The sequence below is a fragment of the Pinus tabuliformis genome, chromosome 2_2, assembly GCF_031772625.1.
Source record: "Pinus tabuliformis cultivar Carrire ecotype Pingquan chromosome 2_2, CPIR1, whole genome shotgun sequence".
Taxonomy (NCBI): domain Eukaryota; kingdom Viridiplantae; phylum Streptophyta; class Pinopsida; order Pinales; family Pinaceae; genus Pinus; species Pinus tabuliformis.
The window spans coordinates 661,661,355-661,733,443 of record NC_142300.1 but is presented as its reverse complement, the minus strand read 5'-3'; the positions used below and the strand labels follow the sequence as shown (position 1 = coordinate 661,733,443).

Here is a 72,089-nt window from a genome sequence, read left to right as displayed (position 1 = left end):
AGGTGTTCTCTATCACAGATTTTTCCTTACCTGATGCTTTCTGAGGATATTAGGTTCTTTTTGTCCTTGCTGTCCTCACTATGATTTTGTCTCTCGCCTTTTTTGGAATTTCCATACAGCGATGTTTCCTCCATGGAGGATCTCAGCAATCCAATGTTTGTATGTTTTTCAAAATATTATCTCTGCGACTTTCTATTACAGAGACATGGCTGTCAATTTAGATGATCACCAGATTTATGTTTATTTGGGGATTATAACTTCTTTCCTCTTTCTCTTTTTCAGTCTGTAACGGATTGCCCACCAGTCTGGTTTTAGCTCATATGCAGTTTTCCATCTGGCAAATGTATTTCTGATCATTATATTCCTTATATAATATAATTTTGCTTTTTCGTTCCTGAAAAAACATAAGCACATTCAATAAACTTGATTCCCACGTATTTTGCAATGATTTGGTGAGATCCCATGATTAGATTGTGGCACATAGCCTAATTTTTTGAATGGAAATCTAAACTTGTAATTTGAGGATGATAAAAATTGTAATTCGAGGATGATACATTTAACAATATGGTTGTCGTGTTAACATTGTTTTGGTTGACATTAATTTTTTTTTATTTATTTTTTTAATGTTTATAGAATTCTATAGAATATTTGATTGTATCAGGGACATATATTTAAAATATTACATTTTTCTGTCTCAATCATAAATCTTGATCCTAAAAGTGTGGAGAGAATTGAATTTGTGGAGAGAATAGCAAAAGTGTTTTATGGCAATGAATCTTAACCCCAAAAGTGTGAAGAGAATTGAACTTGTGGAGGGAATAGCAAAAGTGCTTTAATGGTAATGATTCAATTAATTGAACAAACCCTCAGAGGTCAATCTCTCTCAAGTATTACTATGTAACTTTTATGAATTTGTGCACTTAACATAGTGATAAATGTGACATGAAACATGAAACATGAAACTTTAAATTGATAAATTATTGCACTTTAAGGGATTACTTAGTGGTGTGAAATGCATGATGGGAAAAATGCTTGCAATCTCATAGTGTCTTGCCATATAAAATGTTCAAATCCACATAATCATGTAAAATGTTTAATCCACATTATATATAAATTTACATATACAAGTCAGAACTAAAGTTAGGACTATGTAGGAAATCTATATAGCCCATACAAATTTTCTGGTATGTTTGGCAGCACTATCCAATCTTTAGCTTTTTTCCATAACATAAAAATAGTGATCACTCCTCCAAATCCAATTCCCATTCCTATCCCTAAAGCTATTAATGACATCTTTTCTTCCACGTGGCTTAGCCAACTCACTTTTACATCATTGCTCTGGATAATGCTATCATTTTTTTTTGATGGGCCTTTATTTTCATTGCATGAATCTAGAGGACAACCCCATAAGCACTTATTATTTTGAAATGAAGTTACATTGAAAGTGGAAAATTGTGTCCCTGTTGGGATTTGGCCGCATAACTTGTTTGATGAAACATCAAGAATGCTCAAGCCATGTAGCATAGAGAGCTCTTCGACCCACTCAAATTATTATTTGCCAAGTCTAATTGCTCCAAAGTAGATATTCTACCAAGAGTGGCAGGTATTTTCCCTTCCAATTGATTTCGAGATAAATTCAACAACCACAAGTGACTCATACTTCCTATGCTTGGAGGAATTTCTCCTATAAGATTATTGCAAGACAAATCAAATATAGTGTATCCAGGCCATAGATATGGTAGATTGTACACATATTTTTTCATGACAATTTTCATTTCACCCGATACAACATAATTATTTGAGGCATCTACAAATCCAGAGAGTCTTTCAAGATGTGCAGGTATTTTTCCACTAAATTTATTGTTGGATAAATCCAACAAAAACAAGTTGGTGAGATTAGTGATGTTTTGTGGGATACTACTATGGATATTATTATAACCAAGGGCTAATAATCTCAAGCCATAAAAAAGTGTGAAATATGGAGGAAGCTCACCGGTTAATCTATTTTTACTCAAATCTATTAGTTGAAGTTGTGTACAATTTGCTAAAAATACAGGCAATTCTCCATAAAAATCATTAGAATGAGCAGAAAAACTTATCATAGAAGTACAGTTCCCAATTCCATTGGGAATAAGACCTTCTAAATTGTTTTCTGATATATCTAATACTAAAAGTGAAACCATACTACTAATACTTTCAGGGATATTTCCAGAAAAAGTATTGTTATATAAATTCACTGCATTGAGAGCCTTTGGTTTACCTATGCTATAGGGAATATGTCCACTTAATTTGTTTGAATCTAAATATAAGTTATATAAGGAAGAAAGGTTTCCTATGCTTTTAGGAATTGGGCCTATAAAATTGTTCCTAGATAGAATAAGGTTTTCAAGTTTTTTTAAATTAGTAATAGCTTCAGGGATGGTACCGTTTAACCTATTGTCACTGAGATCTAAAGTAACTAATTCGCTCAAATTAAAAATGGTTGCGGGGATGGGACAAGTGAACATGTTTGAATAAAGATATAGTCTGTTCAACTCAGTCAAATTGGCGATGGCTTGAGGTATACTGCCAGTGAGCATGTTTCTAGAGAGATCTAAGTAGTTTAGCTTCGCCAAATTGCCAATGGATTTAGTTATGCCCCTTGTGCGGTCAAGTATACTGCCTGAGAAGTTGTTGAAGCCGAGGTTCAGGTACTCTAGCTTCTGCAGAAGGCCCAATTCTACCGGAATAGCACCGCCAAGCTTATTCCCGCTGAGGTTCAAGATTCGCAGCGCTTTAAGCTGGCCAAGCTTGAGGGGAATTCTTCCAGTCAAACCATTAGAAGAAAGATCCAAGATCTGCAGATTATGCAACATACCCAATTCCACCGGAATAGAACCATTGATAAAATTCACCCGCAGTTCAAGTTCTTGCAACACTTTAAGCTCACCAAATTCAGGAGGAATTCTTCCAGTCAAACTATTAACAGAGAGATTGAGAGTGCGTAATAAAGACAGATTGGCAAGAGACCGAGAAAGGTTACCTTCCAAGTTGAAGCAATAGAGGTCTATGGCGACTACCCTTCTGGTGTATTGTCTGCAGCGAATGCCAGACCAGGAGCATATATTCTCAGAGTTCTCGGCCGTCCAGTTGGATAACTTCTCCATTGGATCCGATGTAATGGCTTTTCGGAACGACAAGAGAGCATCAAGGTCCCTTTTCTCCTGGGTGTCAGCTTCTTCAACCATGCGTTCAGAATCGGAATGGCGTTGAACTGAAGTTAATCCACCAGGAATGGGGTCATACATATATTGATGGGCATGGGTATGGGAATATGGCTTGGAGGTTGAGTAATTAATAGACAGCGCAGCAGGCACAGAGACGAGCAAACAGAGAGACAATAATATGAGAAGAAGAAGAGGAGCACTGTGATCCATTTCTCCCGACTCGACTTCTGAGTTCTGTGCGTTCTGTACCCTTCGCTCTGTCTATATATAGTAAACAGGGGTTCTCCTATGAAGTCGACGCCAAGCGATATTTTTGCCGATTGATGAAAGGAAGGCGCGCAGAAAATTATTGAATCGGGTAGCCCAACAATTTCATCCTCTGTCCACCCCACTACAGTGACCTCTATGCCCCCTGTCCACGACCTGCCGATTAATTTGAACACTATTTCAAATCCCATGAAAATCTTTCTGTTATCTTATCCCATCACTTCTCGAAACCTAAGAAAAAATAAAATCACCCACCAATTTGTGTGCTCTCAGTTTAGTCAAATTTACGTGAAGATGACGATTCCTCTGTGTTCAAGTTAGTCGGCTGCCCACTTGTATGATCCCAGTTTAGTCATCTCAGACACGTGAATATGGCGATTTTTCTTCTCTCCGTTTTGTTTTCTCTGCGATTGTAGAGAACTTTTCAAACTGTCAGCGTCTTTCATTTTTCTTCATAACTCAGCTTCGGAAGACGGTGGAAAGAGGGTTTGAATTTCAATTTTTCTAAACCTAATAGCAATATGAATTTTTCAAGGAATGGATAAATAAACAGTTTGTTTAAAGAAGTGTGTTTGTGAATGAACATGGGATCCTAAGAGCTATACCATTTGAGAGATAACAACTACTCGATCATTAGGAGTCTTGAAGTAATTAGAGGATTGAGAAATGACGAACTAATGATCTTTGGATACATAGCTCTATGAACCATTTATTGACATAGCTCTATAAACCATTTATTTATTAATCAATGATATTTGAAGATATAACTATGAAAAAAAAACATAAACATATATCAAAGAAAAATAAAAATGAAAAACTAAAGATAATATCAAGAAATGCATAAAATAATAAATAAATAGCATCTTTAGAGTATGGACAATTTTTGGTTATCTTAAAAAACTATTGTGATATTATGAATACTATATAAAATTACTAATTACTAATCACCAATTATTATTTACTAAATCCAACATGGCATTAGTTAAATGAATTTTGATCAACAAAATTTTTTATTACAAATTGGAGGATATAACTTAAGTAGTGTTAGACCTTTGAATAATTTTCTCACACAAAAGAATAATAGTCTAGAAAACGAGGGGATATCTATAAACATCCCATCTTCCCTAAGTGAAGCATTCACTTACTAATCTAACTCCTCACGTACAGTTAGAGAAGTGGGACAATTATTTCATTTTTAATTTGCTTCAACGAGACTTTCTCAGTGATATAAAATTTCATCCAATTTGGACTCCTGGATTTGAAGTTACACCTTCTCAAGGTTTTATTTATTTAACATTATTAATTTCCCTTTTTTGCCATGTGGCGCCCACATACACTACACATGGCACCTACGTGGCGCATCACTTTGATAGAATTATGTCCATTTGTCTAGTCAACGCGGCCCATGCCTTGCGGCTCTATCCACATACTGTAATTATATATGAACTCATATATATACATATGTCTCAGCACTTGCACTGTACATACTATATATTATAATGAAATACATAACATAGCTCATGTAGTTCAGGGCACACCTATCGACAATATGCATTATAAATATATAATATACGCCAATTCACGGTGTTCACATAAATATGGGGACCTACTCATATTGATCCAATGGCTAAGAATTTGAATCATCCGATGGTTCATGTCCAATAGCGCTACCTCCCCATGACGTCAACTAGGGGGGGGTGAGGGGGGGGAAGGGGGTGTGCGCTTTTGATCAATAGTCATTAACCGTGTTGGTTGATTGGGGTCGTCGGATGGTGAAGGGACACAATAGTATATATTAAGTATATTATTATATGCAGGCACCACCATATTGGATATTTGCATATGTGTGTGTGGGGGAACGATACGACCACTTGTGTTGCTGGGAGTAATGTAATTTGCATGGTATCAAGGCATACACTAGAAAATTCTCGTCGAGACAAATATGATGGTGACATCCAAATTGAGTTTTGGAAACTTAGAAGAAGTAAAAAAAAATACCCCATTTCCTTGACTGTACCAAGGAAGTTGGGTTAACATAGTAAATACACTCCTACAGGTAAGAGGGTGTGTTTACAATATCCAAATGTCTTGATAAAATTATCATAACAAACAATATCATATTGGAAGTTTATAGGTTTAGATTTTAGCTTGCAGCACATCTTTCTCATAACACTTTTCAAAATTCCTTTAGTTGGAGAAAAACCATCAAACCCCATTTAACTCATTTTGGTTACAAGAGGAAGAGTTCAAAAATCTATTCAAGAAGAAACATATTGATTTCAATTCTAATATTGATGGAATAGTAATGTCTCAATTCAGTGAAAACTTATAAAGAGTAAAGAAAGTGATTTTTGTTGGAGCTAAACAAAATAATAGGAATTCTAGCTAGAATCTTGTTCTCATTAAATATCATATTTCCCATATACATGAGCCAATTGGAAGTGGTATTCTCTCTTAAGATGATCCACTTGTCCTAAATAATTTGGAACAAGTTATGAAGGTCCCATTATCTTAGGAAGAAACAAAATGGACATTAAAGAGCAGGGCAACTTAGATAGCAAAAGGGGATGTGTTAGGGTCCCACCTCAACTCTCCTACTTAGTAGAATATATTGCTACTTAATGTAATGGGGTCATCTCTAGTAAATAATACCCCACAAGTTAGTAGAGTGTGAAACCAATAAATGTAATTGGCCATATTAAAGACAAAGCATTATGTTAGTGGTTGAGGCCTCATCAATGAGGTCCACTAGGTGGTTAGTGTTTTGGTTAATTAGAAACCATATATCGTAGTAGTAGGAATGTAGTTGGTTGTTAAGTGAATATTATAGTATTTGGAGATCTTATCATGTCATATTTCTCCACTTGAAGAGGTAAGCAAATGTTGCACCTGTTTCTGAATATCAATAAAAGTTTGCTCTCATGTTAATTCCAAATATTGGTTCTAACTATTTACTTTCGTAGTGTTGACAAGGCTGAATTTTTATGATTTAACAATAAGGGCTAATCCCAATGGAGATGCATGATTAGACTCTCCTCTATTTAATATGGAATAACCCTCTAGATTAATGGCCCGGTAACCTTTCGATCAGCCTTAATACATGTTTTTTAATATTATCTTTTTAAAGTTTTTGTATATTAATAAATTAGAAAGAAATAATATTGTTTATTAAAAATAAATGAAATGTTGTTTAGAAATGTAGCTTAAGTGACAAAAAAGAAATATAATTGTTAATCATCTATTTCAAAGAAATATTTCTACATGAATCATTTGATTTGACAACCAATTTTGCCAAGAAAGAAGATATAACTTAATGCATTAAATTTTTTGAAGATTTGTTGAGACACTAGTAGAAAATGAGAAATTAGTGACTAGGTGAGTAAAAAAGTTAGTCATTGCAACTTTTACAAGTGAAATATTACCAAAAATAAGCAATCTTAAGTGACCCAACTAAAAACGACTAACATAAATGATTTATTTAGTCCCATGTTAAAATATATGACTTGCTAATAAGTAATACAACTAAAAATGACTAATGTGAATGAATAATTTAAAATAAACTATGAGTAGCTTCTAATAAGGTATTTTGAGCTCTAAGTGAAGTTCTTCGAAAATAATGCACTACCTACAATTAGTTGAGGTTATTGATGACATTATTCACATATTTGAGGATATTTTCGACTTCCTTAAGGTTTAGTGGATATTCCCCTTATGTGTAAACCTCATCTCTCCTTTCCCTCCTTATATGACTATGCTTGTATTAGGGAGGTTTTCTATAGATTTTATTGATGCCCACAGGCCAAAATTATCACTCTTTGGGCCTTCAATATCATTAGATATAACATCTATGTCAAGTGACCTCATTTTTCTCAAATGAAAAGAAAAGTTAACTTCAATAGTGGCTACATCAACTACCATGGCAATTGAAAAATTGTTAAAATATAATTTTCGGCTACTCTAAAATCTAAATTGACCTATTAAAATTTAATTCCCCACTAAGGAAAAGGGTTTAAGTCATTTCTCACGATAATTAATCATATAAAACATAGGAAGAATGTCGCTAATCAATAAACTTCCTTCTCCTTGTAGTGAACTCAAAACAATATCCCACTCTGTGCCTTTATTTCCATCAAAGCAAAAGTGACTACTAAAATAAGAGTTCACAGGTTGGTCGGTAAGATGGATTTGTTGGTTAAAATAAATGAGCATAGTCACATTTAAAGAAAATTCAAGTTAGGCGGAGTAAAGGTTCATGGTTCTGTTCTTCTTAGGAAAGCCCATCTTTCCCCTCTTTCCATCTTCGATGCGTCTGGTAGTTGTTCGTTTCTCTCTCAATGATGACAATGGAAGAGTGTGAGTACCTATCCATCTATAAAACATATCATCTTTTTCAAGTAGGAAAATAAAGGGTAAATAACAATGAATGGCCAAGTACCTTTGCTCGTAATCTCATAGAGATTCTTCTCTAGAATGGAGGAGGAAGGTGTGGATCCTTGAGTTGGGTTCTAGATTGGGTTGTAGAATCAATTGCTCACAATGGACAAGGGTTAAAAACCTCAAGAGGAAAAGGAAGTCGAGAAGGGTTATGCTAATAGTAGTGGGAAGTCTTACGAAGTCCAAAGAAAAGTGAGTTTTTTCAGAACAAATCAAATCAATATGAAAAATATAGATAGATGTCTGAGCAAGCTATGGATGAAATCATAAGCCAAGAATCCAAGGGAGGAGTGGGAAATTGACCTAAAAAAATTGGATATCGTGATTATGGTTTCCCAGGACACATTTGGGATTGTTTATAGAGGATTTTACGATGGAAAATATGTTGCAGATATGTTTATTTCCTTTTCTTCTATGCCATGAGCTCATTTGTTTGATCAAATTTAGTCCATTGGAAGTTAAGTTGGCCTAAACATAATTTAAGAGAATGTATATACATTGGCATATTTCAAAAGGAGGTTTTACTTATCATATAAAGGCTTAAAATATTATGTCCATATGAAAAACAACCATATTCTTGTATTTTATGCAGTGGGTTTCGCACTTGAGCTTTTGGATTTTATCTCAAGAAGTGTGTGATTTTGTTGTAGCACAGAACAATATACCCAACAATGTGAGGGGCACTTTCCAGGAGTCACATCCCAAATACCTTGATTGCTAGAAAATTGTCTAACCTAGGTATCTACAACTTGTTGAATTATCCAACCAAATTTATTGTTGTGTATTATCATTGAGAAAATCTAAGGACAAGCCTATAGCATATGGATGAAAGTTTATTGGTTGTGATGTTTAGTATTACAAGCCTAGAAAAGGTTGATATTTTGCAGTCAAAATAGTTAATATGTTGAGCTTATGCCCATTCTCAATAGTAGATAGGAAGGCATAAGTGCAATCCACACCAAAAAAGAAATCAATAGCTAAATTTGAATCTAAGCACTACATATCAACATAGATAATTGCATATTTATTTGGACTTAGAGAAGGAAATGTTATCCTTTTTTGTTGTAGTCGTTGTCACCTACATACTCACCTAATGGTCAGCCTGTTCATTAAACTTTCTGAGGTGTAGAAGAAGGGACACAATGGAAGTAAATCACTCTACCTTTTGAAAGTATTATGTAGCATGATGTGGAGGCCCCTAGCAACAACATTGGAAGAACTAATGAGTTGATCTTAGTTCTCTCATATTTCAAGGATGGTCCACTCTCATATCAACATTCCTATGAATATAAAACAACACATAAGTACTTCCTCATGGTGTGGTTTATTCATGATAGGAAAATTTTCCTCTAGAGCTATTATGCTATATGATGGGCAGTCTTAGCTGGTGATATGATGCAAGGTTTTGAGGCCTATTTGGCATAAGACTGTTGCTATTCTAGAACAAAAAATGGAATCCATTTTCATTAGTTAGTATATCCCCTTCTCTAATGTGATACTCATCAAATTAAGAAAGAGTTAAGTGTAGATTTGAAAAGAAACATCCAGCAAGTAGCATATTATTCCTTGTGTTCACCTTCATCTAATTTGTTTGTACAAAGTGGGATCTGTTCTAGAGAATCATTTTATGACCTAAAATACATTGGGCCTCATTGTATAGGGTGAAACTCTTTGCCATGGTCAAGAGGTATGTTTTAAAGGGGATTCCACTTGGCACACAATCCTAGGTTGCTTCATTTCCTAACAAATGTAATTGTTTTATTTTTTATTTTGTGGTTGATGAATTTATGGGGGGAGGTAGTTATAGTAACCTAAGTTTATTTATTGCACCCTTAGCCATTGGTTCCTATTCCTGGATATATAGTTGGTTCATTGGATAAAGAGCCTTAGCTACTTTTGCTATTTTGACCTTGTAATTGGTTTGCATTTAGAATGAGTGATGAATCACCTAGACCGAAGGAGTGTTCCCCTAGTTGGCACCTTAACACATTATATAAGGTCACTCCATTTGCTATATCTTTTTATGACTTACAATGGCCAAGTTGACCATCCTGCACACATTTTTACGGTGTATTATTAAGGGATGAATTGGTTACTTCCTTGGAGAGTATGCACTAGTTCACCCTGATCTATTGGGGGTATGTTGGCTTAATAATAGTGATACGGGTGAGAGTATGGAGAGATAGTTGGGTCATTGGAGAAAGAGCCTTAGATGCCTTTTCTATTTTGAGCTTGTAATTGGTTTTCATTTATGATGAGTGATGAATCACCTAGATTGAAGGAGTGCTCCCCTAGTTGGCACCTTAGCACATTATTTAAGGTCACTCCATTTGCTAGAGCTTGTTGTAACTTACAATGGCCAAGTTGACCATCTTGCACACATTTTTAGGGTGTATTCTTAAGGGATGAATTGGCTACTTCCTTGGCTACTTCTGGTCTCAATGTCTTGTATGTCTCTATTACATTATGCATTTTATCCTTTGTTGTAGTAAGTAACCTGCAATAATATGTTATCTCTTTGATTGTAATTTATTTGTCTTTCCACTCTGATCTTATTCATTGCTATATTGATATTTGTATAGTAAATAATTTACTCTTAATGGTGCAATGAAGTTGGTTTCAAAGGGTTCATCACCATATAATGTAATAGCAATGGGAAGCCAGGAATGTAGCATCACTGTGTGGACCACAACCAGTCCACACCCTATTTTTATTTTTGATAAGTTTTAGAGCCATTAGCTAAACATGATAATTGGCTTTATGCCCTAATCCATCTCTAAAGTTAATGCTATGAGATTCATTGTATAAAACACTTCTCCCTACTCATAGAACTAAGGGTCGTCGTCAAAATATGCCCATGCACCATACTTAGCCACTTCTACATCAATATACCTTGGAGGATTAGGTACTATCGTCTGAGGAAAAAACTTTTAAAGAATTGAGACCACATCAAATAGGAAAACCACACTGAATAAGAATAATTTACCTATCTTTAAATAAGTTGACATTCCTAGCTTGGTAAATTCCCAAGCTAGGATATGGGGAAGTGCTTTGTAATCCTTCACTGAAGAGTTATTGCACAAACCTCTTAGAACATTTTCAACTGTGCCACCAATGCATACATTTTACAACCTAGACAAATGTTTAATCTCCACTTAAACTTTCATAGTGTAGTTGCATTCCATGACAAGATGTTTATTGGTATTTTAACATACCTTGCATAAAATACACCTATCGAGTATTGCTCTATTCCTTCTCAGAAGATTATACCAAGTCAATTTTTTTTGTTTAGTGCAAACCACATAAAATTCAAGCCTTTGAGGGATATTTAAATATCCAAACTCTCCTCCTCCACCACACATGATTCCTCTTCTCCCCATCTAAACTAATAGAAATATATCTAGCTTTTGGGGTATAAACCCCAGAGGTGTTCTTTGACCATATGAGCTTGTTTATCTTCTTAGTCAATCTAACATGGCTAGACTTGAGTCTTTCCATAAAAACACCATAGGAATGAGCATCATAACCTCTAAAATCTAATGAAAACCACCTTTTAACTCGAAATAGAAGTAAGATTATGAATTGCAATTTGAGAAAGATTAAAGTATCATGTCCCTCAATAAATAAATCATATGATCTAGAAGAAAAAATTCCATACCACTCCCAACCCATGGATCCTCCCCCAACCTAACACTAGCCTCATTCCCCACCTTTCGCACAAAACCATCCCCAATTAATTGGAAAGCCAAAACAATTGCTTTCCAAATAACACAAGCATTGTGTAAGCTTTTCTTAGGCTTTCTAATCTAGTCTTCAACATATAATGCATTTTTGATAAACAACTTGACACCATAGACATTTTCTTAAATAAGACTGCAAACAATTTTGGTTGCCACAATTTTGGAAAAGCAAAAAATATTTGAGTCACCAAGCACATATGGCTCTTGGAATAGCTAATTTCTGCCACTTTACCGAAAGGATACCCCTCTTTTTCCCACACCTTGACCAAAGAACTGAAATCTTATTCTCCTCAACTACTTCAAAGTCCTATTTGGAATCTACAAGAGTGAAATCCAATAAACTGGAATAGCCTCTAGAACTTCCTTAACCAATACAAGGCAACCACCCCTAGATAATCAGTTGTGCCACCAAATCGATATGGTATTCTCAAACTTAACAATCAATGAATTCCAATCTTGTTTAAGATAATTATTACGTTTTAAAGAAACTTAAATATTTTATCTCCCCATCCAAGTTGCCCTAATTACAAAGAAAAAGGGTAGCAATATGATCCAAGCTTGTAGCATCCATCCCTACAAAAGAGATGGTAGCCTTTCTAACCTTAAGCAACATCCTTGTAGCAACACAATACAACTCCAGAATCTCTTTGAGTTTCTCCACTTCCCTTCTTGACCCATCAAAAAAAATTAATCTATCATCAACAAACACTAGATGGAACAAGTAAAAGGATACCCTAATTTTCGCTTATTTAAATGATCTATTCCTTGTAGCATCAATTAAATCCCTATTTAGGCATTCAATAAAAATAAGGAAAAGAAGAGGAGATACATGACAACCCTGTCTTAAACTTCTACAAGGCTTGAAGGAAACAAAGGTTGCTACATTGATTAGTATTGAGAAAGAAATAGAAGATACACAACCCATCACCTAGGTGATTAAAGGAACATAGAAACTAGGATGTTTTAACATCAACCTCAAGTAGAACCTACAAACCCTATCATAGGTTTTAGAGAGATCAACCTTGACCACTAGTGTTTTAAGGATGCTATTTTTTATAGAATGTAATCCTTCTTGGGCTACCCAAAATGCCTCATGAATCTGCCTTCCATCCTAAAACTCAAATTGTTCATCAACATAGATTGAGTATCCTTTTAATCCTCTTAGTAGTAATATTTGCAACAATTTTGTAAATGCAATTACAAAGAGATATTGGCTTGAATTATTTAAAGGAAGAGGGGTTATCAGTCTTTGGGATTAGGGAAATGAAGATAGCATTAATGGTCACCAACACTCGCATTTTCTCTAGAATCCTCAATGACCCTTATAAGATCCTCTTCAACAGTATCATAAAAGCCTAAGAAAAATTCTATAGGCCAACAATTAGGCCTAGGAATTTTTTCCTTTTAAAAATTGTGAAGGGCTACCTAAACCTCTTCCCTAGAGGTTGCCTTGGTTAATTTGATTCTTAGCTTCTGTCACATAATTGGGGAATAAATATGTCATACTAACCACCTTTTCTATAGATATCCTCTCTTCTACTATATAGTTTCCATATATGCAGGTTGTTCCTTTAATATTTTACAAATTGGCATTGTTTATGAGGTAATACCACACTTCTATTGACTAGATTTGAATCCTTTTCTCTGATATATCTAAAGTGATGGGAGATCAAAGATAAAAAAATGAATTTGAATGGTACTGTGCAAACATCTCTTGAGATAGATAAGTGGTATAACATTGATTATTCTCGTTATACATTTATTTTTGTGTTTATAGCTTCACTCTTTTGAGATATTTATAAATAATGAAGCATATTCTCTCATTCGTGGCTTAGATTTAATGAAGACAACAATGTTGTCAAGGGTATAGTAACTTATACTTGAAGATACAACATGAAATAATGGATTACTGATACCCCTGAAATGTAGTGTATTACTTGCAATAAAATGTATCTGCTTGATTGCCATTTGATTTTAGAATTGGATTTTTATTTCTTGTACCAATATTTTGTCACTATCTAAACCTTCTGTATATTTCTCTAATTGGTATCGACATTACTTATCAATATCTTTTTCTACGTTATAAAATCGTACGAGGAAAACCCCTAAGTACTTCCCCTCGTTTTGAGGATGGTACACACGGTAAACCCTATAATTTTTAGGGCAGATGGCCTGTCCATAACAATGCTTGAAGCCATTAAAACAATAGACTCTTTATGAACTCAACATGCTACTTTGGGGATTGAACCTCGGTGGGGAGGATAACAAAATCATTCCTCCCAACCACTCAAGATAAACCCAATTGATTATCAATGTTTCTTATATGTAACTAAAATATGCCTTAGCACATGTAACTTTACTGCTAAGGGCACATGGTTGGTCAACAACAATTCTTGAAGCCATTAAAACAATATCATCTTTATGAGATCAACATGTTACTTTGGGGATTGAACCTAGGTTGGGAGGATAACAAAATAATTCCCCCCAACCACTTGAGATAAACCCAATTGACTATCGATGTTTCTTATATGTAACTAAGAGATCCCTTAACACATGTAACTTTACTGTTAAGGGCACATGGTCGGTCAACAACAATGCTTGAAGCCATTAAAACAATATAATCGTTATGAGCCCAACATGTTACTCTGGGGATTGAACCTAGGTGGGGAGGATAACAAAATCATTCCTCCCAACCACCCGAGATAAACCCAATTGACTATCAATGTTTTTGTCGGTGTGGCAATGAATATGGGTAAATAAGAGTATAAAAATTGAGGAGCATAAAAATACTGTGAGGGAAAAAGCAACACATTTTGCCAGGATTTTTGAGGAGCAGGGTTGTAACCTCTTGAGGCACACATGAGTGTCTTTTGTTTATATTATAATGATATTATATCTTATTTTTCAATTTCTTGTTATAATAATCATTATTCAACTTATAGCTTTGAATATAAAATTTTATTTGATATGGGTGCTTCGTTTACTCAGGATAATGTTGAGGATATAGAAAGTGACAATGAAGAAAGGATAGTGCATAGTGGAAGTAATAATTTATTTCTTAAACTCTTTTTCTATAGTCTTCTCTGCTCAGTTGTTGCAAATGTTTTTTTGTTGTATTTTTACTACTTCACTATATTTCTGAATCTTACATTTCTAGGATATGTTTGGCATGTGTTGAAATAAGAGAAAAGTGGATGGGTTCACTAGATGTTAAAACCTCCAAAATTAGTAGATGGTTGTGTAGTATACTTGATATGATATCAATCTATTATATATCCATGTTATGTGGTCAACACCTTGCTCTAAACAATGTGTAGTGTTGTTGATATGCAGAGGATCTCACAGGATTAAAGGTCCTTAATGATTTTGATAAAGTAATTGAAGGAGGGGTAGTTTTATTGATACTTAAGGATCCAAATGTTCTTGCTGGTGATGATGTTAATGATGGTATGTTGAGTTTTTCTTCCATGTCCTAAATTTTTAATTTACATAATATGGTCTTTGTATCCCTCTTCCTGTTATGTTTGTTGATTGAAGATTCACTAATTATGTTGTCATGCTACTACAACAAATGATATGCTTGAAAACATTGAAATTTGAGAGAAAAATGCGAGAAATGAGGCCTACAAAGGATCTAAAAAGAAAATTGGGATCTATGAAGACATATAAGGTAGATATTTATTGGATAATCAATTTTCTAAATTATGTTTTAATATTTACCTTACAAATTTCTCACTATTTTTGTTGTGACAAAATTCAAAATGATATGAATACTGTGCAATCAATTCTTCCTCAATATGACGACCCTTTTAAGGAGGAGGCAAGTTTTTCCCTTGATATTATTATGTAGTAATGTTGAGATATTTAATATGTGCACATTTTTTCTAAGATACTCAAGGCTTTAGCATTCATTTTGTACCAAGTTTATATAAAAATTTTGGAATTTTATTTTCATGGGGTAACTATAGATCAAATGTGAAGTATAAATGAAGAATCCTAGAACAAACTAGATGAGGTACGTTGGATTCAGATTTTTCATAATAATTTTATAGTAGGAAGGTGTGTGTGTGTGTTTTAAATGGAACTACTTCTATTAACTAAAGAATCTGGAAATAGAACTGGTACTTCTGTAGTTAGCTAACCAGTGGCTTCAATACTAAAAAACTACTCAGTGACTAGCTGACCATGATTATTGAGACTTCCTGCTTCCTACTTGTTAGGAAAGGCTTGTGTTCAGAATTTGCAATAAAATATAACAAAATTTCACAGCAACCTACAACTTTATGAAGAATTTTTTTTTACTTCTGAACAACAGTAAAGTTAAAGGATTGTTTCATTGTTGGCTGACTCAGAAGGTCCTCTATAGGATTCCATAGCCCTGGTTATTTTTCCTTCTTTCATTGTAAAATAGTTTTTCCAAGTTTTTCACTTGTAAAATCTTTAAAAATTTCTAGATAATTAAAGATAATATAAGATAATTTTATTAATTTCCAATAAATGATCACAAAAGTGGGTCAATGGGGATAAAATAAAATAAATTTTGTGTAGTTCAAAGAGGGAATGCAAAAGCAACTTCAATCTTTGAGCTTCCATCAACAAGAAAATATCTAATAGCTAAGAATTGAGTCATAAAGAAATAAATAAAAGGACATTCATGAAACTTTTAAATGAACTGAATACGTAAGTGAAATCTCCATGTCAATCACCCCAGAGTTGATACCATTCCAATGCTGCATTTTGTCATGCATAGATTTTTTTCCATGTAACATCTTATCTATAGTCTATTGAGATATATTCAAATGGCATTTGGGGGAGGCCCTAACTAGTTTCCTTTCCTTTTCCTACCATGAATTATTCTTGCCATGAGGGAGTACAGATCATGATCCTTGAATAATGGATTTGCAAGAGTGTCGATCAATTAGAGGAGAATCCAAGAAACAGTCTATTAGTACGAAGGAAACCTACCTTATCTGTCATAATGGACATGATCTGCCAACTCCAGGAAGTGCTCAAAGTAGAAAATTATCTTAGGGTTGAGGCCCCAAATAGGTGCAATAGAGTGATTTGGATGGATTTTCTATCAATGTCCTCTTTCATTACCCTGTCAAGGTCCTATTTAGACAGAAGGCCAAAGTGGCCCAAAGTGTCTAGAAAGAACTTGAAAGTGGGGAGGAAATCAAGAGAGTTGGCCATAGTGAAGCACCTTGGATGCATTATAAAATTAGCACTAAACCAACATAGCGGGGCTTGTAGAAACAGGAAATTCTAAATAATAGAGAGCAAGATAAGGGTACTATGGTTTCCTTGAAGTAGAATCCCCAAGGGTTCGAACACTAAAGGAAGAGACCGATCTGAAAAATGGTCTCTAGGTACAGAGTATGTGCTTTGAAATTTTCTTGGATGATGGACTAAGGATCTTTTGCATGCATTGAATGAAAGCATTTTAACATAAGTAATTGTACTCATTACATTCAAGACTAGTGAACTCGAATCATTTTGTTTCCCAAACCTTGGACCAATAGAGGATTGTGGCTCTAATGATCATATCCAAGAGTTGTATTTTAGATGTGATGTCCTAGATGTACTCCAGAAGTTCTACCTCTAGAGTATTCCATATTTTATTCATCCTCTTATTCCTTTTTTATTGTCAAGTTTCTTTAGGTTTTGCATGTTTCATTTGATTTCTTTTGTTTATGACCTATCTTTTCTACCCTTGTCCATCCTTCTAGAAGAGGATCCCAAATGAGGGTCATTGCTTCTTTTATCCATGAAAGCTTTCTTCCTTTTGGATGTATCTTGCTTCACAACTTGGCACAAACTCAGAGTCATGGGACCTTATCCAAGACTATCATCCGATATTCCTTATTTTCAAACAAAAAAACATTTTCCACAACAAAAGAAGGAAAAAGTCTTAAGATTCAAGTTACCCCACTCCTTTACAATCCATTGGAGGGTTCCTTTGGAAACAATCCTATGAAATCTTCAAACTGACACAAATTGTGAGAAATGCTCCAAACTTAAGCAACATCTAATTCAACTTGATTATGGAGTCTTTTCCTATTTTCAACTATCCTAATGATATGATTAAGAAAATTAGTTTTACTGTGCTAAAATTCCTTTTCAGATTATTTTTTTCCCAAGGAAAAATCGTAATCTTTCATTAGTTTGTGAAAAAATACATATAGTATATGCTTATCAACATATGCCTCATTTGCTTTTCATCTAATCTAGGCATCTATCTCAAAAAAGATTCTCAGGATATTTCCTAAATTGTCTGTTGAAAAACAAAATTTCAAGTACACCACGCAAGGTGACTTCCTGATTAAGTTCTGAAAAAAGAAAAACACCAGAGCTTTTTACAATATGTACACCATGCAGGGCGACATCTTTAAAAGTTCTGCATATATACTTCAAAACATATAAATAGAGTAATAGTCCTATGCTATTATGCAACAAAAATTAGGGTTGTCCCACCCTATGATAATCCTAGTCTATGTAAGGCCTGTGGTAAAATTGGTACTGATTTGTACCCCTTTGCTCCTGTATTATCCACTGACCTCTGGGGAGTACTGTGGCCTCCTTGGAAAGCCTGTCAGCGCTGTCATTATACTCCCTGTAAATATGGCGACATGTGATAGAGTTAAACTGAGATCTGAAAATGTTAACTTCATCCAATATGTTCCTGAGTGTGTGTGAGTGGCATGAGGTAACATTATTAAACCAATTTATGGTGATATTTGAGTCCCCAAAGATCTGTAAATTTATGCAATCATGACTTAATGCAAAGTGCAGTAAATGACGAAGGGAGATTAATTCAGCATAGTTGTTTGTCCCTTCCCCAAGTCCCATCTTTACTCTAAAATGGTGCTGATCAATGAGATGCAGTATAAATCCTCCCCCACATCCATGTTCCTAGGCCACACCATCAAAGAAGGCCCAAGGATTGGAGTGATTGATAGGTTTAGGTGCAATTGGTCTGTGCGGCTTGGGCTGAGTGAATTCGGGGAGCTCTTGATATGTAGAAATAATTTTAGCAGTGATGATTTTCCACCTAATTGTTCGGTCTTTAAAAATGATCCTATTCCTGACTAGCCAGATGGATCATCAGATAATCAAGGGGAGGCAAAGCATATTGGAACCCGAGTGAGATCTGTACCAAGATTTCCAGGCTTGTGCTATACTGTCTCCTTCCCAGCTGCCATTATAATGAATTACAGGTGTAATGGATCTCCATATATTTATCAAAAATTTGCATTTTATGAAGAGATGCTCAATAGTTTCAGATGCTTTTTGTAGAGGACACACCAGTGTGGTCCATGAATGGCTCTTCGAGTTAGTGCATCCCCCGTGGGGACTTTGTGGCTGAGAATGCACCAAAAGAACAGTTGGTTCTCGGTAGTGAATTTAATTTCCATATGCCTTGCCACTAGTCACTGATTTGCTCAGGCTTTCTGTTGTTTATTAGACCTAGGTATCCAACCTTTGGGGAATAAATTCCGCTATCTGCGAGGCACCACATTAATTCGCCAGGACCTTCCTTAGTTCTGATATGGGATTCTCTTAAAGCAGTGATGTAGTCGTGCCACAACTAATGCCACTGTAGCGGGATATTGAGATCATCTGCAGATTTCCAAGCCTGCCCAAATAGAGTTGTGTTATTGTGATCAACAATATGCACAATGACCCTGATGTCTCTTTGATTCAGGTGATGTATTAGCTCCCTCGAAAGCTGGAAACATCCCCTCCCCCTATCCAGGGATCTAATCCAATGCGCACTTTGGATCCATCATTTATGCACCAGGCTAGATGGGTTCGGACAATCAGAAGAGCATTTATCAGGGCTTTTCAAACAATTGAAGTACCTATAGATTGCCACCGAGGCATCCTGACCCAGTCCATCACTTGAAGAGGCCATATATATTTGTGATATGTTATTGAGGTCCAAAGGTTTTGAATGGAGAGGAGAGTCCAACCCATTTTGGTAGCCAGAGCTTGTGAAAAAAGTGGTAAGTCTTTTAATCCCCATCCCCACCACTTTTTGGGTAATGCAATCTTATTCCAGCTGACCCAGGTGAAAATTTTCTTGTCTTGGTGCCCATTCCATAGATATTTGCTACAGATTTGTTGTAGGCAAGCAAGGATACTTCTGGGAATCCAAGCTAGGGCCATCCAGAAGACCGGGGTAGCCTCCAGGACTGATTTAATTAGCACTAGCCTCCCTGCTCGGGATAAAAAATGATGGCTCCAGTTCGTTAATCTTTTCTCTAGTTTGATGACCAACCAGATCCAATCAACGATTTTCTGACTCAGGGGTTTGATCCAGAACCCGAGATATTTGAAGCCCTGATCAAGTGGAGTAATGTGGTAGGGAAAATGTAGCTGGGCAAACCTGGATTCATGGATGGAAGTGTGAGCCAGGGTAATGGTGGATTTTCCTTGATTTGCCAGCATGCCAGTTGCCTGGGAGAAAAGTAGAAGTATATTGTTGAAAGAAGTAGAGTCTCGAATACTACCATCCAAGAAAATAAGAACATCATCAACAAACAGGAGGTGTGTGAGGTAGCAGTGATCAACAATTTTAAGCCCATAAAACCGGCCATTCCGGATTTCCTGAGCAATTAATCGACTAAGCCCTTCCATGACAATGAGAAAAAGAAGAGGCGATAGGGGGCAGCCTTGTCTAAGACCCATTTCAGAATGGAAGGAGTGTGAGGTGGATCCATTTATGAGGACACTGAAGGTGGTAGTAGAAATGCATGACATGATCCAAGTGGTAAAAAGATGAGGAAAGCCCAGATGAATCAGGAGCATTTTGATGTAGAGCCAGCTAACTTGATCAAAAGCTTTCGCTAGATCAATCTTTAGAATGATGCCTTTTAACTTCTTGGATCTAATAGAGTGAATGGCTTCTTGTGTAGTGCCAATGGCCTCATGAATCTAACGATTTTCAAGAAAAGAAAATTGATTAGGGGAGATATGCTGAGAGAGAATAGGCCGGATCCTATTGGCTATGATCTTGGAGATGATTTTGTAGAGGCAGTTGCAGAGTAAGATAGGACAAAAGCCATTGAATGATGAAGGGGAGTCTGATTTGGGGATGAGGGCAATGAAAGTAGAGTTGATGGCATCATATAATTTTCCAGAGGACTTCCATTCCTCCACTACATTAAGCAGATCCTTTCCCAAGATCTCATAGAATGACAAGTAGAACTCAATAGACCATCCATCTAGGCCTAGGATTTTATCTTTTTTAAACCACTTCAGTGTCTCTTCTAGCTCAGCTAAGGTGATAGGTGATTTGAGCTTTGTTGCCTACTATTCATCTACAAACCAAGGAAAAAAGCCTGCCACTTTAATTATATCAGCTAGATTGGTCTCAGGGGGGGCTTTGTAGAGGTCTTGGAAATGAGAGGCACCAAGGAGAGATAGCTTTTTGAAGGTGTTAGCCACTCCTCCATTAGGTTTGGGAAAATTCCAAATGGTGTTTGCTACCTTTCTGCCCTTAGCATAGCTCTGGAAAAACTTTTTGTTCTCATTCCCTGCCTGTAGCTAGATAGCCCTGCTTTTAAGTCTCTAGGATTCCTCTATGTCCTTCAAAATCTTTTCCTTCTGTTTCTCCAGCATAATAAGATGATCTCTATCATTTGCAGATGAGAACCCCTTATTGTTGTCATCCATAAGCATACTTAGTTCCAATTCTATCTGCAAGAGAATTTACTCCTCCCTCTATTTTTTCTCTTTGGCCCAGGTAATGGATAATTGTTAGAGTTGAGAGAGATTACGACAGAACCCTTCAGCCAGTGATCTGTGTCTGGAGATAGGGTTTTCCCTCCAATAATCAAAGATGATCTTGCAGTAATCTCGATCTTTTAGCCAAATATGATTGAATTCGAAAGGGGCCTTTGGTTTTGATTCGGGCCCAAGGATCTCCAAATATATGGGCGAGTGATCAGAGATACCCCCATAGCCCACCCATTATCTGAAACGATGAAGGTGTTGTAGCATGGGAACCTTGATTAAGAAGATATAGAGCCTTCTTGCCAAAGTTGCCTCCCCTATCCTTCAATTCCTCCAGGTGGGCAAGGGTTTGATCATGGGGACATCATAGAGGTTATGCTGCTCCAGGGAATTCATGAAAAATCTAGATAAGGGGTCAACCTGAGCATGGGAACCCCACGATTCCCCAAATCCAATGGAGAAGTTGAGGTCTCCACCGATGATCAAGTTATCCTTCGAAGTGAGCTCCATGTTAAGGAAATGCTGCTAGAACCCCTCTCTCTGTTGACAAGGGCCATATACATTGACAACCCTGATGCTTAACCCTAGGTCAGCTGAGAAGGTGTCCATGCTGAGAAACCCTGCCCCTCCCCAAGATGCAGTAACTTTAATGGAGCGAGGGTTATATTCGATGGCTAAGCCTCCTGATCTACCTGTGGCATCAAGGGAGATAAAATGCCAACCAGGTTTAAGGGAAGATAAGGTATTGCTGATTGTGTCAGCATCTCCTAGGGTTTCTTGCAGCATTATGATGTCCACAGGTTCTGCATCAAATAACCTACGAAGTGCTAGTTTTTTGGAGGCACTAGCCATACCCCTACAGTTAAAAGAAAGCCATTTCATGGTGGAAATTTCCCAGGGGTGTTCACAGCTCTAAGAACCCCTTCAAGTCTGGATTGTCTTCCAGAGACAACTTCAGCCCCAACCCTTTGAATGGATTTTTTAAGATTTGATTTTCGGCCACAAGTAGATTGGAGCACATGTTCAGTGATAGAGGAGCCCAACCCTAAACTGTAAGGGTTATGGCTTTTCTGGTTAGGGTGAGATCGAAGGTTATACAGGTGAGGTGGATCCAAACGCTCCAGGGAGGACAAATGAGGTGAGGCTATGGGGGAAGGCACAGATGGAGCAGTGGTGGAAATAAGTTAGGGGGGAAAGGAGATAGCACATGTAATGGAGGGAGAAATATTATCAATGAATGCAGAGTCCTGTAATGCACTGTGATTGACAGAAACAGATGAAACAGGGAAGAAAGAGGAGGAAGTACCCGATTTCTTTGTAGCCTCGGCAATGGCTTGGGATCGAGTCATTAGAGGTGATGGATCCATGCACAAGTCCTCAACAGCTGCAGAAGTACCTTCCTAGGTTGAAGCTCAAGGGGCCAAATTTGGGGCACATCCAGGATTGGAAGCTGCCTTACCCTTTGATATTGCAGGAGCTGGTGGGGAATCCTCTATCTTTTTCTTAAGAGGGCAGTCCTCAAAGATGTGCCCCACTTTGTGGCACTGCTTGCAGTGGAAAGGGACTCTTTTGTAGTCCAAGATCTGAATCCTAGTATATTGCCTCCATTTTAGGGTGATTTTCTCCTCTAAACCCTCTCTCGTGTCCAGGTGAACCAGGATGCGAGCCATCATTCGATTCTTGAATTGAACATAGGATTGATCATAGTTAAGATATGTACCCAGAGTGTTCCCAATCCTGAAAAGGACATCTTCAGACCAAAAATGTAATGGGAGTCCTAGGAATCTTACCTAGATAGGTCCCACCCCTATCTGTTCTTGTTCAGGGTTGAAAAGAGGGCTTCGTCACTTCAGAAGGACCGACGCCATCTCAATGTGCCAGAATCTTGCAAGAGCCAGATTTGTGTACTCTCCCTTGAAGAAGTGCAGAGCAAACCAGCCGCTTTGGAGAACTTGGACCTCCGGCAGCTCTTTTAGGGTGTTGCCCCAGATTTCTTGGACCCAACAGATCAATCTATTAGCTATGTAAGCCCTATCCCTAACGTGCCCTACCAGGACCGAGCCTGCCTTATCCACAACTTCACCCATCGTGATATCTTCCTTGAATGAGATTGTGAGGTCTTTTGCCAAAGTTTTAATACACCTTGCCTTGCTTTTTCCGGTCCTCGGCGCAGATGGGTGGTTCTGTAGCAGATTCGTTAATTTGCGGCCCTCCTGATTTGATTGAACAGCCGGTCTAACCCTAATTACTAGGGTTCCAAAGAAACCAGAGGTTGGGGGGACCTAAGAAGATGGGATGGAGCTATGTAGAAACCCAGTAGGGGGGGTCGAGAAATGCCCAGGGTTTGACGAGTTCGACAGGGCTTCGGATGGATGAGGCTAGAAAGATGGGGAGGGTAGAGTGATAGCGGCCAGAAGATGCAACGTTCCAGGCAATAGCAGGGGGTAGTCCAGTCCTGAGGAATCCAGAGGAGGCGGTTCAGAGGTATGAGAAGATGCAGAGAAGGATGGAAGCGAGACCACTGGGTTAGTGCACGAGGGCTCTGATGCGCGCGGCGAGAAAAAACCAGAAGATGCGGGGCCAGGATTAGGGCCACAAAATATAGGTTGATTAGGATACGGGTCAAGGGAGTAATCCACCGCTTCGGTATCCATGCAGTCCTCCATTTTTGGGCTACTCACTCGAGACCACGACCACTGGGAGCCGATGAAAGCGACGTAGGAACAGGGAATGTCGGTCAGTCGGGCACCTTCACGGTTGGGAGAAACCTGCAGTGAAACCCTAGTTAACCTAATCCTTTGTGTGGGTTCATTAGATGTGCCATCCTCCAGGGATATCGATAGATTTCATATTGCTATATCACACATACTAGACAATTTTACTTCCTTTTCAGATTATATTAAATATGCTTGAGGATTTATGAAATTATTTGCAAGTTTAAACATGGGTTTTTGAGTGTTTTTATGTAATTTTTATGTGCAAATTAACATAAACAAATGAATGAACAATAGCATATAACATACATTAACATCACCATAAACAGTATCACAACAACACATGATAAAGGAGTTCACCCCTCCTGGGCTACGTCTCCTTGGTCCAGCTTCCAATGGCTTGGCCCTCTCTATTATGCTCAAAAGTGTGAATACATCAGTTTAAAATGCTCAAAAAGCTCTGAAACCTATTCCAATGGCTCCAGAATGCCCAAAAATGCCTGTGTAACCTCTTTCTTCTCATGATTTGGTAAAAAAATGAAGAAGTTATGGCCTTTCCAAATATTCTACTAATCATACCACAAATTCCCCAAAATCCGACACCTTCCTACAATTTTGCCCTAAAATGTGCTAATGAAGTGAAAATCTCGCCGAAAATCAGGCGAATTTTTCGGACGCATTAAATGTCCTCTAGCGCCTTTTTTCTGAAACATGTGGCCACGTGGGGGGCCACGTGCCTGGGGCTAAGGCCAACAACCCCCCACTCCCATCTAGTTGGTGGTCATGTGATGGTTTCACGACTAAGGGCCAGCCCCGTGGGTGGGCCCCTTCCCAGAATTGGCACGCTCTTTCTATTCAAATATACGCTGAACCCATGGTTTAATAAGAACCATTCGGGGGAAAAAAAATGACCATGTCGACAACTCGAATACTGTCCGCAGCTTATCCCTACATCGCTCTGAAACCCCAAGCTTTTTCCAGTACAGGAAAGCCTTTGCGGGTTTATGCGAAGCCTGGATGGCCCAGAAAGGATACAGTGGGCTTGAACCTCAGACGTTCGGAATTCAGCTTGGCAAAATGGACATGTTCAGTGTCTGCAATCGCATCGGCTTCAGATCTTGTGAAGGAAAGCATTGCTACAAAATCAGACCTGTCAGATCTGCTGAAAACGGTGCTGCATCAGGCGGAGAAGACCTTTGTCAATGGCATCGAGATCATGCTCAGTGAAATCGCTGTCTCTAGCAAACGTGGAGCCCTCAGGACAAAAAATAGCCAATCCTACCACAGGTATGAAGGAATAATCCTGTTCGTTGCAAATCAAGGTGCAGATCTGTATTATATTGCTAGTTTTCTTAACACCCATAGGCTCAAACATCCGCCATTGAGCCCCGATCGGGCAATATACCCACAGATCTGTGATAATGAGCATAGATCGAGCCTCAAGCTCGTAGATCCAGACCTGCAATTGGAAGAACGACCCTATATATGGTCAGATCCGGAAGCTCGCTCACAACCAGGCCACACGGAACTGATCCCTAAGGCAAATCGACAGCAGAAGGGATACATGCGCGATACCGGGTTAGGCAGATCAGGTTCACAGCCAGAATCCAGGCAACAGGTAACATCACCTTGTTTTCAGATTTTTATAAAACCCCCTGTGGGGAAAACCAGTCTAATATGGGTACATGCAGAAAGCTCCATTATGCAGTTGAAACAGCAAATATGGGCACTGATGGGATACCCTGTTCAGATCCAACATTTGGTCAGTGGTAGGTGGTCCCTTCAGGACAACAGAACCCTGAGAAGCTATGACATCACCCCAAAAACAACCATTGTTTTAAACCTTAGGCTGAGAGGAGGTGCTCTGCCCCAGGGTCCAAGCTTCTCAGGAGGAGACAAGGGGAAAAAGACGGCAGCTCAGCATCAGGCCAAGGGAGGCTCCTCCTACAAAAACATCTTACAGGGTAACAGAGATCCAGGGCCCCCTCCAGATCAAGGTGGATATACACCTAGGCCATACATAGTAGATCAGCTAGGGAAAACCCCAGCCCTAAACTTTGATTCTACAGGACTTGAAGATTTCACCAAGTCATATGAAACACAGGCCCTAATCTGCCGATTTAACAGTTTTTGGCCAAAGCCAATGGATCTATTTCACTGGATCTTCACTAATTGGACCATGGAATGTGATATACATCTATGCTCCAAGGGGTTTTTCATTGTAAAATTTGCGTCCACGGAAGTCAGAGATATAATCATCAATACAGGGCCTTGGTTTTGGGGAACTTTGGGTCCTTTTATGACCCCATGGTTTCCAGATTTTGATCCAAATAAAATGATTGTCTCCAAAATGCCAGTCTGGGTTCGCCTATATAACCTTCCTCTTCACTTTTGGAATGAACGAGTTTTGGAAGGAATTGGGAACAGTATAGGGAAATACATCAAAACAGATCTGGAAAGGACTGATGAGAGGATCTACACTTTTGCACGCATTTGTGTGGAAGTAGATCTAAGTAAAGGACTGTCGGAGAGCATAAGGTTGGTATACAAGCAACAAAACTGGCTGCAAGGACTAGACTACGAAAACACTGCTTTTAGATGCAGGAATTGTAGGCTGACAGGACACTTGCAAAGCACATGCCCAGAAGCCAAAAAAGCAAACAATAAAAAGAAGTAGAAAGGGAAGCAGAGGAAAGGGTGGCAATTCCTGTTATAGACATTTTTGTGCCTTACAACATTGAGCGTGAAATGTCCATAATTTAAGGGATCCAAAGTCCCTAAACATGTTGTTCCTACCCCTAGAGGAACAAGGCCAACAAACCACAGCAATTCACAGAAGTTCTCCACCAGAAACTGCTCAAAAACAAGTCAATTCAGGATCAATTCAGTGGCTCCACTAGCTGTCTGCGCTGAATGTCAAAGCCAACACTGGCTACCTGCGCTGAATGTCAAAGGCAACACTGGCTACCTGCGCTGAGCAAGAGTTGACATGTGGCAAGTTCATTCCACGGGTGTCAAAGCCCAGGAAGCTTCCAAAATCTTCCTCAATGACACTTGCCTCAGGGAATTCGACTATGATGAGTAAGAGGTTCCAAATCTCCAAGTGGAAGCAAGAACCCCCAAGTGGAATCAAGAACTGACAGAGGGAGAGGACACTAGTCAGATCTCAAGCTGACTCATCCTCTCTCCAAACATCTATATATGGATCTCTCCTCTATGAGATCTAGAGGCTGGAATTTGGTTATTGCAAAGAATTGCCGTTGGTTTGAGATTGGAATCATTGGGTGCTTAATGCTTTGAAGGGGGTGAAGATAGGAATTCCATTTGCTGGGAAGGAGATGCTGGATTGGAGCCCTCTGGGTTGTATCTCTTCCTGAACCTTGTTATTCATCAATAAAGCTATCTTGGTTTCTCCTATATACTGATGTATCTTTGATATATGATTGCATTAGTATGTTTAGTTTACTTCTAATCCTGAACTAGTTATGAATATGAATCCATGTCTTGTGTAGTGTTCTCTTCTTGTGATCTTGCAGAAACCTCTTGAAGCTGGGCGAGCGAGAAGGCAAGTAGCTGAGAACCCTCAAAGAGAAGAGAGACCGGATCGAGGGACAAACGGAAGACACCGGTTAGTCCATCTATCTCTCTTCATTCTTAATTCATAAAGGAAGAATACTAGAATAGCTGTCTCTGTTTGTTGCTAAGGCACTATCACACCTTAGGTGGATAGGATCGTCCTGCATAGGCATTTTTCCCCACAACAAATTGGCGACTCTGCTGGGGAGATCTGTTTAGTCATTTTATTTGTGTTTCTATCATTGTTTGTTTCATAGACTCGACAACAACAATCGAACTGCATCTGCTATTCTCAGATGCAAAGTAGACAGTTGCTGCTTTGATCCAATCACTGGACTTGTCTATGTTCTGAACAATGGACTCACAAATGATTTGATGATCCTTTGTGATAGATCTTAGTACTCCCTCAAAGCATCCCTTTGATTGTACCTTGCTTGTTGCTTTGATTTGGCCTGAAACAGTAGATTAAATAGCAATCTATGACCCAGAACCCAGTGAGAAACGAGAGTTTCTCCTTCAGCGCAGACCCTGTGAAGGGATTCTGCATTTCAACGCAAGTCCCGTGAAGGCTACCTGCGCTGAATGTCAAAACCCCTGTGTTGAGGTTGCGCTGAACCAGTTTGGCCTTGTGCAACTGGGGTTCTCTGCTCTGTTTTGCCCTGTTTTGATCTCTGATTTTTGCAGCCTGTAACCAGCATAGGTACCAGTCTGATAACTCCTTTTCTCTGCTTAAATTCTGCCTCCTTTTGTACAAAATACTGTGAGTGTTTTTATGTGTTTGTGGCGTCATTTACAGTTTTCCTTTGCAAGAGTGAAATAGTCATCCTGTAGCCCTTGATTCAGATCTGTTGATTGTGATCTTAGGAGAGAGTTCATTGGCTGTTTACAGTTGATTATACATTTGCTTTTGCTTATTGGTTTGAGTTTGTCTCTTTTAAAGTGTCGAAACAAGTTTTCATTTCAAAAATCGTTAAGTGTTGTAGTCTCTTCTACCCTCTCTGATTTCGAAAAAAGCAAACTTGTTTGTATTTGTCATTTAAAAGCAAATTCAAAGTTGTGCAAAAAGCTTTCTTTGTAGGCATCAATACTAAGAAAGCGGAAAACAAACACCTGCATTGTGCATTTGCATCTTGATAGTTTGCATGTTTGATTTAGGAAAAGTGCATTAGAGTGTGCTGATTGCTCTTTGAGAAAAGATGGTGTCTTTCTTTTCCCTTAGTAGCTAGGATTTTCAAAGTTGAAAAGATATAAAGCTTGCTTATCATCTTTAGACTGCATTTAGGAATTGTATCATACATCTCGTGGTGAACCTCAAAAGGTAAACTTCTAAAAAGATCAACCTAAAATAAATTGAATGAACTTAACAACGCTTTGCAACATAACACACAACATAGAGGTCTAGGCTAGAGACGTGTTCCGGCGTCGTAAAGCCTGGTGACTGTCGATCTCGTGGATGGTGGGTGATTCCTCCCGAGGGACGATAGCGCCAGTACGGATTGTGCTCCCACGTACCGTCGCGTATATATTGGGAGACCCCTATAGGCATAAAGCCTTTATCCTTAGGAAGCCGTGTCGGCTGCCCTACTGATCGCAATGCACTGAACACAGCATTCAGGAAGATCGACCGCCCGTACCCTAAAAAGTATTCTGCGGTTTTGCGAAAAGTTTGGCACACCCTCTACCTAGAACTCCAGAGCAGTTCCTTTTGGCCTTTTTTAGACTCTATAATGGAAAAAGTCCATCCGAGCATTTGTCACTTCGGGCTCGTTAAAACATCGAAGGAGACTAGAGTCATCTTTAGCTTTTTCTCGACTCTTTAAAAGTGAAAAAGCAAGTTGTGTCTAAAAGCATCTAAAAAATTCATTTAATTCGGAAACACATTTTCCCCTTTTGTATTTTGGTTGATCGAGTAATCCACAATCGTGGAAGAAAGTCAATTGAAACCCCGTCGTTCGCGGAGGCTTATGAGTAAACCATCTTTGTCTCCGGAATCGAAAACAGTATGGACAAAGCGAACTCGTTTAACCGGTTCGAAATCTCCTATCAAAGTTAGAAAAAGTGTTCCAACGACATCTGAGATTCCGGTTACTCCAAACATTTCTGGAAACCCTGCCTCTATAGAAGAAGTTCAACAACCACAGAGGGACAGTAACACTGATCCTTGTCTGGGGGCAAATACTTGCGTTACTGAACCAGTTCCATCTGTAACCGGTTCAGAGAGTCTTGCTCCTCAAACAACTGTCGCTGTCGATTCAACCCCTTCTTCGGCACCAGAAATATTTTACGGACCTGACGGTCTTCCCCTTCCACCTGGTTTGATTGCGATAGAGGAAATTGTAGAGGATCCGCAGGCAAGTACTCCAACACATTTTGGAGTCGGGGTCACTCCATTTCCTTCATCAGAAGTTAGTCTACCACAAGTGGAAGTTCTTGTAGAATCGCTAGGTAATCTCTTGGATAGACTCAAAATGTCTGAACAACCGTCAACATCTAGGACTGTGTCGAACGAAACGACGACGGCAGAACCCCCTGCCATCACTCCGACAATGTTTGCCGGCATACCATCTGTCCCAACTAGCTCACAACCGCTAGAAGGAGTCCACCCAGGGACTATTTCGACAGTGTGGTCTGTTCCAGTTTGTTCCTCCGGAATAATATCCGGCAACTCTTATGTTGAGACTCGCCGGATTGATCCATTTGGAGGTCAATTTGGGCAATCCAGACCCCAAGGACAAACAATCCCCATGAGTTCCGGATTGCTACCGTATTGGGGGCAGTATGCCTTTTCATTCCCCCTCCGGGAGGATATCCATACGGGAGTTCTCAACAATATTCAGGTTATACTGGAGTTACGATAAGTGGTTGGGTACCTATGCTACCTCAACAACCAAGGGTTGTGTATTCTATGCAACAATGTGTACCTATGTCGAACATCCCTACAACGCCAGCTATTGTAACAGTGTCACATGTTCAAACGATGCCTGTTGTATGTCAGCCTCAGATTTCTCAGGTTGTAATGCAACAGCCCCTTGACCCTGTGACTCAACCACAATCGCCTACTGGTGGGGTGACACAGGTCCAAATGGGTACAATTACCCCACACCTTGGTCCAACGGTTAGTATAGCGCAACAGAACATGGCTTCGCAACCGTGGCTGGTGCAATACCAACAACCACAATTCCAGCAAGTGTACCAAGGTTCTGAGCATCAGATCTTTGCAAACAGTGGTCAACCGTATATTCAAAACGTTCAAAACCAACCGCTTTACAGTGTTCAAGTCCACCAACCGTATCAGTCATACCAACATCAATTACATTATGCTGGTATGCAAAGGCCCACTGCTCAGGCAATTCCATCGTACCCTGGGTATGCTTCACCTAACCTGAATCAACAGTTACCATTCGTGGCAACTTTAGAGTTACCAGATTTACACCGGTTAACAAACGACCCAATTGCTTACGCCCCTTGGTGGCTAGCGATTCCTCACAAACTTCCTTCGGACATTCCTAAATTTAATGGAAATCCAGGTGAAGACCCATCGAATCACGTGATGACTTTTCATCTGTGGTGTTCACCAAACACCCTAAACGATGATTCGATAAGGTTTCGCCTTTTCCAGAGGACGTTAACGGGTCCAGCGGCAAAATGGTATATTGAATTACCTAGAGCCTCGTTCGACAATTTCAGCTCCCTAGCCACGACTTTCTTAACCCATTTTCAATTATCGATAAGGTATGAAACGGGAACGGAAATCTTAACCAACTTCAAGCAGACAACGGCCACTCATATATCCGATCATATACATGAGTGGCAACGTCGTCGTAGGATGGTGAAAACGTACGTTCCCGATCAGCTATTAGCTGAATGGTTTATCAAGTCGTTACTTCCTGCCATAACAGAAGATGTGGCCAAGGGGGGAGTCGTAACGGAGGAGCAAGTTATTGCTTGTGCACAATATCTAGACTTAGTCTACACTCAGTCTGGCACGCTCTACGACAAAATACCTGACGCCCCTAGACCGGAATTCTCAATTCCTCCTCCTCCTAAATCAAATAGTGACTCTCATGCCGGCGATGGTGTGATTGGCACGACAAACGCGAAATCGACAAAGGCTTCGTCTAAGAAAGCCCGTAAGACTTCAGATCAAAATGCAAAAGAAGAAATTCTTGCTTCAGAAGTAAATGCCGTATCAGCAGATAAAGGCAAAGAAACCAAACAACCAGGGAGCAAGAAGAAGCAAAACAAAGGGAAGAAGAAGAAACAGGGTGAGTCATCCCCTGAAAAAACTTCTTCAAACCCTCCTGGAAATAGGAAACCCCCTACCACAGGGTTTCATATATGTGACGAGCGTCATTGGAAAGTCGATTGTCCATACAAAGCTGAGCTTAAAAGGTTCTTCAAAAGTTCGCAAACCTCAGCTGTATTAACTGATCCGTTTCCCAATCCAAGTCAAAATCTGGTTGATAGTGGAAATGCTTCCCCGTCGCAAGTGCTAATGCTGTCGATATCCAAGCAACAAAATGATGCTTTGATTTCGACAAGGAACAAAGATTACGGGAATCCGCAGCTGTCGAACGGCAAGGAAAAAGATCAACCAAGCAGTTCAACAACAACTTCGTCAGAAGTTGTACCGCCCATCATTCCTGAATTAACAATAAAACCGCCAAAGGGAGTAGTACACAAGTCGACATTTAATCCTCGTGCCAGAGCGGCACAACATTATAACATAGTGGAAGATTTGGCCCAATCGCCATCCGCTATGTCGACTCTTGAAGTACTACAAAATTGTCCATCCCAAAGGCAGGCTTTGTTATTAGCTATTGGTGGGGTTGATCCTAAGGATTCCAATCTTGTATCCTTTGACCACAAAGGATACCATCCTCAGTTACCAGCTCAACTAGCTTTCCTTATTCAAGTGAAAGCCCTCAACAAAACTGTTCACCGAACAATCATTGATGAGGGGGCATCTACATGTATTATGTCGATGAGTTGCTGGAAAACTTTAGGATCTCCGACCTTGTCGCGATCTTCGACGACATTGAAAACATTCAACGGAAGGACCTATACCCCGTGTGGTATCCTAAATAACTTGAAGGTTGAACTGGGGGGGGAAACAGTAGAAATAGATGTTGAAGTCATCGATGGGAATCTTGACTACAACATCCTACTGGGAAGACCGTGGATATATGCCATGGCAGCTGTAGTGTCGACTTATTTTAGGAAGATCGCATTCCCTTTTCATGGAGGGATTACGATCGTCGACCAACAAGACTTCCTCCCTAATGGTTCACAAGTTACGGGAAGCATTCCCATGATCCATGGGAGCAACCATTCGCTTCAAGATATTGGAGTAGGCCTACTGAAAGACCCCACATTAATGGGAACTTTTACACTTCCACCTCCAATCTATATAGGAGAAGTAGCATTGGTAGGAGCCTGCAACATGATATCTTCCACGAAGATCTCAGAAGATGATATCGACATGGATCATACAATGGTTTTGCCACCAAGCCCAATAGAAATATTGTAGCAATCAATGTTTCGGGCATGGGAGGCGAACCCAAATCAACGCTCATCAAGCATTTGGGTAGATAGGTCTAGAGAATATGGTACCCCATTAGATCCTTGGTGGAAAGTACATGGGACTGACGAAGGAATCCTACAATCAATGTTGATTGAGGGGGCAACATGGAATGATTACCACCATCGTTCCCTTCTTCCAGATTATGAAGAAGATACTCAACATGACCTTTATCACCCTTCAGTTTTTGAATTCCTATCAAACACTGTAAATACGGTGGATTCCGAGCGAAACTTATCCAATATTGAAGAGACTATAGCCATAAATATCTCGACTAAAACAAATGTTGTAGAGAATATTTATGTCGGCAAAGGTTGTTCTCCTTCATAACTGGAAATATATAACGCTCTTTTTCGCGAGTTCAGAGATGTCTTTGCTTGGTCATATGATGAAATGCCAGGCATTGACTCGAGTATCGTTGAACATGAAATTAAGATGTATCCTGATGTCAAACCAGTAAGACAACGGCTTCGGCAGGTGCACCCCAAGAAAGCCGCTGCCATTAAAGCAGAAGTTGAAAAGCTTCTCCATGCTGGTTTCATCTACCCGGTTCCTCTAACCGATTGGGTATCGAATATTGTCCCTGTTATGAAAAAACAAGGGACAATTAGAGTGTGTGTCGACTATAGGGATGTAAACCAAGCTTGTCCGAAAGACAACTACCCTACACCCTTCATCGACCAGATAATTGATGAATGCGCCGGATGTGAAATCTTTTCATTCATGGATGGATTTTCCGGGTATAATCAAATAAATATCCGCCCACAGGACCAGTCAAAGACTGCATTCATCTGTCCGTGGGGCACATTCGCTTATCGAAAATTACCCTTTGGTTTAAAGAACGCAGGGGCGACGTTTCAGAGGGCAATGAATTATGCCTTCCATGACATCAAGAACATCGTTCAACCATACCTCGACGACCTTCCGGCTCATTCGCGAAAGCGGACTGATCATCTGCAGCATTTAAGAGCGATATTTCTACGTTGCCGACACTACAAGATAAGACTCAATCCGCACAAATGTGTGTTCTGCGTCGGTTCTGTTCGTTTACTTGGCTTTGTAGTCTCTAAGGATGGGATTCGTCTCGACCCTTGCAAGGTTCAAGCAATCATTAATTTGCCTCCACCTTCAAATTTGCTTCAGATTCAGAAACTCCAAGGGAAAGCAAACTTTCTGAGGAGGTTCATTCCAAATTACGCAGAACTTGCTAAAGGTTATACTCGTCTTTTGAAAAAGGATGTACCTTTTGTCTAGGATCAGGTGGCGCAAGCTTCCTTTGATGCTCTGAAAGATTCTTTAGTAAAAGCATCATTAATGTATGCCCCGGACTATCAAAGAGATTTTAACCTGTATCTGGCTGCAGCAGATACGACCATTGCGATGGTTTTAGTTCAAGAAGTTGATGGAATTGAACATCCTATATATTATTTAACTAAAAACTTGAATGATACAGAAAGCAAATATTCTTATGTTGAAAAGATAGCACTCACTGTTGTTCAAGCGATACAAAGATTTCGACATTATGTCCTCTTTCGGAAAATTACCATTCTATCAGATTGCAACCCCATGACTTATATATTGTCGCGACAGTTGCTGGGGGGAAAGTATTCAAAATGGATAGCGATCCTTCAAGAGTTTGATCCGGAATTTGTAAAATCCAAATCAAAGAAAGCTTTAGTTTTCGCAGAATTATTGTGCGATCTCCCATCGTCGTCCAACGATGAAACATCCGAAGAATCAATCGTGGACGAAAGTTTGTTTCTGATATCTACAAGCAATGAGTGGTATGGAGATATAATAATTTATCTCCAAACCCAAAAATTCAGGCCTCACACCTCTCACTCAGAACAGAAACGTATACGATACAAAGCGAAAGACTACATGATCGTCGGTGATACGCTTTACCGTCGTGGTATCGATACAGTTCTGAGGAGGTGCCTCACCCATGAAGAGGCCGAAAAAGCCCTGAATGAATGTCATTCAGGTGCGTGTGGGGGTCATCAATCTGGATATGCAACAACACAAAAAATCTTACGAGCAGGATACTTCTGGCCAACCATGTTCAAAGATTGCATAACCGCAGTCAGAAGTTGCCATGCTTGTCAAATTTTTGATAGCAAAACCAGAAGACCACCCGCACCTTTACAGCCAATAGTTGCTGTTGGGCCTTTTGCCAAATGGGGCATCGATTTCATGACATGTAACCCTACCTCGACCGGGGGGCATGGGTATATTATAGTCGCCGTTGACTATTTTACCAAATGGGCCGAGGCGATGCCTACATTAGATAACACTGGTGAAACGGCTGCCCTTTTCTTTTTCAATCATGTAGTCGCCAGGTTCGGCGTACCACAGGCTATAGTTACAGATCATGGATCACATTTTCGCAATCACATGATGGGTGAATTAGCTGCCAAGCTAGGGCTATCTCACGACAGCTCTACCCCGTATTATCTGCAAGCCAACGGACAAGTTGAAGCAATCAACAAGGTCCTGAAGCGTATGTTGCAAAGGATGATCGGAGTTCACAAAAGAAGGTGGCACCTAATCTTGTACTCAGCCTTGTGGGCTAACCGAACATCGGTAAGGAATGCGACCGGGTTCACACCTTTCCAACTGGTGTATGGCCTGGAAGCAGTCTTGCCAATCCAGTGTGAAATCTCATCTCTTAAACTCGCAATTGATCTCCTCCCCGGAACTTCGGAAGAAGAGGCCCGTTTCTCGGAATTAATCCAATTGGATGAAACCCATCGTGATGCCGCTTTGGCTAACGAAGCCCATAAGAAACGATTCAAGGCGCAGTTCGACAAAAATGTCAAACCCCGTGTCTTCTCAGAAGGTGACTTGGTCTTGCTTTATGACCAAGAATCCAATAAATTGGGAGCAGGTAAATTTAATTCTTTATGGATGGGCCCCTATATTGTTAAATGAGTGTTAGCAAAAGGAGCCTACGAGTTAATGGATTATGACGGAATTCCACTCGCGCAACCCTGCAACGGGTTGTACCTCAAGCGTTACTATGCTTAAATAGTGACCAATATGCATGCACCTCGATTTGCGTTGTTATGCTGGGGGCATGCAAAATTAGAATCGAGCAGTTTTAGCACACATTTCATGCTCGTTAAAAAATAAACGCAAGATTCGAGCAGTTTTAGCACACAGTTTATGCTCGTTAAAAAATAAACGCAAAGATCCGAGCAGTTTTAGCACATAGTTCATGCTCGTTAAAAAATAAACATAAGGCCGAGCAAGTGTTTCAACCCGTGTTTAAGCTCGTTAAAAAATGAACTATCCCGGTAAATAACCACTGTGAATGTAATAATCATCAGCCATTAAAGCCTTGGTCGTGTTTGCACCGTCACCTCCACTTTTCCATTGGCCGATCGTTCACCTCCATATGATTGTTTACCCATTTTGAGGAACAGCTGTGAAGAGTGATTTCACTAGCCATCCCTGTGACACTACCGTGATTGGAAAATTCCAACCTGTACCTGGAATCAGCTGTTAACCTGTTTTATCACTCGTTCCTCAAAAGAGAAGTCTTCTTTAAGCTCTTTTCATCTGACTCGTAAAATATGAAAAGATTGCCGAGTCCTTGGCCTTCCAGCTCGTTAAAGGGACAGGAAGTGCTATCCCTCCTCTAGATTTTAATCTTTTTTGACCTGAGGGATTATTGCACAAAAAGATCGAGCGGTTGTTTTATTCGGCTTGTTAAAACTATCGAAAACTCATCCCTTCTGTATTGTTTTATACTTTTTCGGACTTAAGGGATTAGATGACGAAAAAGGACTTTTGGAGTTAACTTTATGTACCTTTTTAGACTCTCTAAAAATGAAAAGGACCGAGTTATCCTTGTCGTTAGACTCATTAAAATCATTAATAGCGACAAACTTGTCTTTAGACGAGAACGAGTTTCACTATCGCTAGGCTTGTTAAAACATAGCGATGGGCTTGCCCGAAGGGCAGGTTATAGAACAAGCATATGTTATCCTCCTCAAGCTTGACAAAAATAAAGAGGTACTGGTCAGCAATGACTGGGGAAAAATTGGGAGAAACTCAAGAAAACTTTGATGGTAGCAAGTCGCTCTTGAACATGACACTTTTCCTCCGTACCACAATCGGGTTGGGTTGTTTCATTCACCGGTCACATCCATGGTCTCGCCATACCATCCATATTTGGGGTAATGCTACCAATCCATCGCATCAGTGTCGCCATATGTTCAAGAGAAGTCGTTCAGAAAAGTCAACCGTGTCCCATCCACTGCCGTACATTATCCTTCATCCTTTCATGACCGCCACCCTGAATCATATGTCACAGATCGTTTTCACCTCCATCAAAATCATTAGCTCCGTTCCGTGTCATTGATGTGGGATTCATTAAGGCCCTCCTTTGACGGATCACTTCTTTTCGACATCAGCTCATTATCCAAGAAGTTGATCTAGGAACAACCCCTTCAGTACTTTGAAGCTTGCATGCCTCAATGGCAAGTTTCTCACTTCCGGCGACAAGTATACATCAATGACCTTCGACCGAAAGATTTTGTGTGGTGTTCGATGCCAAGTCCTTTATTCACACCACGTGAATTGTACTGCAGTACCTTGAGGGTCATTATCATTATCGGTGATTCCTCTCGCGCTTGTTAACAGTTTACCTCATTGACCGGTAATCAAGCGATGTCTTTCCATGTTCGACTTCAGAACAATTCTCACATGGATCGACTTGTACTTAGAGTGAAGATCGAACGAGTTTGAAGACCCCGGATCTAGTTTCATCCATCTGGGCTGCGATATATATTCAGGAAAGATAAAGACATTGACATGTACATCATTGCAGCAGATAATCATCCTACTCAAAGGATGATAATTTCATCAAAATTATCAGTCTACCACCAGACGATTGTCTGTTCTATGTACAGAAAAATGAATTTATAAAGCTGAGCATGGGAATGCCCGCCTCAGCTAGATCATGAAAGCAGTATGAAAAATAATGTATTGTATTGTATCTTATTACAGGTCTCCTCCCAGCATTGGATGAACTTCGGATCCCCCTGATAAAGCATTTCACCCGATAAACGGCCTCATACTTTAGGGGGCAACTGTTATAGACATTTTTGTGCCTTACAGCATTGAGCATGAAATGTCCATAATCTAAGGGATCCAAAGTCCCTAAACATGTTGTTCCTACCCCTAGAGGAACAAGGCCAACAAACCACAGCAATTCACAGAAGTTCTCCACCAGAAACTGCTAAAAAACAAGTCAATTCAGGATCATTTCAGTGGCTCCACTAGCTGTCTGCGCTGAATGTCAAAGCCAACACTGGCTACCTGCGCTGAATGTCAAAGGCAACACTGGCTACCTGCGCTGAGCAAGAGTTGACATGTGGCAAGTTCATTCCACGAGGTGTCAAAGCCCAGGAAGCTTCCAAAATCTTCCTCAATGACACTTGCCTCAGGGAATTCGACTATGATGAGTAAGAGGTTCCAAATCTCCAAGTGGAAGCAAGAACCCCCAAGTGGAATCAAGAACTGACAGAGGGAGAGAACACTAGTCAGATCTCAAGCTGACTCATCCTCTCTCCAAACATCTATATATGGATCTCTCCTCTATGAGATCTAGAGGCTGGAATTTGGTTATTGCAAAGAATTGCTGTTGGTTTGAGATTGGAATCATTAGGTGCTTAATGCTTTGAAGGGGGTGAAGATAGGAATTCCATTTGCTGGGAAGGAGATGCTGGATTGGAGCCCTCTAGGTCGTATCTCTTCCTGAACCTTGTTATTCATCAATAAAGCTATCTTGGTTTCTCCTATATACTGATGTATCTTTGATATATTATTGCATTAGTATGTTTAGTTTACTTCTAATCCTGAACTAGTTATGAATATGAATCCATGTCTTGTGTAGTGTTCTCTTCTTGTGATCTTGCAGAAACCTCTTGAAGCTGGGTGAGCGAGAAGGCAAGTAGCTGAGAACCCTCAAAGAGAAGAGTGACCGGATCGAGGGACAAACAGAAGACACCGGTTAGTCCATCTATCTCTATTCATTCTTAATTCATAAAGGAAGAATACTAGAATAGCTGTCTCTATTTGTTGCTAAGGCACTGTCACACCTTAGGTGGATAGGATCGTCCTGCATAGGCATTTTTCACCACAACAATTCCCCCCTCCTGATTCAGAGGATGAGGAATCAGAAGCAGAGGAGGAAGTTACACCCACAAATAATACTGAGCATACCCAAGGAAAGGAGACTCAAAAGGAAAACACATCAGCCAACAAGGTTTCACAACTCCATTCAAATCAGGCAGATAAGACATGCAAGGATCTGAGTATGGGAGGGATCAAACGACATCACCCCTCAGACACTTCAGACTCAGACAAGGATACAGCTCCACAGGAAGCAGAAACATAGTTAGTCCTAGCTTCGATCGAGGCCACCCAAGGAGAGTGGCGCAAGGTCGAAAAGAAGAAGGGGAGAAAAACATGAGGTGTGAGTCCTCTACTCACCCCCGGCAACCAATTTTTTCTGTCCCTTCCTCCTTTCTTTCTTTTTTTCTTTTTTCTCATTCTCTCTAAATGCACGGTAGCCTAGCTATGCTGCATTGTGTGCGAAATCACAAGAGCCCAATGGGAAACTTCTGGAAATGCTTCAATGCATATGCTTTGTGTAACTTTTCATTTTTTAAATAAAACGTTACCGCTTTTTCCTGTGGAAAAAAATAAGAACCATTCTTGTGGTGCATTAGTAGGGGTTGTTGGTTATGTGCCTAGAGGTCGTGGGTTCATCCCCCACTACCTCTGCTCAGACCTCAAACAAATGTTTGGTGGCCCCGAGGTTGCCACGTGGCAGCCTCTGGTTGGGCCATGTGTCATCCTGTAGTTGGCCACCTTCTGACCAATAAGAAACTGCCAAATGCACCCAATCCAGAACCACCACTTGGCATCATACGATTCACTAGAGGATGTTGACCAGTCAACTCTTCCACCTCAATCTACACAGTCAGCTCTACGTCAGCAGTACAAAATGCTGACTAGTCTCTCAATTTTTTTTCAAAAATTCCCTTATTTGGGAAAGTGAACATAACAAATTTCTGGGACCATATGATGTCTGTTTCACGCGAAATGAGTTGCGTTAGATTTAGGATGACGAGCATTACGCGATCATCTAGGTTCCACACCAATATGAAAACTTTGAATTTTGAGCTCTTTTTTTAGCACCTGATCATTCCTCCCCAATGGAAGCCTTTTGGACTCCAAAATATCACTTTCAGTTGTCCAGTAGGTGAGGGTATAGTTCTCTCACCTTTCCAATCTCGATCCATTTAGCCTTTGAAGGATTTGTTCGCTTGAGCCCCACTCGACGGTAATCCACATTCCCTCATTTTGAAGACCTTGTTCTTTTGTCAAAAATAGTGTCTTTCTATAGTTCATAAAGATATTCAGGAAAAAAATACTCAATGGAAGGAATTTGGACATGTTCTCCTTGATCTTCAATCAAAGGAGGCTCATACAACCTTAAGTTATCAACATTAACAACAACATAAATTTGCATATATGGAGGCAAATCTAACGTGAATGCATTGTTACCAATCTCTTCCAAAATTTTGAATGGACCATATCTAATTGGTTTTAGCTTTTTACCTTCTCCTTGGAGCCTCTCTTTGATAATGTGAATCCAAACTTCATCACCGACTTGGAACTTGTGATCTACACAATGCTTGTCGTGCCTTGCTTTGTACTTGCCTTGGCTCTTTTCAAGCTGTTCTTGAACTCTTTGGTGTACCAATTGGATTTGTTCAATGAACCTTATTTCTTTGTCTATGTCACTATGACCATCAATTGTAACATCTTTTCCAAAAATGAAATCCAAAGGAGACTTAGGCAAGTATCCCAAACATGCCTAAAATGGCGATGTTTGAGTTGAAGAGTGCTCGGCCCAGCTGTAAGCATGCTGAATATAGGGCAAATGTTCATCCCAAAACTTAGGATGCTTGCTACAATACTCATGAAGAAGATGCATCATTGTCTTGTTCACCACCTCTGTTTGACCATCTATTTGCTGATGAAATGTTGTACTCTTTTTCAATTTGGTGTCCATGAATCCCCACAAGATTGATAAAAAATTCCCAACAAAGCAAGAATCTTGATCTCTAACAATGGATGTGGGCAATCCAAAATGCACCCATACATTCTCAAAGAATAACCGAGCAATTTGTTCAGCTATAATTTGCTTTTTACATGGAATCAAAATACACATTTTGCTGAACCTATCCACAACTACATACAAATAATCATGACCTCTTTTTGACAATGGAATACCTCCTACAAAATCCATAGAACACTCTTTCACGATCGTGAAGAAATTGGAAGTGGTGTGTACAATCCTAAATTCCTTTTGTTAGGCTTACTGACTACACATACTGAACATCCTTTAATAAAAAGTGACACACTTTCAAGCATACGAGGCCAATAACAACACCTCTGTAGATGTGCCACAATCTTACTTACACCGAAATGACTAGCAATAAGAGAAGTATGTGCCTCTCTTATGATGTTGACTCTTTCTCCCCGTGGAATACAAAGCTTGCCAAGATGGTACAACAAGTTATCATGCAAATGATAATCCAATTCCTCTACTTGGTTACCTTGACTCAAGCTTGCATAAACATCCTAAAAGTCATTGTCTAATGCATATTTCTCAATATAACTTTCATGCAAAACAAAATTATGCTTGAGTAAAGTAGTTGCACTAATAATAGGCCTAGAAATCATATCAACAACTTTATTGTAGATACCTTTCTTATACCTTATTACCAAGTGGAATTGTTGAAGAAAACCCATCCATCAAAAGTGCCTTGATTGCTGCAACTTAGATTGAGATTGCAAGTATTGTAATGGCTGATGATCAGTGTGAATGATTGTTTCCTTACCCATCAAGTAGTGTTTCCATTTTTTCACACATTGAACCAATGCATGCAATACCTTGTCATATGTAGGATAATTAATCACTGCACCATTGAAAGTTTTTGAATGAAAACAGATAGGCTTACCATGTTGCATGAGGATTTCACCCATGGCGTAGTCACTAGCAGTAGTATGGATCTCAAATGTCTGTCTCAAGTCTAGAAGTGAAAGTAGTGGAGATGAATTGATATTTTCCTTCAATGCATCAAAGGTCTTTTGTTGTTTGCCTCCCCACTGAAAAACGTTTTTCACACTTGTCAATGCATCCAAAGGAGTTGCTATAGAAGAAAAGTTAGCAATAAATTTCCTCCAATATTGGGTTGATCCCATAAAGCTTCTTACCTCAGTAACTATCTTGGGCCTTGGCCAATTTAAAATGACATCAACCTTGGAGGGATCTATTTTTAACTCACCTCCTCAACAATATGACCCTGTTATCACCCCAAGAAACTCTCCTAGGTTGTAGCTCGGAGATGCTCGGGACATCACAAACTCAACTTGATGTTGGAAATGGATGAATGGAAGGAATGATGCATATTCAAGCCAGATAACCACTCCTACTTTGCTTGACTCCAGACATGCATGAACACCCCCAGACTACAAGGCTTTAGACCACCAATTACTTGCAGTTTAAGGATTGGGTGAATATGGAGAATACTGAAGACACCGGCAGATGCATAGGACCCTATGATGGCTACCTGCAACCAGTAAAAAGGTCTGCAAATCTAATTCACTAATGCATAGACAGGATGACAGCTCTCTGTCACTATGTGAAAAGAAACCTGATTAACAGATTCACTGATACATGCAAGATTATAACACAAAGGTAGGATGACAACTCCTCTAATGCTACACATCAAGAGTTCAAGAAAAAATGCAAATCAAGCATAGCCTAGAACAGAAAAGAGGTGGAAAGTGAGCAATTAACAGCAAAAGAAGCTTGTATTAGCTGAAAATGCTAACGAGACACTGCAAGTATCAAAGTAGTTACAATCTCTAGAAGTTGAACCTTACATCAAAACAACAACCATCAACCCTAATTACATCATTTTTTTGGGTATATATAGAGTTTCATTACAAAAATGTTCTACTGTTCTATGTGTGGAGGGGTCATAATGGACCACCAACCACTTTAACTGCCTGGCAGAACTTCTGAGTGCAATTGCTTGCTGTGGTGAACAAAATTGATCTTCCTGGATGCTCTGTTGTACTTCTTGAGCAGGTGGAGTGTCGTAGAGGATAGAATTCCATAACTGCTGAATGTGTTTACCTACTCGGCTCTGTACCTTTCTTTCTCGGCCATGCTGTTTGTTGAAGACAGTGGTTGGGGAGTAACTGCACAAAGTACTGGATGCTGGCCACCTTCATCCTTTCGGGAGTTTGGAATGGCCATGGACGTGGACAGTATGGATGAACGTGGGGAAAAGATTGGTCGTTGGATCGCGCAGATCGACGGCGGGAATCGGTCGTCGGAGGGTATCAAGAGATATGGAGGCGGAGAAACGCGGGCCGTTGGATCTCGGGCGGGCAGATCCAACGGTCGTCGAGCGTCGAAGGTGCGCAAAGGTTAACGGGCGGGGAGGATGGTTTTGGCAGCGGGTGGTATTTATCGCACCGCCTCAGGGCATAAGGCGGTAATCATACAACAGGGTGCGATCCCTATCATTGGGCGACGCATGGTGGATGGGACGTGACAAAAATTCTTTTGATCATGGGTTATCGTGTGGGCGGCTTGAAGGCGCAGGAGGTGCGACTGTCGTCCGATCACGGTGAAGACGATCGGACAGTGGAGGAAACAAACGGGCAGGTTTTGTCAGATGTGACAGGAAAAAGGATTATGAATGGGCGTGGTCACATGAAGACGTTTGTGTGCATTTTTAGGCTTTGCGCTCAGGCTTAAGGGCAAAGGTTAATAGTATATGGTTTTCTAACAATCAAGCTTGAGAAATGGAGATGAGAGGAGGGTGTTCGGAGTGAAAGGGGAGGCAGAATGACCAGTTATAGGCCTCTTTTGAGCAAGAAACGAGGAACGAGCTTACTTCTGAGTCTTCAAATATCTGTAACATGTAGCAGAGCTAACACTGGCTCCTTTTGGGGATGAGATCCTCCCTGTGAGGTCTCAAGAACTTGTAGATCAATGCCTTTCCTGTGAACATAAAATAGCAAAATTTCCTAGTGTTCCATTGGGCATGGAGTCTAACTAAAATTGATAAAACAACATATTTACAACTTTAAGGCCAAAAGACCTTAAATCACATAAATTTTCAGAAAATGCCCATTAACTGGGCCATCAAAAACCGCTTCTCCTCCCATACTTTGCAGTAGGAAGGTATTGTTCCCTTGGATTTGAGAAATGATAAAAGGCCCTGTCCAGAAAGCATCAAATTTCCCATGGTTGCCTTTCTTCTCTTTCAGTGCATCCCACTTCAGAACCAAGTCTCCAACCTAAAAATTATATGGTTTTGTCTTTCTGTCAAAGACTTCCTTGATCTTCTTCTGATGTGCTGCAGACCTTTCAACTAGTTGTTCTATGATTTGACGTACCTTTGCTAAATCAGTGATCCTTTTTGCCATGTCTTCTTCCTCATTCTGCGCTTCTTGTAGGAACTTTTCCATAGGGAGACTTAACTGAGTCGGGAATACAACTTCAATGCCATATACCAGCCTAAATGGAGAATTCCCTGTGGATTTCTTAACGGTCACTCTGTCACCCCACAGTGCATATTTGAGCTTAAAATCCCTGTTGTTTTTATTGTCTTCCAGCAGCTTTTTAATTATCCTCATCAGGCTTTTGTTGGAAGATTCTACTAGACCATTTCCTTGAGGGTAATATGAGGTGGAATGAACTAGATTAAGGCCCATTGAGTCACACATATCCACCAACTCTTTTTCCCTGAAGGCTGCTGCATTATCTGTGATTATTTTATGTGGACACCCAAATCTGGTGAAGATATTCTCTGTCAAAAACTTCATGACCACATTATGATTAGCCTTTCTGGTAGGGATTACTTCAATCCATTTAATGAAGTAATTAGTGTCTACTAATATCCATCTGTGCTGGCCACTAGAATGTGGATTGATTTCTCCAATGAAATCCAAGCCCCACTGCTGAAAAGGTCCATTAGCATGTATTGGTTTTAAGGGCAAGGACTTCAATTGTTGTTTTCCTTCAAATCTTTGGCACCTGTCACATGATTTAACAAATGAAAAGACATTAGAAAATAAGGTGGGCCAATAGTACCCAACTCTGAGAATTTTGTGGGCTGTAGTTTTCCAATAATGATTCCCCCCACATATGCTAGAATGAAATTGCTACATAACTTCAACGGATTGTTCGTTGTCCAAACACCTTAGCAGAATTCCAGAGGGATCCCTCCAGTAGAGCAGACTTTTATGAATGCAATACTTTGCTACCCTGAGCTTAACAGTTCTAGCTTGGCTTGAACTAATGCCTGGAGGAATTTCTAGCTTTAGCAAGAATTTAGCTATTGTAGAGTACCAATCACAAGAAGCTAGATTTTTTGCTAATGACTGTTCTTTCCCTGGTTCAGCTACTTCCTCTTCTTCTGTTTGACCATTTTCTGCAATTGTGCCCATGAAATCTATGTCCAATGGTCTGCAATTTTCTTCAGCCAATAGTCTGGCAAGGCCCTGACCTCTGACCAGCTTGGTGGGCTTCAATTCTATATTAAATTCAATTAACTTTGCAATCCATTTAGCCCTTCTTCCATCGGCATCAGGCTGTGTTAAGACATCTTTTATTGAAGCAGAGGGTACATATGCAATTATCTTGGAATGCAGAATATAAACTCTGAAATATTTTAAAGACTTGATAAGAGCATATGCCTGTTTCTCCATAATATCATACCTCAGCGCAACATCCCTCAATGTTTTGCTGAAAAAAGCCACTGGATGCTCTGAGCCTTCTTCACCTATTTGCAATAAAGCTACTGCAAGGGTGTCTTCGGAGGCAAAAGAAAATATGTGGAACTCCTTGCTATAATCTAGACTTATTAAAGTGGGAGCTTCCATGATAGCCTTCTTAATGGACTCAAAGGATTTTCTTGCTGAATCAGTCCACTTAATCTCTGACCCCTTTTTCAACATGGAAGTAATATGATTTACAAGTTCTACAAAATTTGGGATAAACCTCCTCACAAAATTTATTTTTCCCAGGAAGGACTGGATGTCTTTCTTTGATCTTGGGACAGACAAGGTCTGTATTTCTCTTACTCTTTCTGGGTAAATTTTGACACTTGCAGCAGAAACAACATGTCTTAACAGCTTGCCCTCTTCCAAAGAAAACTGTGACTTCTTAGGATTGACTGAAATCCCAAACCTCCTGCACTTCAGGAACACTTTCTTTAAATGTTGCACATGGTCATGATGGCTGCTGGAGTACACTGTTATATCATCAAGGTAAATAAGGAAAAACTTATCGTTTTCTCCCACAAATGCTATATCCATAGCTCTCTGAAAGGTGGCTCCAACATTCATCAACCCAAAAGGCATCTTGGAATACATAAAAGTGCCCCAAGGAGTGGTGAATGCAGTCTTCTCTTGGTCATCTGGATGTACAACAATCTAGTTATAGCCTGAAAATCCGTCCAGGAAAGACATCACTTTGGCTCCTGAGACCTTCTGCAGCAAATGCTCCATCTTGGGCAGAGGATAGTTGTCTTTTTTAGAGAATTTGTTCAAGTTTCTGAAATCAACACAGAGTCTGATTTCTCCACTTTTCTTCCTCACTACCACTAAGTTGGCTACCCATTTGGAATATCTGAGAGGGACTATGATTTTGGCAGCCAGTAACTTATTTATTTCTTTTTCAATCAGAGGAAGGAGCAAAGGATTTATTGGTCTCAGCTTCTACTTGAAAGGGATGGTGTCTTTTTCTAAATGGATTTCATGCTGGATGATCTTTTTGTCATATTTTTTTAGGTCACTATACTCCCAGGCAAAGACATCAGTAAAGTGCTTCATTAAATTGCAGTATTCAGCACTTTGGCCAGCAGATAAACGAGTGGACAGATTTATGTATCTTAGTTTTCCTGGACTTCCTATATTATTCTTACAGACTGCAGATTGGTCTTCTTTTTGGGTAGCCTTATAAGGCACATCATTTTGGTCAAACAACTTTTCTAATGGAACCAGACCCTTAGGTATATGATTGCTGGGTAGTTGGACAATGTTATCTTTACCAATTCTATTTCTAAGCTGGGATTGGGGACTTTATTCCAAGGCTTCATTCTCTTGGTAAATTTGCATTTCAGAAAATTCATCAATGACTTGTAGAAACCTATCCACTTCAGCATCATCCTCAAAAACTTTCCAATGCTGGACATTATCAGGCAAGGACGGTTTATATTTCATTTGGACTTCATAAACGAGTCTGGGAGGCATGGGAGGAATAAACATGCTAGCAGACACAACAAGGGAATCAGCAAGCTGATTTTTGGCTCTAGGGACATATGAGATACAAAAATTATCAAAAGAATCTCTGAGTCTCCATACCTCATCTCTGTATGCTTTCAGCCTTGCGTGCTTTGCTTGAAATGTTTTGTTTACTTGCTGGATGATCAGATCAGCATCTCCAAACACTTTTATGTTCTTGATTCCTCTGTCTTTGACTGCGTTAAGGCCCAATAGCAGGGCTTCATATTCTACTATATTGTTGGTGACTTGAAAAGCCAGCTTAAAAGACAGATGTGTGCTTTCTTGTTCTGGAGATATCAGCACCACCCCTGCTCCTGCGGTTTCCCTGGAATATGCTCCATCAAAGAACATTTCCCAAACCTAACTTCCTTGCTCTCCCTCAGCTTGATTCACTGGTTCTTGATCTGCATTGAGGCCTTTTGGGATTCTTCTATTTGGAGGATACATGCTCCAAAATTAGTGTCCACACCATTTATGGGATGATTAGAAGGATTACTCTCATCACTGATGGTGTATTTCAGCTATGCTTCTCTGTACAATCTCCTACTTTCGCCTCCAAAAACTGGGACAGTGGCATAAGATAAGTCATTATGTAATGTCCCACCTAGTCTCTTAATCCATCCTCTAGACAGCAACATGCCAAACTTAGGAGGAACATCTACTACCACAATATCCATCATCATGCTCTTCATGGGCAGTTGAGTTAGGGTAATGGCTAGATCTTTAATCAACCCCAGACATTTCAGCTTTCTTGAATCAAATGAGAATAAATCATGATATGGTCTGGTGATATCAAGGCCTAACTCTTCCATGACAACTTTAGGCATCAGACTGTGGCTGGCCTCTGTGTCTAGTAGGCAATTGTGGAGGATTTTGTCATGAATGGTCAATGAGACATAAAATGATGGAGAATTATTATCAGCAGGTTCGATCATAGGGCTAAGCACAACTACAGGTTTATCATCTTGCAAATTGACATAGTCAGTGGAGGTTTGTGTGGCTTTCAACTCAAGAGCCTCAAGGATAGGCTTTCTAAACACTTCACTCCTTACAAGTTCTAACAGAGGCACAGATATCTTTAACTTCTGGACTTCTGACTCAAAACTAAAAGGGGAAGGGGACTTATCAGGACCTCTTACCTCTTGAGCTGGTGCTTTGAGGATGACTGGATCAGCTGCTGGCCTTTTCTGTCTGATATTCTGTGACTCTGTCTAGACAGTAGCTTTTTGGGCAGGACTCTCCTTGACATTGTTTTCTTTTGACCTCAGATTATATCTTTGCTATTCACCAGTCTGCAAAACAACCTCTCTGTCCCACTCTTAACTGGTTTGGTCTTGCAGTAATGATTCTTCATATGCAGCCAATGTCAAAAAGGTAGCACTACCTTTATCTTCCATGTAATGAATTTCATCCTCCTCTTCAAACTGCTCCTCCTCCATGACTACATTCTGGAAAGGAGCCTTAACTTTCTATTCTTCATTTGCTTCTTTACCCCTTTGAATGATTTGTAATTGTTCATTTGCTCTTCTGAATGGATTTGGATTTTTTGGAGCAAATGTGTTTTGAAACCTTGTTTTCCCAGAACTCTACTCAACTTTCAGCTTAGATATCTCAACAACCAATGACTCTATCATCTTAGTCATTTTATCTAACTTGGGTTCTAAAGATGAAGCAGAGGAAGAAGAAGCCTCACCTCTCTGCCTCCTTCTATCAGCATGTGTTTTAAGCTTTTCTGCAGCCATGATATTTGATTCCACCTCCAGTGCTGCATCCTGCATATCAGCTAGAGTGGCACATCTTCTTTCTCTCAAAAGCAGGTAGAAATCAGAGTCAAAAGCATTAGCATAAGTGAGTTTGGCAGAGGTGGGGGTAGGCTTTACCTCAGTTGGTATCTTACTATACATACGGTTAAATCTTTTATTAAAATCAGGTAATGATTCCCCATTCTCCCTCTTTAGGTTTCCAAACTCTGTATGGTAGTAGAGCAGGTCTTTCCTATCTCCCCATTGCTTCAGGAATGCATCATCCAATGCCTCAATGTCTATTATGGACCTATGGGGCAATTCTCTGAACCATTTTCTAGCCTCTCCATCAAGGCTCTCAACAAAAACTCTCATCCACACATCATATTCATTGATATCTAGGTTATCAGCATAGCTATAAAAAGACTCAAGGTGTTCTTTAGCTCTCACTCCCTCTGTACCAATGAATTTGGGCATATATTTCTGATATTCCCCTGCAGGCGTGGAATTCAAAGGGACAAGCAAGACCAGGGGTCCATACCTAGCAGCTATAATTCTTTCCATCTTCGTGGGAGCTTGCTGGCCTGCCATGACTGGGATAGGTGGAAGGCTACTGGTAGATTGAATGGTAGGAAGTGATCAAATAGATGATAGAAATAAGGGAAAATGATGGACTGTATGGGAGGCTCTCTTTGAACTAAGGTCCAAAGGGGAACTGACTGAACAAGGAGTTGTATGAATCTCTGAAGGTAATTCTTTACTAACGGTGCTAGGCTTTAAATCTTCAAACTGTATATCCTCAGCTATAACCTTCTCCTATAAAGATACATAAGGTTTCTTGGGCTTACCTGATCCTGATGCTCCTTTCTGTGATGTTTTCTTTTGCTTAGCAATCTTCTTAGGGTCAGGCACTGGGTCAACTGGTGATTTCTGAGGATTTGTCCGGGTATGCCTCACAAACTGAGCCAGAACTGAAGTGTGGGGTCGCCACAAGGTAGGTTCTCCAGTAAATTCGCCAGATAGATGATTACAACCAGATATGTGTCCAGACTTTGTTTATCATCAAAGCATGGAACTATGTCGTTCTCCCAGGGAAGCTGAGCTTCAATCTCCTCTCCCCGACAATGGCGCCAATCGATGTTATCACCCCAAGAAACTCTCCTAGGTTGTAGCTCGGAGATGCTCGGGACATCACAAACTCAACTTGATGTTGGAAATGGATGAATGGAAGGAATGATGCATATTCAAGCCAGATAACCACTCCTACTTTTCTTGACTCCAGACATGCGTGAACACCCCCAGACTACAAGGCTTTAGACCACAAATTACTCACAGTTTAAGGATTGGGTCATGGAGAATACTGACCACACCAGCAGATGCACATGACCCTGTGATGGCCAGCTGCAAGTAGTAAAATGGTCTGCAAATCTAATTCACTAATGCACAAATAGGATGAGAGCTCTCTGTCACTAATTGAAAATAAACCTGATTAGCAGATTCACTGATACATGCAAGATTATAACACAGAGGTAGGATGATAGCTCCTCTAATGCTACACATCAAGAGTTCAAGAAAAAATGCAAATCAAGCACAACCTAGAACAGAAAAGAGGTGGAAAGTGAGCAATTAACAACAAAAGAAGCTTGTATTAACTGAAAATGTCGACGAGATGCTGCAAGTATCAAAGCAGTTATAGTCTCCAGAAGTTGAACCTTACATCAAAACAACAACCATCAACCCTGATTACATCTATTTTTTGGGTATATATAGAGTTTCATTACAAAAATGTTCTGTTGTTCTATGCGTGGAGGGGTCATAATGGACCACCAACCGCTTTAACTACCTGGTAGAACTTCTAAGTGCAATTGCTTGCTGTGGTGAACAAAATTGATCTTCCAGGGATGCTCTGTTGTACTTCTCGAGTAGGTGGAGTGTCGTAGGGGATAGAATTCCATAACTACGGAATGTGTTTACCTGCTCGACTCTATACCTTTCTTTCTCGGCCATGCTGTTTGTTGAAGACGATGGTTGGGCAGTAACTGCACAGAGCACTGGATGCTGGCCACCTTCGTCCTTTCGGGAGTCTGGAATGGCCATGGACATGGACATGGACAGTATGGACGAACGGGGGGAAAAGATCAGCCATTGGGTTGTGCAGATCGACGGCGGGAATCGATCGTCGGAGGGTATCGAGAGATATGGAGGCGGAGAAGCGCAGGCCGTTGGATCTCGAGCGGGCAAATCCAATGGTCGTCGGGTGTCGAAGGTGCGTGGAGGTTAACGGGTGGGGAGGATGGTTTTGGCAGCGGGTGGTATTTATCGCACCACCTTGGGGCATAAGGCGGTAATCGTACAACGAGGTGCGATCCCTATCATTGGGTGACACATGGCCGATGGGACGTGATGAAAACTACTTTTGATCGCGGGTTATCGTGCGGGCGGCTTGAAGGTGCAGGAGGTGCGTCTACCGTCCGATCACGGTGAAGACGATTGGACGGTGGAGGAAACAAACAAGCAGGTTTTGTCGGATGTGACAGGCGAAAGGATTACGAATGCGCGTGGTCACGTGAAGACGGTAATGTGCGGTTTTAGGCTTTGTGCTCAGGCTTAAGGGCAAAGGCTAATAGTATATGGTTTTCTAACAGTCAAGCCCGAGAAATGGAGATGAGAGGAGGATGTTTGGAGTGAAAGGGGAGGTAGAATGACCAGCTATAGGCCTCCTTCAAGCAAGAAACGAGGAACGAGCTTACTTCTGAGTCTTTGAATATCTGCAACATGTAACAGAGCTAACAGACCCAAGTAAACTAAATAAGTTTTTCCAAACTCACACTTTGACATTTTTAGATACAACTGTTCTTTCTTTAAGACATCAAGTACTTTTCTCACATGCATGACATGTTCATCATGAGATTTACTAAAATTTAGGACTTCATCTAAGTAGACTATAACAAACTCATCAAGAAATGGCCTCAACACATCATTCATCACACATATAAAGGTAGTAGGAGCATTACATAAACCAAAAGTTATAACTAGCCATTCAAACAAACCTTGTTTTGTTTTGAATTTTGTCTTCCAAATGTCTCCTTCAGCAATTCTAATTTGATGGCAGCTAATCCTTAAGTCGAACTTAGTAAAATAATTTGCATCTTTCAATTGAACAAGTAAATCAACTATTCTAGGTAATGGGTAATGGTTCTTTACCGTAATCTTGTTCAATGCACGAAGTCCACACACATGCGCCATGTTCCATCCTTCTTTGGCACCAAAACAACAAGTCAACCACATGGCAAAAAACTTGGCTTGATGATCCCTTTATCCAACAATTCTTGAAATTTTTTTTTAATTTCTGCACTTTCGATCACTGACATCCTGTACATGCCAATGTTAGGAAGAGGACTATCTTGCTGCAACTGTATCTCATGTTGGATTCCTCTCTTAGGAGGAAATCCTTTTGGTTCCTAAAACATCTCATCATATTGGTTAACAACATCAACCAATTCAAATTTCAATCTTGAATCAAAACCTTGAAAAGCTTCATTATCAACATCATTCGTGGGTTTGATCATTAGAAGCACAAAATTATTGCTTGAATTCACTAGTCTTTTCATCTGCCCCGCATTAACAAGTGAAAGATTTAGTTTCTTGCTATGAGCTCTCACAATATATTCTACTCCATATTTGAGCAAATGGTATTTATTTTCATGTCTATGGAAGATATCTTTTCTGTCATAGAGATACTGGCTACCCAAAACTATACCACATATGTCTAATGGGACAACATCAAGCTCCACTTCATCTATGAAAATTGCAGTAATGGCAAATTTCAGTTTACACTTTCTAGTTACTTGCAATTGTGAATTGTCACACACACATACTAATGGATATGGTTTATGATGTGGAATGGTTTCCAAGTTTAAACTTTTGACAATTTTTTCAAAGATGAGATTGGCTTGAGAGCCACTATAAAAAAGAGTATCAATTTTGCTATGTTCTGAGATCACCCTTATGTGAAAAAGGTTTATCCTCTTCTTTTCATTTGGAGTTTCATTGTGTGAATTTGAAGTACTAGTGCTAGCAATGGATTATTTTCCTTTCATACCCATGTCTGTAATTTTAGTTTCATCACCTTAATCAGATCCCAAAACTGTTGAGTGGTTGCAGTTGTCTTTTGTTTTCCCTTGTTATTGAATTTCTTTGGTTTCATCTTGGGATGAAGCTTCCAACAATGAGCTTCATCGTGACCCTCTTTCTTTCTTTTTTTTTTTCTTTTTTTTCCAGCTGGTTCACGGACCCTGGTCAGTTGATCTGCTAATCCAGGTTCGAGAAATCTGGGTGGACCCCACCCGAAGGGGGTCGACCCCTCGGTCACCACAGACCTAACCCCAAGAGCTTTTGGGTTTCGACCCTGTGACCTCCCATTGGCGAGGCCCCGACTTGACCGATTGAGCTAACCCTTGGGGCTTTCGTGACCCTCTTTCAAACAATGCTTGCATGCTAATTTCTCTTCTTCCTTATTAATCAATGCTTTTTTATTTCCCTTCCCTTTGAAACCCTTTTATTTTCCTTTACCCTTAAATTGATTTTTAGTACCCTCTTCTGGAGTGTTTTTCCCTCTTGCCTCAAGAAGAGTGGCTTGCAAACACACCTCATCTAGATTATTGGTATTAAACATAAGGATAGTATGCCTAAGGTAACTTTGTAATCCCCCTATGTACTTCAGCAATGTGTCTTGTGATTGAAAATCTACACCTAACATTAGAGACCTTTTTCTAAATTCTTGAGTGTAATCTTGCACATTTTGACCTTTAAGTTCTCTAAAGTTCTGCCAATTCATGATGGCTTTCTACATATGGGTTAGAGGGTGGAATTGTCTTTTAATTGCAGTAATGAAATCAGGCCAAGAAATTGAGATATTACCATGTTTTTTTATCTCTTCTTGTGTCTTTGATTCCCACCATACTAGTTTTGCACCCTCCATCCTCAAGGAAGATAATTGAATCTTTATGTCATCCTCTTGAAGGTTTTGAATTCTGTAATAGATCTCCAACTATCGAACCCAATTGTCAATCTTCTCTGCATTCACTTCACCATTATACATGGGCAATTCAAATTTAACATCAAGTTTTAATAAGGGTGATTTACCAATTCCTTTTGAGGTATGTTAATGATCTGAATTGGATCCTAAAAACTCTCTAAGTTTTCATGATTGTTTCAAATTATGCTAAACGATTCAAGTCCTAGAAAATATTGAAGCTATCAGAAGGAATCCTTATAACAATTGCAGTTGTGGCTAGAGCGGAGCAACGAGGACCCTCAGTCGAGCGCAGACCGTTGGCCCATGGTAAAGCGCAATGGCACAAAATTGGCAAAACCAGAGGCCAGATAAAGAAATAGAGGTGGATTCTGATACGCGATTAGCACTAAGCACTAATCACATTTCGTAGGGCGTACCCCTCAGTGAAGGAAAGCCCCGAAGCACCCGGACCCGAAAATGCTATAAAATTCAGAAAAGTAACCGTTTCGGTTCCGTAGCACGGGATTCCCCAAAAGCGGCAGGATATCGGAAAGCTTCGAGGTGGTAAGCAGTTTTGACTAAGTCCTGCCCGATGCCACACATCGAGTGACACGCGTCCGGCAGAAGAGAGAGAAAACCACCCAAATTGGATGGGTAAACATTATGTGACTTGTCTGCCCGATATGAAGGACGAATGTAGGATCTGGGGGGCCTAGATCAATGGGGAGATGCATCTCGATGACTGATTGGATTTTACAGGTCAAAAAAGCAAGATGACAGGGGATTTGAAGTCCGATGTGGATGATGAGTTGGAAAGCGATTCATGTTCGCGGGCGATCTTGAAGCAAACAAATTTAATGGTCATTCAAATATGATTCAGCTAATCTGACACCGAGTTCGTTAGCAAACAGGTGGCCACCTCCCTGTGAGGCGTTACCCAGTGATGATGATGCAAAGTAGAGGAATTCGAATGGACAGAGGAAAGGAAGCTAGAAGGCCGGGAAGTGGAAACGAGCAGTCGAAGAACATACTCAATTTAAAGCCATGAACTGACAGAAGTAGAAGACAGAGGCAGACAGTGAAGAGACACAGAAAGCTAATAGTAGAGACCAGAGAGTACAAGTTGAGATGACCTAAAGGCAGCATCGAGCCAGACAAAGCCAGAGAGAGTTAGAGAGTCTGTGTACTCCATTGAAGGCTTGAGAGGTTCAAGCAAACTCCTCAGCATAGGCATGTCCTACTACTTTGACCCTCAGAGGTCAAGTTTCAGTAAGGACAGTCTGTGCACTCCATTCCTACTAACTTCATTCTGTTCAGTGAGTCTCGAATCAAGCTCACTGTTGTAAAAATTTTGCTCGAAAACATAATAGAGAGGCCACCACTGAAAGGCTAGACCAGGATACATAGCCCTGGAGCATTGGGTGAACTCCTTATTAAACTTGTTTTGTTTACATGTTTGACTGTTATGTTTTCTTTGATTGCCTCAATGTCTATGTATTCTAGCAATCTTATCGATTCGTTGCATAAGTAACATAGGCACATCCATGCACATGAGTCTGTAATACCTTTCATTCTTTATCCTGGATAAATTCCAGATCAAGTGGTATTAGAGCATAGGGTTACTAAGGTTAGACAAGCTTGTGCTAGATTTTGTTGTTGAATGCTAACTAGATCAAAGCTTAAATTAGGAGAAGGAGAATTGGCTGAAACTAACCCAGAAATTGGAAGAGTCTATTCTAAGAGGAAAATGTCAGAAGAAAATCCCTTGGAATCAGAACCCTAGTTCATAGATAGTTTTATGACCCTGAAATCCATGGTGGAGGAAATGTATAGGGACTTTAAGAAACATAGAGATGAAGATTCATCAAGCTCGAAACAAGACAAAGTAGTAGAAGAATCTCTCCTCCATGACCACTCCAAAGGCAAAGGGAAAGAAGAAAAATTTCTCACGCCTCCTAATAGTCCTGAAAATAAAAAGAAGACATCTTTGATTAAATTAGATGTTAAATTTGATTTACCAATATATGATGGAGAGTTGAATGCAGAGAAGCTGGATAATTAGATCAGACAGATTGATTTTTATTGCAAAGTGCAGAGCATTGACTCAGATAAGAGTAAGATTCAGCTGGCCAGCCTACGCCTTGGAGGCACTACCTTGGTATGGTGGGAAGGCAGGACACAAGCTGACAATTCTGGAGTGAATTTGTTTCTACAATTAAAAAGCAATTCTATCCACTAGCCTACATGCAGCAAGCCATGATGAGCTGGCAAACTCTTCGACAACTAAAAGGACAAAGTGTACAAGGTTACACTCAAGAATTTAGGAAAATAGCTTTGATTCTAGGAATTTCTTTAGACTCACTTGAGACTCTGTTGAAGTATATAGGTGGTCTACACAGCTACATGAGGCACACTATCCTCATGTTTAATCCCACTAGCATAGATGAGGTATCCGTTCAGGCTACGCATCTAGAAGCTAGAGGTAAGAATGGGAACCCAGAAGTTGGGGGATCATCCCAACCCACTGCAAGCAAAAATAAGGAGACAAGAAAACAAAAATGGAAAGAGAGGAAGACAAACACTGTACAGAAGAGCAAGTCCTCATGCACTCACTGTAAGAAGGATGAGCATGATGATGAACACTGCTGGATTCTACATCTGGAGCTGAAACCTAAGAAGTTCGAGGGCAAGAAGAAGAAGACTGCTGCAGCTATTCAAAAGGATTTGGGGTCAGACTCAGGAGATGAAGCAACAATCACAGCCACAGGTATAAAATATAAAAATTCTGAAGCATCTACTAGTAATTTTGCACAATCTACTAATAATGAAGAAAATGAGAGAAAAAGACGTGAGCTTTTTCATATTCGAGTTATTTCCAATCATCAAAATATTGATACTTTGTTTGATAGTGGCTGACAAGTAAATTTAATTTTTGAAGAAATTGTAAAGAAGTTGGGATTACTAACCACACCTCACAAGAAACCATATCCATTAGGTTGGCTATGTGATAAAGCAAAGCTACAAGTGACTAGACAATGTACACTTAAGTTTTCTTTTGGGTCAACATTTGTAGATGAGGTTGAGTTAGATATAGTTCCTTTGGATATATGTGGAATTGTTTTAGGAAGTCCTTACTTGTATGATAGAGAAACTATTTTCTATAGAGCTGAGAACAAGTATCTACTCGTTACAGATGGAGTCGAATATATTGTAAGAGCTCATAAGCTCAAGAATAATTATACTCTCATAAACTCAGGGCAGATGAAGCGAATTGTAAATTCATGCAAACAATTTTTATTGATGGTTGTAAAGGAAAAGAAACCTGATAAAACCAATGTAATTGAGGGATGTGATGCTAAACAACAAGCTGATTTAGAAAAAGTTGTTTCATAATATGATGTATTGTTTCAAGAAGCTAAAGGTCTGCCACCCAAAAAGGAAATAGTGCATGATATTAATTTGCAGCAAGATGCTCTATTGCCTAACATCGAAATGTACAGGTTGTCTGCTTTAGAGAATGCAGAAATCAAGAAAAAGGTACAAAAGCTACTCGAGAAGGGGTTCATCAGACCTAGCACATCACCATGTGGGTCTCCAGTTGTTTTTGTGAAAAATAAAGATGGCTCGTGGAGAATGTGCATTGATTACCGAGAACTGAATAAGATGACATTCAAAAATCGTTATCCCCTTCCTTGCATAGATGATCTATTAGATCAGTTAAAAGAAGATGTTTATTTTTCGAAGTTAGACTTGCATAGTGGCTATCATCAGGTCAAAGTTGTAGAGAAAGATGCATGGAAGACTACTTTCAAAACAAAGTAGGGATTGTATGAGTGGATGGTTATGCCTTTTGGCTTAACTAATTCTCCTACTACTTTCATGAGAGTAATGAATGATGTACTCAGACCTTTTCTTGATGATTTTGTTATTGCATATCTAGATGACATTCTTATATTTAGCAAAACGTGGGAAGAACATTTAAAGCATGTTAAGCAAACATTAGATGTTTTGAAAAGAGAAAAACTTTATGTTAAACTCTCAAATTGTGAATTTTGCAAAACATCTTTGAATTATTTGGGACATATAGTAGGGGGTGGTGAATTGAAGATAGATCCCTCTAAGGTTGTAGTCATTGTAAACTGGCCTAAACCCAAATCTGCTACAGAAGTTAGAAGCTTCTTAGGAGCAGCACAATATTGGAGAAAGTTTATTTCTAGATTTTCCTTAATTGCAGCTCCCTTACATGCTTTAACAGGATTGAACAAGGTGTTTCAATGGGGAGACAAATAGCAGAAAGCCTTCGACACCTTGAAAGAAAAGATTAGTACAACAACTAGTACTAGCACTGCCTGATCTTCAAAGACCATTTGAGATTGAAACAGATGCCAGTGACTGTGTCATGGGAGCAGTGTTGATGCAGCACGATAAACCCATATGCTATCGTTCTGAGACATTTAATTCTGCAGTAGTTAACTATCCCACACATGATAAAGAATTGTATGCATTAGTACAGAGTGTGAAAAATTGGAAACATTACTTAATGGGCAAAGAGACAGTTATACATACTGATCATCAACCACTTCAATATCTACACCCCCAAACTAAGTTGCAGCAATCAAGACACTATAGATGGATGGGTTTTCTACAACAGTTTCATTTAGTCATCAGATATAAAAAGGGCATACACAATAAAATTGCAGTTATGTTATCTAGACCAATTATAAATGCATCTACTATACTTAAGTATAATTTAGTATTGCATGAGAGCTACATTGAACAATATGCTCAAGATATAGATTTTAAAGATGTAATGCAACTTTAAGTCAAGGCAAACAAGTAGAAGAATTGGATTATCATATTAAGGACCAACTCTTGTGTCATTGTGGGAAGCTATGCATTCCACAAACTGAAAGAGTAAAGATAACTCAAGAAGCACACACTTCTCTAATATTAGTTCACTTTGGTGTAAGTAAAAAAGTTGCACAGCTGTAAAGATTTTGTTATTGGCCGAAAATGAATGAGACAGTTTCTAGATATGTAAGAGGGCGTACCGTGTGTGCTAAAAGCAAGCCTAGCAATAGAAAACTAGGCTTGTACACTTCACTACCACTTCTTTCTCATCCTTGGGAAAGTGTTTCCATGGACTTCGTTGGAGGACTACCTAAATCTAGGAAATGTCATGACTATTTATATGTTGTTGTGGATAGGTTCAACAAAATGTGCATTTTAATACCTTGTACCAAACAGATTACAGCTGAACAAACTGCAAAGTTGTTCTTTCAGCATGTATGGGTTCATTTTGGATTACCCACTTCCATAATATCTGATCGAGATACTCGATTTGTTGGAAAATTTAGGTCAAGTTTGTGGGAATTGATGGACACCAGGCTGAAGAAAAGCACAACTTTTCATTCACAAACAGATGACCAAACAGAAGTGGTCAATAGGACAATGATCCAATTGCTCAGAGGCTATTGCAGCAAGCATCCCAAACTTTGGGATGAACATTTATGTTATGTGCAGCATGCTTACAACCGAGCTAAACATTCTTCTACACAGAGATCTCCTTTCGAGACATGTTTTGGTTTCACACCAAGGTCTCCCTTGGATTTTGTCTTTGGTAAAGACATAATAGTTGATGGACACAGTGATGTGGACAAGGCAACCATGTTCATTGAATAAATCCAAGAGATTTTCTAGGTAGTACAGGAACAGTTGGAAAAGAGCCAAGCCAAGTACAAGGCAAGGCATGAAAAGCATCAGATGGAGCATAGTTCCCAAGTTGGTGACCAAGTCTGGTTGTATATCAGCAAAGACAGAATGCGAGGTGAAGGTAAGAAGCTAAAGCCAATAAGGTATGGACCTTTCAAGATACTTGAAAAAATTGGTGAGAATTCTTTTCGCCTTGATCTACCAGCTTACATGCACATCTACTCAGTTGTTAATGCAGACAACTTGAGACTATTTAAACCTTCATTAATTGAAGATACCGAAGAGCAGAGTCAATTGCCTTCTATTGATGATATGTTATCTAAATATCTTAATGAGTTGTAGGAAGATACAGTTCTAGATAGGAAGGTAAGAACTACACCCAGAGGAAATGTTGAGTACCTCAGGATCAAACCAAGGGTTTAAAGCCAAGTAGTGCGAAATGGATAGAAATTGAGCAAGCGAGGAAGCAATACCCTCACTTGATTGATGCTTGAAAGAAAACCAACTTTTGGTGGTCCAAAAGCTTTTTCAGTGGGAAGGCCGTGATCCGAATTGGATCCTAAAAACTCTCTAAGTTTTCATGACTGTTTCAAATTATGCTAAAAGATTCAAGTCCTAGAAAAGATCGAAGCTATCAGAAGGAATCCTCATAAAAATTTTAGTTGTGGCCAGAGCAGAGCAACGAGGACCCTCGGTTGAGCGCGCAAACCATTGGCCCATGGTAAAGCGCAATGGCACAAAACTGGCAAAACCAGAGGCTAGATCAAGAAACAGAGGTGGATTCTGATACATGATTAGCGCTAATAACATATCACAGGGCATCCCCCTTAGTGAAGGAAAGCCCCGAAGTGCCCAGACCGAAAAATGCTATAAAATTTGGAAAAGTAACCGTTTCGGTTCCGTAGCACAAGATTCCCCAAAACTGGCAAGATATCGGAAGGATTTGAGGCGGTAAGCAGTTTTTACTGAGTCCTGCCCGATGCCACACATCAATCGACACACATCTGGTGGAAGAGAGAGAAAACCGCCCACATCGGATAGGTAAACACTGTGCGACTTGTTCGCCTGATATGAAGGATGACCATAGGATCTGGGGGGCCTAGATCAATGACAGAGGTGCATCTCGATGACTGACCGGATTTGATAGGTCAAAAAACCAAGATGACAGGGGATTTGAAGTCTGACGTCCATGATGAGTTGGTAAACGCTTCGTGTTCGCAGGCGATCTTGAAGCAAACAGATTTAACGAGCATTCGAATATGATTTAGGGAATCTGACACCCAGTTTGTTAGCAAACAAGTGGCCACCTCCCTGCGAGGCATTACCCAGTGATGATGATGCAGAGCAGAGGAATTCGAATGGACAGGGGAAAGGAAACCAGAAGGTCGGGAAGCGGAAACGAGTAGTCAAAGAACAGACTAGCTTTAAAGCCATGAAATGATAGAAGCAGAAGACAGAGGTAGACAACGAAGAGACGCAAAAATATAATAGCAGAGAACAAAGAGTAGAAGCCAAGCTAACCTGAAGGCAACATCAAGCCATATAGAGCCAGAGAGAGTCAGAGAGTCTGTGTACTCCATTGAAGGCTTGAGAGGTTCAATCAAACTCCTCGGCAGAGGCCTGTCCTACTACTATGACCCTCAGAGGTCGAGTTTCAGTAAGGAGAGTCTGTGCACTCCATTCCTACTGACTTCATTATGTTTAGTGAGTCTCGAATCGAGCTCACTGTTGTAAAAACTTTGCTTGAAAACATAATAGAGAGGCCACCACTAAAAGGCTAGACCAGGAGATGTAGCCCCGGAGCACTGGGTGAACTCCTTATTAAACTTGTTTTGTTTATATGTTTGACTATTATGTTTTCTATAATTGCCTCAGTGTCTATGTATTCTAACAATCTTATCGATCCGTTGCATAAGTAACATAGGTACATCCATGCACTTCAGTCTGTAATACCTTTCATTCTTTATCCTGAATAAATTCCAAATCAGTTGATGAGTATGAGTAAGGGTTGTGTTAGTGGAAGAGGGTGAAGATCTCCGTGAAGAAGAATATGAAGAAGATGGTGGAGAGGGTGGAGGTTTACCTCCATTTCCATTGCCTCCTCCTCCTGAAGAAACTTCTTCTTTGGGAGGTTTGGAGCTTTCACCTTGTAGTCTAGTATTCCTCTCTTCATAGAGGACCTTCACCATTTATGTCATATCAAAGAAAGCCTTCCTGAAGGCCTTCTCATCCGTTGTCATGTTTGTAGGATATCCTTCATGAGACATGCTCAATGGATTCTCAACAAAAACTAGAGGAAGAACTAGTGGTGGAGATTGTGGCAACCTTTCCCTCCTTTCCCTCCTTCCCCTTGACCCAACCTCAGGGCTTTCAACCAGCTTCCCTTCTCCTCTTCTAAGTTTCAACCTTGTAAGCATGACATTCACTTGCAAATACTTAAATCCTTCTTGAAAAAATAAAACTAACAGCTTTGATACCAAACTATCTAATTAAGAAAATTAGTTTTGTTGTGCTAAAATTCCTTTTCAGATTATATTAAATATGCTCGAGGATTTATGAAATTATTTGCAAGTTTAAACATGGGTTTTTGATTGTTTTTATGTATTTCTTATGTGAAAATTAACATAAACAAATGACTGAACAACAACATATAACAAACATTAACATAATCATAAATAGTATAACAACAACACATGATAAAGGAGTTCAACCCTCCTGGGCTACGTCTCTTTGGTCCATATTACAATGGCTTAGCCCTCTCTATTATTCTCAAAAGTGTGAATACATCTGTTTCTAATGCTCAAACAACTCTGAAACCTGTTCCAATGGCTCTTGAATGCCCAAAAATGCTTGAGTAGCCTCTTTCTACTCCTGATTTGGTAAAAAATTGAAGAATTTATGGCCTTTACCAATCTCCCGCTAATCGGATCGAAAATTCCCCAAAATCCGGCATCATCCTACAATTTTGCCCCAAAACACTCTAACGGAGCGTCAATTTCGCCTAAAATCGGGCAAATTTGTCAGATGCGGTAAATGTCCTCTAATGCTTTTCTTCTAGGAAATGTGGCCATGTGGGGGGCCATGTGCCCTAGGCTAAGGCCAACGGCCCACCCTCGCCGTCCAGGCCCCCGTTCCCATCTGCTTGGTGTTCATGTGACGGTTGTGCGACCAAGGGAAAGACCTCGTGGGTTGGCCCCTTCCCAAAATTGGTGTGCTCTTTATATTCAAATATAAGCTGAACCCATGGTTTAATAAGAACCATTCTTGTGGCGCATTGGTAGGAGGGGTTGGTTATGTGCTTGGAGGTTGTGGGTTCAACCCCCACTGCCTCTTCCCAGACATCAACCAAAATTTTGGTGGCCCGTGGGCTGCCGCGTTGTGGCCTTTGGCTGGGCCACATGTCAGCCTATGGTTGGCCACCTTCTGACCAATAAGAAACCACCAAATGCACCTAATCCATAACCACCACTTGGAATCATACAATTCACTAGAGGATGTTGACTAGTCAACTCTACCACCTCAACCTGCGCAATCAGTGCCACATCAGTAGTGCAGACTGCTATCTGGGATGTCAATTTTTTTCTAAAATTCTCCTGTTTGGGAAAGTGAACAAAACATGATTCTGGGAGCATACGGTGTTTGTTTTGCGTGAAATGAGTTGCAATAGATTCAAGATGATGAGCACTATGTAATCGTCTAGGCTCCACACCAATCCGACAACTTTTAATTTTGAGCAACTTTTTGAGCACTTGATCACCTAAAGAACAATGAAAAATGAGTGAAGTTGGGAATAGACGTTTTCTCCTTAAAATATCCTTGATCCTCTAAGGAAGAGCTATATATGAACATTAGACCTGTTGAAAGAGACCCTAGGGACACTACATGGATACCTAATTGTAAACATATGTTGGATTCATGGCTGGTTGAAGCTCTTGCAACCTTATCATCATAATTTTTATTTGGTGTTTATCTATTAATGAGACATTTGTTAATCATGTTTTATATTTCATGTTAGTTTTGAAAAATGCTACCACACTAGTTTAAGGAGGATTAAAGTGTTGTTGAATGTTGATATCACCTATTATGTTTGTGTAAATTTTTCTGTTTAAAAATGTCAAATGTTGATATTATATTTTATGTGTGTGTAATATTGTCTCTCTAGATACAGAAGAGATCGCAAGGTGAAACTATGACTAACTGAGCTGAAGAGTCACGGGCACAACCAAGAACAATTATTTTTGATTATTACACTCAAGAGGAAATGCTTCAATTCAAGAAACCTAAGATGAAATTTTTTTTTTGAAAGAAGGATAAGATAGACATTGATGCACTGGAAGAAGAAGAAATTGTTGTTGGATTTGGTGTTGGGGATCTTGGTTCTAGGGATGATACAAAACGAAAGTTTTCCAGGGAAAATGTAGAAAAGGCAAAAGTTGAAGTAAGGAAAAGTGCATATCAAAATGCATATAATAAAGCAAAAGAGGCTTCTAGAGGGCTTCGAGATGAGAAGTCATCAGATGCAATGCAGGTCGATGAAGATGGAGATGTTGTTTTTAGTGTGGAGGATGAAGATATTTACAAGTCACTAGAGAAGGCCAAGAAAGTGGCATTGAATAGGTAAGAAGAAAGTAGTGGGTCTATCCCCCAGGAAGTAGCTCATTTAGCAGTGGCTCGAAATTAGGCAAAGGAAATGTTCAATCATCAAACAAAGTGTAGGAAAAGAAAGTTATATTGATGGAGATGGAGGAGTTTGTGTGGAGTTTACAACTTGATGAAGGTGTGTGGAAAAAAAAGGAAGTTGTAAATAATGGTATGAATTCTTAAATTTATTTTTGTAATGAGTTGTCTCATGTAGTCATCATAGTTATAGTAGATATTTTATTTTTTAATTGATGTTTCATTGTACCACCTCATTGTTTTATAATTCTAATTTTGTGCTTATTGAGCCAAACACTCACAAGCCTGTAATTGAAGATGTATTTAAAGAGGATGATGAGGGTTCAGGTCCTATCGATGATGAGGGTTCAGGTCCTATCAAACAAGATGATGTTACCAAAACCATAAGTGGTTAGAATGAGGTGAAGGAAATGGATAGAGATGTTAGTTATAAAAAATTAGAAGATGAAGAAATGGTGACAGATTACATAATTAAAGAAGATTCTTTAGGAAAATGTTTGGCTGGGACCTTGCAACTATTGAAGTAAAGCGGTTCATTTAAAGAGTATGTGGAATGGGGCAGAAGGAATATGGAGATGAAAAAAAGAAAACTTGTTGGACTACGAGATACTGATGGAACAAAAGAGATACAATTAGACCATTTAGATGAGTTAGGTCATATTGTAAGTTTCTTTGTTTGAAATTTAAAGTTGTCTTGTGCTTTAGCATGTCAATCCCCTAGTTTAATTCTTTAATATCTATTCATAGAAACAAGAAATTCATTTCCCTTCCATATATATTTGCAGACGACACCTAAAGAAGATTTTTATAAGTTTTCACATAAGTTGCATGGAAAAGGCCCTAGAACAATGAAACAAGAAAAAGATATGAAAGAGTATAAGGAGGAATTGAAGCTTAAGAAAATGAATACTGGGGACACACATTTGATGTCCATGGAAAAAATGTGTGACATCCAGGCCAAACTACATAATCCTTATATTGTTCTCAATGGTAAAATTAAACTAGGGTGTTCTTATCTTCTTTTTAGTTCAGGCACGAGTACTTTTAATTTGAGAATTATCTCACTGGTATTGGCTTATGTTAATGTACAACCTTGTCCATGTATTTTAATGCTATAGGAAAACAAGTCACACAAGAAGTGGGTTTTCTACTATTGAAAAGGAGGTTCTAGGAAGCCTGACTCTAATGCTTGGTGACAGGAAGGTTGCTAGCATTGAACTGAATAAAATTTTCTTCTTTCCTTCCTTTAGATGAAATTTGTTCATGATAGTTGCGTAGTACATTATATGTTGTGTCTTTTAGTTTTGCAAATACGTGACATGATTTTTTGCATTGTAGGTTAATAATTTCTTAGGAATCAAGCATAAATATGAAACTGGGACGATGGGTCCTACGAAAAAACCAAAGACATGATATAGTTAGACTTGGCACTTCTTGCATGAAGATTGAGTTTTTTAAGGCCATGAATACTACTGTTGGCAAAGGTGTTTGAAGTCCTCATATATGATATGGTCCTTAAGGTTCTTAGCTTTTATTCCAATAGCAAGCTCAAAATTCAAGAATAATATCATTATTTGTGCTGAGTGGGACCGTATTTTCTCAAATGAGTTTATGAGCCGTCACAGATCGAGCATGTGGGAAATAGGATGTCAAAATGTTGATATTGTAGGTTAATATTATGTATAGAGAATATAAAATACTTTTTAACTTAGAGCTTATGGAGAGAGTTCTGTTTGAAGTTTGAACTTTGAGGACATTGTTATGGTGTAGACTATTTTTGTCCTTTCATGCATTTCTAGGCTATTCTATGGATGAAGAGAAGAAATAACAATATCCACATGATACATGACCAATTTTACTGGGAATTTTTAGAAAAATTTTGTAACCTTTGACTCCATATCGATGCTTCACCTTTTAAGTTTTCAGGATCTAGTTTGGAAGTACATTTATATAATAAAAAAATTTACCCGGGTTACATTGCTAGTATCATTTTGTCTATTTTCAACATTAGGTAGTTGTGGTTTGGTGGCGATATGCATTTTTAAAAATGTTCCATAGGCTTGTCAGGTTCTATACAAACTATCATGACTCCTTTTTTAATATAAAAGAAATGTTTTTCTTAATCTGATTGGTGGCATTTTTTAAAGAACATACTACTCAAATATGGTTGTATCTTTCTTATATAACACTTCTCAATATTAGTTTAAATTTTATTGGTATTGATGTGGGGTCGTATGGAAGTCATAATGGAAATAAGCAAGTTAGAATTTTCCCTTATATATTTCTATATAATCCTTGCATTTTTGTATTGTTGTTTTTACAAACATTAGAATCTAGTGGATGAAACATTACCGAGTTAACATTTGGTATAAGGAAATCTTTTCCATTTTTCACCTTTTCTTTAGTGTCTTATGAACTAACAACATCTCGTTTCATTATATTAGAATTAAACAGGTTGTGCCATTTATTTTTATTATGTGAATTTCGTTATCATTCTATGGATCAATTGGAAATGTTATCTCAAAATCAAATCCTGATAGGCTGCTGGTCAGGTTGACTCTAAGTAACTATTTCAACCTACTTTAGGCTGAGGCTTAGCCTCCTCAACCTGAGAGGGCTCTCTCTTGATGGATTAATGATTTTGATTAAAGATAAGATGACTAACTCTTATAGAACAATTGTGAAAAATATGAATGGTGGAAACACATTAAACAAAACTATCCATTGGGCTTATGGAGTCAACAACACCTCAATATAACAATGAACTCAACCTTACATGGAAGTCAGGGCATTCAACATTTAAACATTCAGAACATAAACTCATATGGGACCGCACAATTTATAAATGTATACAGGAAGTCAGAGCACATTCAGTGAATTCTGAGTGATTATACATCCATACCACTGTAAGAATTAAGAAAAGGACAACATCACATATTCTGAACATAAAAAATCCTTCATGAATCCTGAGAAGTAAAGTCCAGCATGTATATTACTGAAAATGAGTCTTACATAGGCCAAATACCATCTTTTTCATAAAATTTCCAACCCTAATTACATTGCTGTTTCAGCTATATATAGAGCTCTTATTCTAACTGATCGAGATTCCTCCTCCAGCATGAGGGGAATTCGAAAACTACTTCTATTACTGACAACTGTTAAACTCTAACTACTTAATAAATACAACAAAGTGTTGACTGGAGTTTTTTTTTAGAGATCTAAATCAACTATGACTCTAACTCCATATTACATGCATGATGGCTATAATTAAAATGATTCCTTTCTATGACATCTGGTTCTCTTTCAGTTTGGCTGAGATGGGTGTTTAATGCTCCATGTTGACCTTGGATGCTGTATCTTCTTTTCTGTCCAGAAAAATTAGGAGACTATCCTTGCTTCTCGGCTTTCTGATCTTCAAATCTTCATAAGTCGGTTTTTTAATTGTCATCCCTCAAAATATGACGGTGGCCACGTTTTGATGTGCTGTCCGCTGTTATGAAACCTGATTTGATGATGTGTCATCCACTGTTTCGAAAACAAAAAGGAGAACGTATTCAAGCTGTCTGATACATGCTTCAATTTCCTCATGATATGACAAAATGCCACCTTTTTGAGTCAAACTATTTATTTCCACTTGTGCTAGTCTGATTGGCTGTTGTAACTTCAGGTGTTCTCGTTGTACACAACTGCCCTTCAAAATTTTCCCGCTTCAACTTCAAAACTGCTTGATTTATGTTGAAATCATCACTTTCAGCAGTTTCGTAGCGCGCTACGAAACTGCTGAGTTATTTAAAACAGCTTGTTTTTAACCTAAGACCTTTATTAACCGAGTGCTTGATTGCTGAGGTTGATCTTGGATGATGAGTGGCTTCACTTGTTTTCTTACTTGTGAATTTGGAACCCTTTTAGCTCTTGCTTCTGTTTGGAGCTCAGCTATTGTAGAATCTCTAGCAGGTAGAGGAGTGAGGCCAGTCTGGCTTTTGAAGCCAGCCATAAAAATGAACGAATTCCAATCTCTGTCTACCTTTTGGAGCCCATCTAAAACCAGTAGTTTGATCAAACCATGATGAAACAAAGAGGTTTCACAATCCTCTTTCCTCAGCTGTACCTTATCACACATCTTACTCAAACTACGGAAAAGATAAAGAGGTAAGTCTATGGAGACCTTCCCGGTGAAATGCAAAAGGAGTTTAAAATGGTAAGAGTAAACCTTGTTATACCTTCCTTCACAAGTCAGATATTTCTGTATGCAAGTGAGTAAATGAGCATAATATTCTTTGACATAACTCCTGGGCACTGCCTTACTTAAATCTTCATTTACAAATTCATCCTTCAAAAACTCCTTGCAAGGATTCATGTCAAACTTGAAATTTTTAAACCATTGCTCTTGTCCTCGTGGTATCTCTGTCACAGTAGATATCACTTCTGGCGAAACCTGCAATTCTATCATGGCTACTTTTGAATTCAAGCCTGTGAAGTTAAGTGCAAATTCTTTAGTTACCTGTGCGTGCCCTCCTTGTAACTTTTTGCAAAAATTCCAGCACCCAGCCTTTTTAAATGCTTTCTCCACCTCTTTATTTCTCAGCGTTATATCTAAGCCTTCAGGCTCATTCCTTAGACATTTTCTGGATCTGTGCTCCTTTTTCTCCACTGATTCTTCCAAATCTTCGCAAACAATAACTACCCGCTCCGGTTGGAATTGTGATTCAGCTTCTATTTGAATTCAGCCTCTCTTGATTATCAGCCTCGCTTGATTATCTTTGTAGTTGAATTTTAAATTTTGCCGTTTAAAATATTTCAAGTTGTAATCTTGCAGATTTGTCATTTCATGCAAGACTTACGACCATCATTAAGTTTTATGCATGGTGGTCTTTCTTGGAAATGATGATTCATGCGTATCAATAGATCTAGTGGTGGTGATAGTGGCAATGAGTGGTGAAATGTGATAAGAGGGGTACATGAGCTGACATGAGAAGACACGGCCTATGACTCATCTAACGGATTTGACATTTCGGGAAAGATTCGCTGCGAAATGTACGAATCCATGATTTCGCAGCGCTGTCAGTTTTAAATTTGAATGATGCGCTGCGAAACTGCCTAATCAGGATTGCGCTGCGAAACTGCCTAATCATGATTGCGCTGCGAAATTACAAAAAGACACGGTGGCTGACATAAGATAACAGGTGGCTATAAAACAATGGTAGATGGAGGGGAACCAATGGGAGCTGAGAACAACTTGACTCAAAAACTCTTCAAAACTTCAGATTCTAAGGGAAGAAAATTAAAACAAAAATAAACTAGCACTGACCTTTGTCATCGGGCTAGGATGAAAAGTTACATATATCAATTTTAGTTCTAAGTGATAACAGGAAAACACCTTGTAGATATTTGTGCTTTTGCAAGCAAAATACATCTGTTTCCGTTGTGCACCTACATGTAGTAGTCCCAATGGAAGTTGAGAATTTAGTTGAGCCTGAGATTAGTGGGATTGTTGTTTACATACCACATTATCCCTTTTTTCTAGGATAAAATGCTTCCTTGAAGCATTATAAGAAAAATGTAGAAAAATTCAAACAAAAAAGAGTGGGCCACAAAGCAGTGTCCACAAGCCAAAAATAATGTAGTGCCTCACATGCTAGTTAAAATTAGGATAGTCCAAGCCCAAGGGCTTATGAAAAACTAACTTACTAAGTGAATAAATAAATCATATGGAAAAAGGCCATGCCTAAACCAATTAAAACAGAGTCATATTCGGGATAGACATACACACTACGCAACTACAATAAATCTTATGTGAGGTGGAGGGTCTCTCAACCTTGGGATTGGGTTGCACCCAATGACAAGTGGATGATGATTTTGATGGGAAGAGTTCCATCCATCATTTGTTTGCTTCTCGAGGTGCTTCTCCATAAATATTTTCAAATCCAAGTGAGGGTACTTGTCATTTTTAGTTCGTGGAGGAGGCAATCAAATATGAGCTTCTCAACTTTGGCTACAACAGGTATTCCACTCATGAACATGATGGTTGACCTAATGGTGAGGCCTGTTGTTGGAATGGTGCAACTAGAAATAGAGGGTGAAGTTGGAGTAAACAAGGGTGTCTCAGATAAAAAAAATCGGTTGAAATGATTTTCTCCAAATGTTCTTAATATAATTATTGTGTACCTTTTGGTATAAAAAATGTTCCAGTGGGTGGTCAACCTTTCAATATTGAAGCCTAGATTAGATCATCATTTGTTTTCTACTCCAGGTGCTTCTCCATCAATATTTCCAAATCCAAGAGAGTGTACTTGTCATTTTTTAGTTCATGGAGGAGGTGATCAAATATGAGATTCTCAACTTTGGATGCAACAGGTATTCCACTCATGGACATGATGGTTGATCTAATGGTGAGACCTGCTGTTGGAATGGTGCAACCAAAAATAGATGGAGAAGTTGGAGCAAACAAGGGTGTCTCAGATAAGAAAATTCAATTGAAAATGTTTTCTCCAAATGTTCTTAATATAACTCGTGTGGACTTTCCTGGTATAACAAAGGTTCTAGTGGGTGATCAACCTTCTAATATTGAAGCCCAAATTAGAGCAATGATTTTTTCATACATCAAGCATGAAACATGCATAATTCTAGCAGTTTCACTTGCAAATGCAGATTTGTCAAATTTTGATGCACTTCATATGGCAAGAATTGTTGATCCTGATGGTAAGTACATTTGTAGGGTGTTTGAGATGAAAAAAGAGATCTGAGTTTAGTTGTTTCCATTTTGACATATATGCTTTGATGGATGTTTTAGATGTTTCTTGGAAAAATATCCATTATTATATTTTTAGTAAATTGGGATATTCTATTTTTTTAACATAAATCTTCATGGCAGAGCACCAAACTATAGGTGTGTTTACAAAGGTAAAATTGTTACAAAAATTAGCTGAAGATATTATAGTATTGTAATTCTTTTGTATGGAGTTGTGAAAGTGATGTGATTTTAATGTATTTTTCCAGCTAGATATCATAGACCGAGGAACTAATGTAGCTAATTTCCTTTTGGGAAATGTAATCCCCCTACGCGTGGATTCTATTGAAGTTGCCATTCACAATCAAGTGGTATGTCTAATAACTGTCAAGCATTGCTTTTTTTTTCTAGAAAATAACTTTTTTAATTTTTAGGCTTACACATTTTCACTCATACATAATATTGTTTGGAAGTTATGTATGAATACATACTTATTAACCTGTGTAATGGATTATCTACAACTTGAACTCTCTCCTATTTATTTTGGTCTAGCTAATAGTCATT

General features: G+C 39.3%; 1 pseudogene; it reads left to right on the top strand.

Moving 5' to 3' along the window:
- Nucleotides 1-14,402: 14,402 nt before the first annotated feature.
- On the top strand, nt 14,403-66,211 carry LOC149194345 (SART-1 family protein DOT2-like; annotated as a pseudogene).
- The last annotated feature ends 5,878 nt before the right edge of the window (nt 66,212-72,089 follow it).